General features: G+C 57.6%; 1 protein-coding gene across 1 annotated transcript; it reads left to right on the top strand.

Moving 5' to 3' along the window:
* Positions 1-6,069: 6,069 nt before the first annotated feature.
* Positions 6,070-46,528, top strand: LOC137466605 (protein Wiz-like; the record flags this gene model as incomplete). The annotated part of the gene is given in 12 exon segments (XM_068178284.1): positions 6,070-6,140; positions 8,109-10,381; positions 11,970-12,536; positions 18,535-18,864; positions 26,476-26,640; positions 30,254-30,718; positions 35,043-35,600; positions 39,799-40,287; positions 41,684-42,082; positions 43,694-43,830; positions 43,832-43,887; positions 46,186-46,528. Coding segments are annotated over 12 exon segments (5,664 nt in total), but the record flags the coding sequence as incomplete, so codon positions are not given.
* Between the last annotated feature and the right edge of the window lie 6,944 nt (positions 46,529-53,472).

Here is a 53,472-nt window from a genome sequence, read left to right as displayed (position 1 = left end):
GTGGATCCTGTCCTGGAGTTTGGGATCGTGTCCTGGAGTTTAGGATTGCGTCCTGGATCCCAGGATCCCGTCCTGGAGCTCGGGATCATGTCCTTAGATTTTGGATCGTGTCCTGGATCCCAGGATCCCGTCCTGGAGTGTGGATTCTGTCCTGGAGCTCGGGATCGTGTCCTGAGATTTTGGATCGTGTCCTGGATCCCAGGATCCCGTCCTGGCGTTTGGATCGTGAACTGGATCCCAGGAGATCCCCTCCATGCTGGCCCTGGCTCTCCTCCCGCCAACGCCTCCCTTCTTCCCGCGGGAAAAGCTTTCCCTGGAGCTCCCCCGTCCCACCCGGAGCTGCCCAAACCCCGGAGCAGCCCCAAAACCCTCGGAAAACTCCGGCAGCGCTGCGAGCTCCGGCTTCCGGGGCCGGTGCCAAGGCAAACATTCCCGCTGGGAATCCTCCCCCTCATTTTTGGGATGAAATTCCATCATTTTGGGGCATTTCTCGCCTCGTTGGCACTGCTGGCGTTTTTCCAGAGCTTTTCCAGCTTTTCCGTCTCTGCTGCTTTTCCCCCGCGAGCTGCAGGTGCCAAACCACGGCCGGATTTGATTTTTTTTCCCCCTGATTTTTGAGCTTTCCAGGGATTTTTGACGTTTGTTTTTCGCTGACTCACGGCTCCCATGTGATCCCTGAGCTGACGAGATTCCCATCCCGCCGGATTCCCGGGATTCCCCTGGAATTCTCGGGCACCCATCCCCCTCCCCTGCCCTCCCCCCCCCCCCCAGAACTTCTCCAGATTTTCTCCCAGATTTTTCCTGGGATCTGGAGCGGGGTCGGGGCGTCATTCCCCCTCCGTGGAATCTCCCACATCCACGGATCTCCCTCTTCCCTCCGGGTTTCTCCCTCCTGAGATGTTTCTCCTCCTCCTCCTCCGGATCGGGTCGGTCCCGAGGGGCCTCCAAACCCTTTTGGGGACATCCCAAATTTTCCTGGGAACGTTTTCCGGCTGCGGCGGGAAGGGCGCGGCCGCTCCTCCGGCAGCCGGCCCGGCCTCTCCTGGAGCGGCCCCAGGTTGGGCCTCTTTTCTTGGAAAAGCAGCGGAGCAGCTGTTCCGGGAAGAGGAGCCGGGAGAAGTTCGGGAGGGACGAATCCATCGGAGTTTTTGGGTCGTTTCTGGGGAATTTGTGGCACCTGGAAGGGCCGCGTTGTCCCGGGAATGTCGAAGGGAGACGAGGCCTGGATCCCATCGGCGTTGGATTCGGCCCCGGAGGGATTTTTCCAGCCCCTGGTGAGCGGTGGGGTGAGGAACCTCCTCCCTTTTTCCATGGATCTCCTCCAAAATCGGAGCTCGGGAGGCTTGGAGCGGCTTCGGCCGCAGGGATCATCCCAGGAACATTCCAGAGCTCGTCTGGGATCAATTCCATGATGTCACCAGATCTTCTGCGGATCCTCTCCAACGGGGACATTTTGGGGTTTATTTGGGATCGATTCCATGATGTCATCAGATCTTCTGTGGATCCTCTCCAACGGGGACATTCCAGAGCTTATTTGGGATCATTCTGGGATGTCACCAGATCTCCCATGGATCCACCTCATCCCAGTCCTCCAATGGGAACATTCCAGAGCTCATTTGGGATCATTCCGTGATGTCACCAGATCTCCCATGGATCTGCTTTGATGGGGACATTCCGGAGCTGATTTGGGATCAATTCCATGATGTCACCAGATCTTCTGTGGATCCTCTCCAACGGGGACATTTTGGGGTTTATTTGGGATCAATTCCATGATGTCACCAGATCTTCTGCGGATCCTCTCCAATGGGGACATTCCAGAGCTTATTTGGGATCAATTCCATGTCAACAGATCTCCCATGGATCTGCTTTGATGGGGACATTTTTGGGTTTATTTGGGATCAATTCCATGATGTCACCAGATCTTCCATGGATTTGTTCTGATGGGACATTTTTGGGTTTATTTGGGATCGATTCCATGATGTCACCAGATCTTCTGCGGATCCTCTCCAATGGGGACATTCCAGAGCTTATTTGGGATCAATTCCGTGATGTCACCAGATCTCCCATGGATCTGCTTTGATGGGGACATTCCGGGGCTGATTTGGGATCATTCCGTGATGTCACCAGATCTCCCATGGATCTGCTTTGATGGGGACATTTTGGGGTTTATTTGGGATCATTCCGTGATGTCACCAGATCTCCCATGGATCCACCTCATCCCAGTCCTCCAATGGGGACATTCCAGAGCTCATTTGGGATCATTCTGGGATGTCACCAGATCTCCCATGGATCTGCTTTGATGGGACATTTTGGGGTTTATTTGGGATCATTCCATGATGTCACCAGATCTTCTGCGGATCCTCTCCAATGGGGACATTCCAGAGCTCATTTGGGATCAATTCCATGTCAACAGATCTCCCATGGATCTGCTTTGATGGGGACATTTTTGGGTTTATTTGGGATCAATTCCATGATGTCACCAGATCTTCCATGGATTTGTTCTGATGGGGACATTTTTGGGTTTATTTGGGATCATTCCGTGATGTCACCAGATCTTCCATGGATTTGCTCTGATGGGACATTTTTGGGTTTATTTGGGATCATTCCATGATGGCCCCAGATCTCCCATGGATTTGCTGTGATGGGGACATTTTGGGGATTATTTGGGATCATTCCATGATGTCACCAGATCTTCTGCGGATGCTCTCCAATGGGGACATTCCAGAGCTCATTTGGGATCATTCTGGGATGTCACCAGATCTCCCATGGATCTGCTTTGATGGGACATTTTGGGATTATTTGGGATCATTCCGGGATGTCACCAGATCTCCCATGGATCTGCTTTGATGGGGACATTTTGGGTTTATTTGGGATCATTCCGCGATGTCACCAGATCTCCCATGGATCCACCTCATCCCAGTCCTCCAATGGGGACATTCCAGAGCTCATTTGGGATCATTCCGGGATGTCACCAGATCTCCCATGGATCTGCTTTGATGGGGACATTCCGGGGCTCATTTGGGATTATTCCATGATGTCACCAGATCTCCCATGGATTTGCTCTGATGGGGACATTTTGGGGATTATTTGGATCATTCCGTGATGTCACCAGATCTCCCATGGATCTACTTTGATGGGGACATTCCGGGGCTGATTTGGGATCATTCCGGGATGTCACCAGATCTCCCATGGATCCTCTCCGATGGGGACCTTCCAAAGCTCATTTGGGATCATTCCATGACATCACCGGCTCTCCATGGCTCCGTGTCTCCGATGGGGACGTTCCAGGACGATCCCGTGGATCTGGGTCAATCCCAGCTTTCCATGGGAATTTATTTCGGGTGGATTGGAGAGGGCGGAACTTCCATTTCCCCTTTTTTGTGGAATTTCCGTGTTTTTCTCCGTCCGTCGCGCTCGTTCCCCGGGAACGTCAGGATTACCGACCCTGGGCGCCTTTGCCTGCCCGAGGGTTGGGTTGGACCCGCCCTGGGAGCTCCTTGGAGCTGGAAGAGCCAAATTTGGGGCCGTTGGATGGATTTGGGGCCGGGCTGGGACGTGGGGAATGGAATTCCCACTTCCCTGCGTTTCCAGAGGGATTTTGGGAAGTCAAACAGCTCCGACGGTGCCGGGGACCGGAAACTCCCAATTTTTGCGCATCTCATGGTCCTGGGTGACCAGGGGAGGGTTGGGCTTGATCTTGGAGGTCTCTTCCAACCGTGACCATTCCGGGATTCTTCTTTAGCAACCTTAATTATTCCATGGCTAAAAATTTCCATCATGGAATTCCTCATGGTGCTGGGTAACGACCCCAAATCCGCGCCGTCCGTGGCAGGAATCCTGTGGTTGGGTTGGGTTGGGTTTGGATGGATTGAGTTGGGTTTGGTTTGAGTTGGGTTGGGTGGGGATGAGTTGGTTTGGGTTCATTTTCGTGGAGTTGAGTTGGGTTGAGTTGGGTTGGTTTTGGTTGAGTTGGATTGGGTTCATTTTCGTTGGGTTGGGTTTGGTTGGGTTGTTTGGGTTCTTTTTCATTGAGTTAGGTTTGATTGAGTTGGGTTGGGTTTGGATGGGTTGAGTTGAAGTGGATTGGGTTGAGTTGGGTTGGTTTTGGTTGAGTTGGGTTGGGTTAATTTTCATTGTGTTGGTTTTGGTTGAGTTGGTTTGGGTTCATTTTTGTTGGGTTGGTTTTGGTTGAGTTGGGTTGGGTTAATTTTCATTGGGTTGGTTTTGGTTGAGTTGGGTTGGTTTTGGTTGAGTTGGGTTGGGTTAATTTTCATTGGGTTGGTTTTGGTTGAGTTGGGTTGGTTTTGGTTGAGTTGGGTTGGTTTTGGTTGAGTTGGTTTGGGTTAATTTTCATTGAGTTGGGTTGGGTTGAGTTGGATTGGTTTTGGTTGAGTTGGTTGGTTTTGGTTGAGTTGGGTTGGGTTTGTTTTCGTTGGGTTGGGTTGGGTTGAGTTGTGTTGGTTTTGGTTGAGTTGGTTTTGGTTGAGTTGGGTTGGGTTTGTTTTCGTTGGGTTGGGTTGGGTTGAGTTGTGTTGGGTTTGGTTGAGTTGGTTTTGGTTGAGTTGGGTTGGGTTTGTTTTCGTTGGGTTGGGTTGAGTTGGGTTGGGTTTGGTTGAGTTGGTTTTGGTTGAGTTGATTTTGGTTGAGTTGGGTTGGGTTTGTTTTCGTTGGGTTGGGTTGAGTTGGGTTGGGTTGAGTTGGAGGCCAACTCCCCGGTGCCCACCCAGCCGCTCTCCCGGCCCTGGGACGGAATTTTGGGTGCCGTCGTTGGGTTTGGAGGGATTTGGGAATCCCTCGTGTCGCTTGGGGAAGTCGAGTCACAAATTCCGCCCAACTTCCGCCATTTTGGGTTCTCAGGAATCAATTTTGGTCTCACCCAAGTCCCGTCCGGGATTTTGATGGAAACCATCCCAAAAAACCACATCTTGGGGTCAAACTCCGGGATTTTGGGAATGTTGGGGTCAAACTCCGGGATTTTGGGAATGTTGGGGTCAAACGCTGGGATTTTGGGAATGTTGGGGTCAAACTCCAGGATTTTGGGACTGTTGGGGTCAAACTCTGGGATTTTTGGGACTGTTGGGGTCAAACTCCGGGATTTTAGGAATGTTGGGGTCAAACTCCGGGATTTTGGGAATGTTGGGGTCAAACTCCGGGATTTTGGGAATGTTGGGGTCAAACGCCGGGATTTTGGGAATATTTGGGGTCAAACTCTGGGATTTGGGGAGAATTGGGGTTAAACTCTGGGATTTTGGGACAGTTGGAGTTAAACTCCGGATTTGGAGAGAATTGGGGTTAAACTCTGGGATTTTGGGAATGTTGGGTCAAACGCTGGATTTTGGGAATGTTGGGGTCAAACTCCGGGATTTTAGGAATGTTGGGGCTGTTCCCCGTTTTTTGTGGAATGCAGAACCGGGATTTTGGGAATGCGGAGCGGGGATTTTGGGAATGCGGAACCGGGATTTTGGGAATGCAGAACTGGGATTTAGGGAATGTAGAGCGGGGATTATCGAATGTGGAGTGGGGATTTGGGAATGTGGAACCAGGATTTTGGGAATGTAGGGCAGGGATTTTGGGAATGCGGAACTGGGATTTTGGGAATGCAGAACTGGGATTTTGGGAATGCGGAACTGGGATTTTGGGAATGCAGAACTGGGATTTTGGGAATGCGGAACTGGGATTTTGGGAATGCGGAGCGGGGATTTGGGAATGTGGAACCGGGATTTTGGGAATGCAGAACTGGGTTTTTGGGAATGCGGAGTGGGGATTTTGGGAATGCGGAGCGGGGATTTTGGGAATGCGGAGCGGGGATTTCGGGAGCGTGGCTCCGTGCCGGGGCTCTCCCCGGGCCGGGCTAACGGGATCTCCGGCAGCTTTCCCGTTAAACCGCTTAGGAAGGCTCATCCCTCGGGTGCCGCTGCCGGCGCTGAGTCCCCGCCGGGCCAGGCTGGGAAATCCGGCGCTAATCCGGGCTCGGGCGTGCCGGGAGAAGCTCTGGGAGCGCCGCCGGCCCCCCGGGGCCGCGCCTTTCCTGGGAAACCATCCCGGCCCCGCTGACCCCGGCGCTCTCCGTGTTTTCCAGATGAGCCCGACCCCGCCCTCTCCGGAGCCGTCCCGGCCGCGGCTCACCGGACACAGCTGGGGTGAGTTCCCGAGGTTCCCGAGGGAACGGCCAGGGGCTCCCAGGCCATCCCAGTTCACCCTGGAGCCATCCCAGTTCACCCTGGAGCCATCCCAGTTCACCCTGGAGCCATCCCAGTTCACCCTGGAGCCATCCCAGTTCACCCCGGAGTGGTCCCAGTTCACCCTGGAGCCATCCCAGTTCACCCTGGAGTGATCCCAGTTCACCCTGGAGTGATCCCAGTTCCCCTGGAGTGATCCCAGTTCCCTTTGGAGTGATCCCAGTTCACCCTGGAGTGATCCCAGTTCACCCTGGAGCCATCCCAGTTCACCCTGGAGTGATCCCAGTTCCCTTTGGAGTGATCCCAGTTCACACTGGAGTGATCCCAGTTCACCCTGGAGTGATCCCAGTTCCCTTTGGAGTGATCCCAGTTCACACTGGAGTGATCCCAGTTCACCCTGGAGTGATCCCAGTTCCCTTTGGAGTGATCCCAGTTCCCTTTGGAGTGATCCCAGTTCACCCTGGAGTGATCCCAGTTCCCCTGGAGTGATCCCAGTTCACCCTGGAGTGATCCCAGTTCACCCTGGAGTGATCCCAGTTCACCCTGGAGTGATCCCAGTTCCCTTTGGAGTGATCCCAGTTCACCCTGCAGTGATCCCAGTTCACCCTGGAGTGATCCCAGTTCACCCTGGAGTGATCCCAGTTCACCCCGGAGTGATCCCAGTTCCCTTTGGAGTGATCCCAGTTCACCCTGGAGCCATCCCAGTTCCCCTGGAGTGATCCCAGTTCACCCTGGAGTGATCCCAGTTCCCCTGGATCCATCCCAGTTCCCCTGGATCCATCCCAGTTCCCTTGGATCCATCCCAGTTCCCCTGGATCCATCCCAGTTCCCCTGGATCCATCCCAGCTTCACTGGATCCATCCCAGCTCCCCCTGGATCCATCCCAGTTCCCCTGAAGTGATCCCAGTTCCCTTTGGATCCATCCCAGTTCCCCCTGGATCCATCCCAGTTCCCCTGGATCCATCCCAGCTCCACTGGATCCATCCCACTTCCTTTTGGATCCATCCCAGTTCCCCTTGGATCCATCCCAGCTCCCCTGGATCCATCCCAGTTCCCCTTGGATCCATCCCAGTTCCCCTGGATCCATCCCAGCTCCCCTTGGATCCATCCCAGCTCCCCTTGGATCCATCCCAGCTCCCCTGGATCCCTCCCAGTTCCCCTTGGATCCATCCCAGTTCCCCTTGGATCCATCCCAGTTCCCCTGGATCCATCCCAGCTCCCCCTGGATCCATCCCAGCTCCCCTTGGATCCATCCCAGCTCCACTGGATCCATCCCAGCTCCCCCTGGATCCATCCCAGTTCCCCTGGATCCATCCCAGCTCCCCTGGATCCATCCCAATTCCCCCTGGATCCATCCCAGTTCCCCTGGATCCATCCCAGCTCCCCTGGATCCATCCCAGTTCCTTTTGGATCCATCCCAGTTCCCCCTGGATCCATCCCAGTTCCCCTTGGATCCCTCCCAGTTCCCCTTGGATCCATCCCAGTTCCCCTTGGATCCATCCCAGTTCCCCTGGATCCATCCCAGCTCCCCCTGGATCCATCCCAGCTCCCCTTGGATCCATCCCAGCTCCACTGGATCCATCCCAGCTCCCCCTGGATCCATCCCAGTTCCCCTGGATCCATCCCAGCTCCCCTGGATCCATCCCAGTTCCCCTGGATCCATCCCAGCTCCCCTGGATCCATCCCAGTTCCTTTTGGATCCATCCCAGTTCCCCCTGGCAACATCCTGCTCGTGTTTTCCCAAAACCCCGCTTTTCACCCCAAAATTCCCTTCCAGCCCCGCAGACGAGGAACACCCGGAATTCCCGAGGGCTCTTCCGCCACGGCAGGGTGGGAAGGGATGGATCCGTTCCCCTGCCACATTTTTGGGAGTGCCCCACGCCGGTGTTTTCCCAAAACCCCGCTTTTCACCCCGAAATTCCCTTGCAGCCCGGTGTCCGAGGAGCAGCCGGCGTTCCCGCGGGCGCTGTTCCGGCCGGCGGCCCTGGCCGCGTCCTGGGGCGCGCGGCCGGACGAAGGGACGGACGAAAGCACTTTAGAGCGGCGGCCCGGCCCCGGCGACTCCCCGGAGCCGCGCCCGGTCGCCGCCGGGCCGCCGGACGGCGACCGCGACGAGCCGGACGCCGGCGGCGCCGCGGCGCCGGGATCTCCCGAGCCTCGCCCGGCCGCCGCCGAGGAGAGATACCCCCGAAACGAACCAAAGCACGCGGACGGGCAGAGCCGCAGGGGCGTCCAGAGGTTGGAGTGGATCTCCAGGAGCCCCAGCCCGTCCTTCCAGGACCTCCAGCCGGCGCCGGACGGAGCGGCCGGCTCGGCCTTCCGCGCTCCGGCCGGCCGGGAAGCGGCGCCGGCGTTGCGCAGAGCCAAAGCCAAAGCCTCGGAGAGCTGCCGGCGGAGAGCGCCGGCGGCCGAGCCGGACGCGGCCGAGCCGGGCTCCGCGGCCGCGCCCGAGTGGGCGCTGCCGAAGCTGGACGTGGTGGGGAAGCAGTCGTGGACGGTGAACGCCGAGGACACGGTGGAGCGGCTGCTGCCGGAGCCGGCGCCGTGCGGCGCCGTGGCGGTGGAGGTGCGGCCGTACGTGTGCGGGGTGCTGCTGGAGGAGCCGCGCAAGGACGAGGCGCTGGAGCAGGAGGACGACCCCAGCGTCTTCACCTGCATCGAGTGCAGCATCTACTTCCGCCGCAAGGAGCACCTGCTGGAGCACATGCTGCAGCACAACCGCGGCGCCGAGCGCGGCGCCGACGCGCCCGCCGGCCGCTGCCGCTTCTGCTGCGGCGAGTGCGGCTGGGCCTTCGCCGACCCGGCGGCGCTGGAGCGGCACAAGAGGCTGCACCAGGAGTCGCGGGAGAAGATCATCGAGGAGATCCAGAAGCTGAACGAGTTCCCGGACGAGGGCCGCGAGGCGCGGCTGCAGTGCCCCAAGTGCGTTTTCGGCACCAACTCCTCCAAGATCTTCGTGCAGCACGCCAAGATGCACGTCAAGGAGAGGAAGGAGCACGCCAACAGGAGCTCCAGCCTCTTCGGAGAGCTCCGCGACGGCGCCGGGCACGGCCTCTACAAACCCTTCCAAGCCGACGAGCTGCCGGCGGCGCCGCCCGGCAAAGCGCCGAGCGCCTGCGTCCTCTGCGGCTTCCCGGCGCCCAACGAGCACATCCTCAAGGAGCACCTGAGATACGCCCACTCCCACTTCTCCTGGCAGCCCGAGAGCTTCGAGGACGACGCCAACCAGCCCGGCACCAGCCACGATTCCTACAGCCCCGCCCGGCCCGCCCGCTTCGCCGACGCCGAGATTTTTGGCAAAACCGAAAAGGGCTTTTCGGAGCGGCTCTTCCTGCCCCCGTGCCGGGAAGGTCCGTCCCTCTACGAGCCCGCCCCGCCCGCCTTCGGGTTGGGCCACCCCAGGTTGGACAAGAGCGACGGCGCCGCCAAGAAGGAGCTGCAGGGATTCCACCACGCCAGGAAGGCGGCGCCGTATTCCGCGCCGCACCAAAGTTTGGGCTTTGCCGGCTTCTCCTCGTCCAAAGCCTACTCCCCCTCGGCCCTGCAGCAGCTGAGGAAGAGAGCGGCCACCCAACAGCTGGAAGGCGACGGGGACAACCTCCGCGGCCACCCCGCGGCGCCGGAGGAGCTGCGGCACGGCTGGGCGCCGGCCGGCGACGGCGGCGCCGAGGAGGAGATGGAGCCGGGGCACGGCCGGGCCGCTGTCGCCGTCCCTCAGGCCGCGCTGGACCTCAAGAGGACCTTCGCGGCCACCCTGAGGGCCACGGACCCGGCGGTGGCCTCGGAGGAGCAGCGGCACCAGCTGAGGATGACGGTGCCCGTGGTGGTCCTGGAGGAGATGACCGCCCACCCCAGGGCCGCCAAGAGGCCGCGGGGGAAGCCCCTCAAGAAGAAGCTTCTCCCGCCGCGGGATTTCCTGCTGGAGGAACCTCTCCCCTTGGACGTTCTGCTGCTGGACGCGCCCCTGGAGGGTCCCCTGGAGCTCGAGGACCTCCTGGACTCGGAGGCCACCATGCTGAAGAACGAGGAGAGGAAATGTCCCTACTGCCCCGACCGCTTCCACAACGGCATCGGCCTGGCCAACCACGTGCGCGGCCACCTCAACCGCGTCGGCGTCAGCTACAACGTGCGGCACTTCATCTCGGCCGAGGAGGTCAAGGCCATCGAGCAGAAGTTCTCCTTCCAGAAGAAGAAGAAAAAAGGTAGTTTGTACCGAATTCCTGCCCGTCGGCGCTCCAACGGGGAGGTCTTCTGCTCCCGCCCGGCCTCGGGGACCTGCCTCGTGGGCTGTGGGGTTTGGGGGCTACAAACCCACAGGTCTTGGTGGCCATGGTGGCTGCAAACCCACCTGGACATCTGACCACAGGTCTTGGTGGCCATGGTGGCTACAAACCCACCTGGACATCTGACCACAGGTCTTGGTGGCCATGGTGGCTACAAACCCACCTGGACATCTGACCACAGGTCTTGGTGGCCATGGTGGCTGCAAACCCCCCTGGACATCTGACCTGAGCTGGATCTTGGTGGTTTTTTGGGTGGGGTTTTCAGGATTCCTGGTGGTTTCTGGTGGCCCTGGTCCCACCACTGACCACGTGTCCCTGTTTCCAGTGGCCAACTTCAACCCGGGCACGTTCACCCTCATGGGCTGGGTTTTGGTGATTTTTTGGGTGGGTTTTTTTGGGTTCTTGCTGGTTTTTGGTGGTCCTGGGGTGGTTTTTGGTAGCCCTGGTCCCACCACTGACCACCTTTCCCTCGTTCCAGCGGCCAACTTCGACCCGGGCACGTTCACCCTCATGGGGTGTATTTTGGTGGTTTTTTGGGTGGGTTTTTTTGGGTTCTTGCTGGTTTTTGGTGGTCCTGGTGGGGTTTTTTTTTTGGGCTTTCGAGCTTCTGGTGGTTTCTGGTGGCCCTGGTCCCACCACTGACCACGTGTCCCTGTTTCCAGTGGCCAACTTCTACCGGGGCACGTTCACCCTCACGGGGTGGATCTTGGTGGTTTTTTGGGTGGGGTTTTTTGGGTTCTTGCTGGTTTTTGGTGGTCCTGGGGTGGTTTCTGGTGGCCCTGGTCCCACCACTGACCACGTGTCCCTGTTTCCAGTGGCCAACTTCAACCCGGGCACGTTCACCCTCATGGGCTGGGTTTTGGTGATTTTTTGGGTGGGTTTTTTTGGGTTCTTGCTGGTTTTTGGTGGTCCTGGGGTGGTTTTTGGTAGCCCTGGTCCCACCACTGACCACCTTTCCCTCGTTCCAGCGGCCAACTTCGACCCGGGCACGTTCACCCTCATGGGGTGTATTTTGGTGGTTTTTTGGGTGGGTTTTTTTGGGTTCTTGCTGGTTTTTGGTGGTCCTGGTGGGGTTTTTTTTTGGGCTTTCGAGCTTCTGGTGGTTTCTGGTGGCCCTGGTCCCACCACTGACCACGTGTCCCTGTTTCCAGTGGCCAACTTCTACCGGGGCACGTTCACCCTCACGGGGTGGATCTTGGTGGTTTTTTGGGTGGGGTTTTTTGGGTTCTTGCTGGTTTTTGGTGGTCCTGGTGGGATTTTTTTGGGGTTTTCGAGCTTCTGGTGGTTTCTGGTGGCCCTGGTCCCACCACTGACCACGTGTCCCTGTTTCCAGTGGCCAACTTCAACCCGGGCACGTTCACCCTCACGGGGTGGATCTTGGTGGTTTTTTGGGTGGGTTTTTTGGGTTCTTGCTGGTTTTTGGTGGGGGTTTTTTTTTGGGTTTTCGAGCTTCTGGTGGTTTCTGGTGGCCCTGGTCCCACCACTGACCACGTGTCCCTGTTTCCAGTGGCCAACTTCGACCCGGGCACGTTCAGCCTGATGCGCTGCGAGTTCTGCGGCGCGGGCTTCGACACGCGGGCGGGGCTGTCGAGCCACGCCCGCGCCCACCTGCGCGATTTCGGCATCACCAACTGGGAGCTCACCGTGTCCCCCATCCACATCCTCAAGGAGCTCCTGGCCACCGCCCCCGAGCACCCGGCGCTGCTGCGGGCCATGGGGCCCTCCCCCGGCCGCGACCACCGCGATCTCCAGCGGGATCTGCACCCGGATCACCGCGATCTCCACCGGGATCTCCACCCGGATCACCGCGATCTCCAGCGGGATCTCCACCGGGATCTGCACCTGGATCACCGCGACCTCCACCAGGATCTCCACCCGGATCACCGGGATCTCCAACGAAATCTCCAACGAGATCTCCACCTGGATCACCGGGATCTCCACCAGGATCTCCACCAGGATCTCCACCGGGATCTGCCGAAAGCGGCGCCGTTCCCGCCGCCCTGGGGGATGAAGTTCTGCAGCCCTACAGGGACGGTGAGCGACCCCAAAAACGGGGAGAAATCGGGAATTCCGGGCGGGTTTGGGGCTTTTGAGGGGTTTTGGGATCCAGTTGGGGTTTTTGGGATCGACTTGAGGTTGGGGTTCTGGGTTCCGTTCTCAGATTTGGATTTTGGGGATTTTTTGGGATCAGTTTTGGGGTTTTTGGGATCGACTTGAGGTTGGGGTTCTGGGTTCCGTTCTTCGATTTGGATTTTGGGGATTTTTTGGGATCAGTTTGGGGTTTTTGGGATCCATTTGGGGTTGGGGTTCTGGGTTCTGTGCTCAGATTTGGATTTTGGGGATTTTTTGGGATCAGTTTTGGGTTTTTGGGATCCATTTGGGGTTGGGGTTCTGGGTTCCGTTCTTCGATTTGGATTTTGGGGATTTTTTGGGATCAGTTTTGGGTTTTTGGGATCCTTTGGGATCCGTTTGGGGTTGGGGTTCTGGGTTCCATTCTCAGATTTGGATTTTGGGGATTTTTTGGGATCGGTTTTGGGTTTTTGGGATCCGTTTGGGGTTGGGGTTCTGGGTTCCGTTCTTCGATTTGGATTTTGGGATTTTTTGGGATCAGTTTTGGGTTTTGGGGTTTTTGGGATCCATTTGGGGTTGGGGTTCTGGGTTCCGTTCTCAGATTTGGATTTTGGGGATTTTTTGGGACCAGTTTTGGGTTTTTGGGATCCATTTGGGGTTGGGGTTCTGGGGTCCATTCTCAGATTTGGATTTTGGGGATTTTTTGGGATCAGTTTTGGGTTTTTGGGATCAGTTTTTGGGGTTGGGGTTCTGGGTTCCGTTCTCAGATTTGGATTTTGGGGATTTTTTGGGATCAGTTTTGGGTTTTTGGGATCCGTTTGGGGTTGGGGTTCTGGGTTCCGTTCTCAGATTTGGATTTTGGGGATTTTTTGGGATCAGTTTTGGGGTTTTTGGGATCCATTTGGGGTTGGGGTTCTGGGTTCCGTTCTCAGATTTGGATTTTGGGGATTTTTTGGGATCAGTTTTGGGTTTTGGGGTTTTTGGGATCCATTTGGGGTTGGGGTTCTGGGTTCCATTCTCCGATTTGGATTTTGGGGATTTTTTGGGACCAGTTTTGGGTTTTTGGGATCCATTTGGGGTTGGGGTTCTGGGTTCCGTTCTCAGATTTGGATTTTGGGGATTTTTTGGGATCAGTTTTGGGGTTTTTGGGATCCGTTTGGGGTTGGGGTTCTCGGTTCCGTTCTCAGATTTGGATTTTGGGGATTTTTTGGGATCAGTTTTGGGTTTTGGGATCCTTTGGGATCCGTTTGGGGTTGGGGTTCTGGGTTCCGTTCTCAGATTTGGATTTTGGGGATTTTTTGGGATCAGTTTTGGGGGTTTTTGGGATCCATTTGAGGTTGGGGTTCTGGGTTCCGTTCTCAGATTTGGATTTTGGGGATTTTTTGGGATCGGTTTTGGGGTTTTTGGGATCCGTTTGGGGTTGGGGTTCTCGGTTCCTTTCTCAGATTTGGATTTTGGGGATTTTTTGGGATCGGTTTTGGGTTTTTGGGATCCGTTTGGGGTTGGGGTTCTGGGTTCCGTTCTCAGATTTGGATTTTGGGGATTTTTTGGGATCGGTTTTGGGTTTTTGGGATCCATTTGGGGTTGGGGTTCTGGGTTCCGTTCTTGGATTTTGGGGATTTTTTGGGATCAGTTTTGGGTTTTTGGGATCCGTTTGGGGTTGGGGTTCTGGGTTCCGTTCTCAGATTTGGATTTTGGGGATTTTTTGGGATCGGTTTTGGGTTTTTGGGATCCATTTGGGGTTGGGGTTTTGGGTTCCATTCTCAGATTTGGATTTTGGGGATTTTTTGGGATCAGTTTTGGGTTTTTGGGATCCGTTTGGGGTTGGGGTTCTGGGTTCCGTTGTCAGATTTGGATTTTGGGGATTTTTTGGGATCGGTTTTGGGTTTTTGGGATCCGTTTGGGGTTGGGGTTCTGGGTTCCGTTCTCAGATTTGAATTTTGGGGATTTTTTGGGATCGGTTTTGGGTTTTTGGGATCCATTTGGGGTTGGGGTTCTGGGTTCCGTTCTCAGATTTGGATTTTGGGGATTTTTTGGGATCGGTTTTGGGGTTTTTGGGATCCATTTGGGGTTGGGGTTCTGGGTTCCGTTCTCAGATTTGGATTTTGGGGATTTTTTGGGATCAGTTTTGGGTTTTTGGGATCCATTTGGGGTTGGGGTTCTGGGTTCCATTCTCAGATTTGGATTTTGGGGATTTTTTGGGATCGGTTTTGGGTTTTTGGGATCCGTTTGGGGTTGGGGTTCTGGGTTCCGTTCTCAGATTTGGATTTTGGGGATTTTTTGGGATCAGTTTTGGGTTTTTGGGATCCGTTTGGGGTTGGGGTTCTGGGTTCCGTTCTCAGATTTGGATTTTGGGGATTTTTTGGGATCAGTTTTGGGGTTTTTGGGATCCATTTGGGGTTGGGGTTCTGGGGTCCATTCTTAGATTTGGATTTTGGGGATTTTTTGGGATCAGTTTTGGGGTTTTTGGGATCCGTTTGGGGTTGGGGTTCTGGGTTCCGTTCTCAGATTTGGATTTTGGGGATTTTTTGGGATCGGTTTTGGGTTTTTGGGATCCATTTGGGGTTGGGGTTCTGGGTTCCGTTCTTCGATTTGGATTTTGGGGATTTTTTGGGATCAGTTTTGGGTTTTTGGGATCCGTTTGGGGTTGGGGTTCTGGGTTCCGTTCTCAGATTTGGATTTTGGGGATTTTTTGGGATCAGTTTTGGGGTTTTTGGGATCCATTTGGGGTTGGGGTTCTGGGTTCCGTTCTCAGATTTGGATTTTGGGGATTTTTTGGATCGGTTTTGGGGTTTTTGGGATCCATTTGGGGTTGGGGTTCTGGGTTCCGTTCTTAGATTTGGATTTGGGGGATTTTTTGGGATCGGTTTTGGGGTTTTTGGGATCCGTTTGGGGTTGGGGTTCTGGGTTCCGTTGTCAGATTTGGATTTTGGGGATTTTTTGGGATCGGTTTTGGGGTTTTTGGGATCCATTTGGGGTTGGGGTTCTGGGTTCCGTTCTTCGATTTGGATTTTGGGGATTTTTTGGGATCAGTTTTGGGTTTTTGGGATCCGTTTGGGGTTGGGGTTCTGGGTTCCGTTCTCAGATTTGGATTTTGGGGATTTTTGGGATCGGTTTTGGGGTTTTTGGGATCCATTTGGGGTTGGGGTTCTGGGTTCCGTTCTCAGATTTGGATTTTGGGGATTTTTTGGGATCAGTTTTGGGTTTTTGGGATCCATTTGGGGTTGGGGTTCTGGGTTCCGTTCTCAGATTTGGATTTTGGGGATTTTTTGGGATCAGTTTTGGGTTTTGGGGTTTTTGGGATCCATTTGGGGTTGGGGTTCTGGGTTCCGTTCTCAGATTTGGATTTTGGGGATTTTTTGGGATCAGTTTTGGGGTTTTTGGGATCCATTTGGGGTTGGGGTTCTCGGTTCCTTTCTTAGATTTGGATTTTGGGGATTTTTTGGGATCAGTTTTGGGTTTTTGGGATCCATTTGGGGTTGGGGTTCTCGGTTCCTTTCTTAGATTTGGATTTTGGGGATTTTTTGGGATCAGTTTTGCGGTTTTTGGGATCCATTTGGGGTTGGGGTTCTGGGTTCCGTTCTCAGATTTGGATTTTGGGGATTTTTTGGGATCAGTTTGGGGTTTTTGGGATCCATTTGGGGTTGGGGTTCTGGGTTCCGTTCTCAGATTTGGATTTTGGGGATTTTTTGGGATCAGTTTTTGGTTTTTGGGATCCATTTGGGGTTGGGGTTCTGGGTTCCGTTCTCAGATTTGGATTTTGGGGATTTTTTGGGATCGGTTTTGGGTTTTGGGATCCTTTGGGATCCGTTTGGGGTTGGGGTTCTGGGTTCCATTCTCAGATTTGGATTTTGGGGATTTTTTGGGATCAGTTTTGGGTTTTTGGGATCCATTTGGGGTTGGGGTTCTCGGTTCCTTTCTTAGATTTGGATTTTGGGGATTTTTTGGGATCAGTTTTGCGGTTTTGGGATCCATTTGGGGTTGGGGTTCTGGGTTCCGTTCTCAGATTTGGATTTTGGGGATTTTTTGGGATCCATTTGGGGTTGGGGTTCTGGGTTCCGTTCTTGGATTTTGGGGATTTTTTGGGATCAGTTTTGGGTTTTTGGGATCCATTTGGGGTTGGGGTTCTGGGTTCCGTTCTTCGATTTGGATTTTGGGATTTTTTGGGATCAGTTTTTGGGTTTTTGGGATCCATTTGGGGTTGGGGTTCTGGGTTCCGTTCTCAGATTTGGATTTTGGGGATTTTTTGGGATCAGTTTTGGGTTTTTGGGATCCATTTGGGGTTGGGGTTCTGGGTTCCGTTCTCAGATTTGGATTTTGGGGATTTTTTGGGACCAGTTTTGGGTTTTTGGGATCCATTTGGGGTTGGGGTTCTGGGTTCCGTTCTTAGATTTGGATTTTGGGGATTTTTTGGGATCAGTTTTGGGTTTTTGGGATCCGTTTGGGGTTGGGGTTCTGGGTTCCGTTCTCAGATTTGGATTTTGGGGATTTTTTGGGATCAGTTTGGGGTTTTTGGGATCCATTTGGGGTTGGGGTTCTGGGTTCCGTTCTCAGATTTGGATTTTGGGGATTTTTTGGGATCAGTTTGGGGTTTTTGGGATCCATTTGGGGTTGGGGTTCTGGGTTCCGTTCTCAGATTTGGATTTTGGGGATTTTTTGGGATCAGTTTGGGGTTTTTGGGATCCATTTGGGGTTGGGGTTCTGGGTTCCGTTCTCAGATTTGGATTTTGGGGATTTTTTGGGACCAGTTTTGGGTTTTTGGGATCCATTTGGGGTTGGGGTTCTGGGTTCCGTTCTTAGATTTGGATTTTGGGGATTTTTTGGGATCAGTTTTGGGTTTTTGGGATCCGTTTGGGGTTGGGGTTCTGGGTTCCGTTCTCAGATTTGGATTTTGGGGATTTTTTGGGATCAGTTTGGGGTTTTTGGGATCCATTTGGGGTTGGGGTTCTGGGTTCCGTTCTCAGATTTGGATTTTGGGGATTTTTTGGGATCAGTTTGGGGTTTTTGGGATCCATTTGGGGTTGGGGTTCTGGGTTCCGTTCTCAGATTTGGATTTTGGGGATTTTTTGGGATCAGTTTGGGGTTGGGGTTCTGGGTTCCGTTCTCAGATTTGGATTTTGGGGATTTTTTGGGATCAGTTTTGGGGTTTTTGGGATCCATTTGGGGTTGGGGTTCTGGGGTCCATTCTTAGATTTGGATTTTGGGGATTTTTTGGGATCAGTTTGGGGTTTTTGGGATCCATTTGGGGTTGGGGTTCTGGGTTCCGTTCTCAGATTTGGATTTTGGGGATTTTTTGGGATCCATTTGGGGTTGGGGTTCTGGGTTCCGTTCTCAGATTTGGATTTTGGGGATTTTTTGGGATCAGTTTGGGGTTTTCGGGATCCATTTGGGATCCGTTTGGGGTTTTGTGTTTTCGGGATGCGCTTTTGACTTTGGGATAAATTTGGTCGTTTTGGGATTAGTTTGGGGGTTTGGGTTTCGGGATTGGGTTTTTGGCGTCGCATTTTGGGGATTTTTTTTTTGGGGATAAACTCGGTGGATTTGGGATCACTTCGGGATCCCTTTGGGAGCGGAAGGAGGAGCCCCTCTGGGTCCATGGTTTGGGATTTTGGGGATTTGCCATTGGAAATCCAGGACATTTCAGTTCCAAATCCCCAAAATCTGGGTGTTCCCAATTCCCATACCCAAATTCCCCCTTTTCCCCCCCCCAAAAAAAATCCCCTTCCCCCCAAAATTCCCCCTATTTCCCGCCAAAACCCCCCAATTTCCCCCTTTCCCCCCCCAATTCCCTTATTTCCCCACAAAATTGTCCAAATTCCCCTTTTCCCCTTCCAAATCCCCCGACTGCCTCCCCAAATCCCCCAAATTCATCTTTTTTCCCCCCCAAAATTACCCAAATTCTCCCCAAATTCCCCTTCCCCCCCCACCAAATCCCCCAATTCCCTAAAGAAATTCCCCCCAAAACCCTCCAGTTTCTCCCCAACCCCCCAACCTCCCCCCAGAATTCCCAAACTTCCCAAAAATTTCCCTTTTTCTCCCCCCCCCCCTCCCAAAATTCCTCGATTCCCCCCCCAAAATTCCCGCATCCCTCCCCCGAACTCGGCGCTCGGCCGTTCTCCCCTGGCCGCTCGGGCCGCGCCGCTCTCGGCGCTCTGCCCTGCGGCCTGGCGGGCGCCCCGCGTGCGCCGTGCCCAAGATGGCGGCCTCCACCTCGGCCTCGGCCGCCGCCTCCCCGCCGCCCAAAGTCACCAAAGCGGCGGCGGCGCCGCGGCCCCGCGACCGCGACCGCGGCGGGGACGGCGACCCCGAGCCCCCGGCCGCGCCCGAGCCGGGTGAGCGCCCCTTTTCCCCCCCTCCGCCGGCCCCGCCCCGCCGCGCCCGGGCCCACCCGCGCCCCCCCACCCCCCCCACTCTCACCCGCCGCCGTCTCCCCTCACGGTTCCGCCCCGCAGCGGCCCCGCTCCGGCCTGGCCGCGGTTCGGGGGAAGGCGGCGGGAGAGCCCCGCGGGGCTCCGGGAGGCCGCGGCCGAGGAGCCGCCGCCCTCCTTTGTCCCGGCCCCGGCCCCGCTTTGTCCCCGCGGGACCCCCGGGATGCGCTCCCGGGATGGGCCCGGGGCCGCCGAGCGGGGGGCGCCCGGGGCCGCTCGGGGTCTCTGTTCTGGGGGGCGCTCGGTTCGGACAGCCCGCTTCGGGTCGCACAGCCCGGGTCGGGTCGGGTCGGGTCGGGGCTCCCGGCCCGGGGGAGGAGGGGGCGGCCCGGGGCGGCCAGGCCGGTCCCGGGACCCCGGGGTGTCACCGGGAGCCCCGGGGTGTCACCGGGAGCCCCGGGGTGTCCCCAGCCCTGTCCTGTCACTGAGGTGTCCCCAGCCCTGTCACCGGGAGCCCCGGGGTGTCACCGAGATCCCCGGGGTGTCACCAGCCCGGAGCTCCCAGGGTGTCCCCAGCCGTGTCACCGAGATCCCCGGGATGTCACCCGCCCAGAGCTCCCGGGATGTCCCCAGCCCTGTCACCGGGATGTCCCAGTGTGTCCCCAGCCCTGTCACCAGACTGTCCCCAGCCCTGTCAGTCACTGCGATGTCCCCAACCCTGTCACCGGGAGCCCCGAGATGTCCCCAGCCCTGTCACCGGGAGCCCCGGGGTGTCACCGGCCTGGAGCACCCGGGGTGTCCCCAGCCCTGTCCTGTCACCGAGAGCCCCGGGGTGTCACCGAGAGCCCCGGGGTGTCACCGGCCTGGAGCACCCAGGGTGTCCCCAGCCCTGTCACCGAGAGCCCCGGGATGTCACCAGCCCGGAGCACCCGGGGTGTGCCCAGCTCTGTCCTGTCACCGAGATGTCCCCAGCCCTGTCACCAGGAGCCCCGGGATGTCACCGGCCTGGAGCACCCGGGGTGTCCCCAGCCCTGTCACCGAGAGCCCCGAGATGTCCCCAGCCCTGTCACTGAGATCCCCGGGGTGTCACCAGCCCGGAGCACCCGGGATGTCCCCAGCCGGGTCACCGGGAGCCCCGGGGTGTCCCCAGCCGTGTCACCGGGATGTCCCCAGCCCTGTCACCGGGATGTCCCAGTGTGTCCCCAGCCCTGTCACCAGACTGTCCCCAGCCCTGTCAGTCACTGCGATGTCCCCAACCCTGTCACCGAGGGACTCAGGGATGTCCCCAGCCCTGTCACCGAGAGCCCCGAGATGTCACCCGCCCGGAGCTCCTGGGATGTCCCCAGCCCTGTCACCGGGATGTCCCCAGCCCTGTCAGTCACTGCGATGTCCCCAACCCTGTCACCGAGGGACTCAGGGATGTCCCCAGCCCTGTCACCGGGATGTCCCAGTGTGTCCCCAGCCCTGTCACCGGGATGTCCCCAGCCCTGTCAGTCACTTCGATGTCCCCAACCCTGTCACCGAGGGACTCAGGGATGTCCCCAGCCCTGTCCCCAAGAGTCCTGGGGTGTCCCCAGCCCTGTCACCGAGGGACTCAGGGATGTCCCCAGCCCTGTCAGTCACTGCGATGTCCCCAGCCCTGTCACTGAGGGACTCAGGGATGTCCCCAGCCCTGTCCCCAGGAGCCCTGGGGTGTCCCCAGCCCTGTCACCGAGCAGCTCCAGGGATGTCCCCAGCCCTGTCCCCAGGAGCCCCAGAGTGTCACCAGTTCTGTAACCAGAATGTCCCCAGCCCTGTCACCGGGAGCCCCGAGATGTCTCCAGCCCTGTCACTGAGAGCCCTGAGATGATGTCCCCAGGCTGGTCCCTGGTGTGTCCCCAGCCCTGTCACCAGGATGTCCCCAGCCCTGGCACTGCGATGTCCCCAGCCCTGTCACTGCGATGTCCCCAACCCTGTCACCAGGATGTCCCCAGCCCTGGCACTGCGATGTCCCCAACCCTGTCACTGCGATGTCCCCAACCCTGGCACTGCGATGTCACCAGCCCTGTCACTGCGATGTCCCCAGCCCTGTCACTGTGATGTCCCCAACCCTGTCACTGCGATGTCCCCAACCCTGTCACTGCGATGTCCCCAGCCCTGTCACTGTGATGTCCCCAACCCTGTCACTGCGATGTCCCCAGCCATGGCACTGTGATGTCCCCAGCCCTGTCACTGTGATGTCCCCAACCCTGTCACTGCGATGTCCCCAACCCTGTCACTGTGATGTCCCCAGCCCTGTCACTGCGATGTCCCCAGCCCTGTCACTGTGATGTCCCCAACCCTGTCACTGCGATGTCCCCAACCCTGTCACTGCAATGTCCCCAGCCCTGTCACTGCGATGTCACCAGCCCTGTCCCCAGGATGTCCCCAACCCTGTCACTGCGATGTCCCCAGCCCTGTCACTGCGATGTCCCCAGCCCTGTCACCAGGATGTCCCCAGCCCTGTCACCAGGATGTCCCCAGCCCTGGCACTGCGATGTCCCCAGCCCTGGCACTGCGATGTCCCCAGCCCTGTCACCAGGATGTCCCCAGCCCTGGCACTGCGATGTCCCCAGCCCTGTCACCAGGATGTCCCCAGCCCTGGCACTGCGATGTCCCCAGCCCTGTCACTGCGGGGCTCCCGGGGTGTCCCCAACCCTGTCACTGCGATGTCCCCAGCCCTGTCACCAGGATGTCCCCAGCCCTGTCACTGCGATGTCCCCAGCCCTGGCACTGCGATGTCCCCAACCCTGTCACTGCGATGTCCCCAACCCTGTCACCAGGATGTCCCCAACCCTGTCACTGCGATGTCCCCAGCCCTGACACTGCGATGTCCCCAACCCTGTCACTGCGATGTCCCCAACCCTGTCACTGCGATGTCCCCAGCCCTGTCACTGCGATGTCCCCAGCCCTGTCACTGCGATGTCCCCAACCCTGTCACTGTGATGTCCCCAGCCCTGTCACCGAGGGGCTCCCGGAGTGTCCCCAGCCCTGGCACTGGGAGCCCCGGGATGTCCCCAAGAGCCCCGGGATGTCCCCAGCTCGTCCCTGGCCCATCTCGTGCCACCTCTCGCTGTCCCCTCCCTGCAAGGACCCGTCCTCCCTCAGGGACATGCCACCAGCCCCCCGGTACTGTCCCCCCTGGGGACCTGTCCCCACCCCTGTCCCCTCGCCTTGGGGACCTGCCACCTTCTGTGTCCTGTCCCCTCCCCTTAGGGACCTGTCCCCTGTCCTGTCCCACCTGTGCTGGGACCTGTCCCCACCCCTGTCCCCTCCCCTGCAGGGATTTGTCACCTTCTGTGTCCCCTCCCCTTAGGGACCTGTCCCCTGTCCTGTCCCACCTGTGCTGGGACCTGTCCCCACCCCTGTCCCCTCCCCTGCAGGGATTTGTCACCACCTGTGTCCCCTCCCTGCTGGGATTTGTCACCTTTTTGTCCCCTCCCCGCAGGGAGATGCCACCACTCTGTGCTGTCCCCTGCTGAGAGATGCCACCATCCTGTCCCCTCCCCTGCAGGGATCTGTCACCTTCTGTGTCCCCTCCCCTTGGGGACCTGTCCCCTGTCCTGTCCCACCTGTGCTGGGACCTGTCCCCACCCCTGTCCCCTCCCCTGCAGGGATTTGTCACTTTCTGTGTCCCCTCCCCTGCAGGGATCTGTCACCTTCTGTGTCCCCTCCCCGCAGGGACCTGTCCCCTGACCTGTCCCACCTGTGCTGGGACCTGTCCCCACCCCTGTCCCCTCCCCTGCAGGGATTTGTCACCTTCTGTGTCCCCTCCCCTCGGGGACCTGTCCCCACCCCTGTGCTGTCCCCTGCAGGGACCTGTCACCTCCTTTAGGACCTGTCACCTTCTCTGTCCCCTCCCCTTTAGGACCTGTCACCTTCTCTGTCCCCTCCCCGCAGGGAAATGTCACCACCCCTGTCCTCTCCCTGATGTCCCCACCCCTGTCCCCTCTGTGATGTCACCACCCCTGTCCTCTCCCTGATGTCACCACCCCTGTCCCCTCCGTGATGTCACCACCCCTGTCCCCTCCCTGATGTCACCACCCCTGTCCCCTCCGTGATGTCACCACCCCTGTCCCCTCCCTGATGTCACCACCCCTGTCCCCTCCCTGATGTCACCACCCCTGTCCCCTCTGTGATGTCACCACCCCTGTCCCTCCCTGATGTCACCACCCTGTCCCGTCCCTGATGTCACCACCCCTGTCCCCTCTGTGATGTCCCCACCCCTGTCCCCTCTGTGATGTCACCACCCCTGTCCCCTCCCTGATGTCACCACCCCTGTCCCCTCTGTGATGTCACCACCCCTGTCCCCTCTGTGATGTCACCACCCCTGTCCCCTCCCTGATGTCACCACCCCTGTCCCTCCCTGATGTCACCACCCCTGTCCCCTCTGTGATGTCACCACCCCTGTCCCCTCCCTGATGTCACCACCCCTGTCCCCTCCCTGATGTCACCACCCCTGTCCCCTCTGTGATGTCACCACCCCTGTCCCCTCTGTGATGTCACCACCCCTGTCCCCTCCCTGATGTCACCACCCCTGTCCCCTCTGTGATGCCACCACCCCTGTCCCTCCCTGATGTCACCACCCCTGTCCCCTCCCTGATGTCACCCCCCTGTCCCCTCTGTGATGTCACCACCCCTGTCCCCTCTGTGATGTCACCACCCCTGTCCCCTCTGTGATGTCCCCACCCCTGTCCCCTCCCTGATGTCACCCCCCTGTCCCCTCTGTGATGTCACCACCCCTGTCCCCTCTGTGATGTCCCCACCCCTGTCCCCTCTGTGATGTCACCACCCCTGTCCCCTCCCTGATGTCACCACCCCTGTCCTCTCCCTGATGTCACCACCCCTGTCCCCTCCCTGATGTCACCACCCCTGTCCCCTCCCTGATGTCACCACCCCTGTCCCCTCCGTGATGTCACCACCCCTGTCCTCTCCCTGATGTCCCCACCCCTGTCCCCTCCCTGATGTCACCACCCCTGTCCCCTCCCTGATGTCACCACCCCTGTCCCCTCCCTGATGTCACCACCCCTGTCCCCTCCGTGATGTCACCACCCCTGTCCCCTCCCTGATGTCACCACCCCTGTCCCCTCTGTGATGTCACCACCCCTGTCCTCTCCCTGATGTCACCACCCCTGTCCCCTCCCTGATGTCACCACCCCTGTCCCCTCCGTGATGTCACCACCCCTGTCCCCTCCCTGATGTCACCACCCCTGTCCCCTCCCTGATGTCACCACCCCTGTCCCCTCTGTGATGTCACCACCCCTGTCCCCTCTGTGATGTCACCACCCCTGTCCCCTCTGTGATGTCACCACCCCTGTCCCCTCTGTGATGTCACCACCCCTGTCCCCTCCCTGATGTCACCACCCCTGTCCCTCCCTGATGTCACCACCCCTGTCCCTCCCTGATGTCACCACCCCTGTCCCCTCCCTGATCCCACCTGGACCATCCCAAATCCCACCTGCAACACCCCAAATCCCACCTGGACCACCATAAATCCCACCTGGACAATCCCAAATCCCCTCTGAAACACCCAAATCCCACCGGCAACACCCCAAATCCCACCTGGACCATCCCAAATCCCACCTGGAACATCCCAAATCCCACCTGGACCACCATAAATCCCACCTGGAACACCCCAAATCCCTACAGAACATCCCAAATCCCACCTGGATCCCCCCAGATCCCACCTGGAACACCCCAAATCCCTACAGAACATCCCAAATCCCACCTGGAACACCCCAGATCCCACCTGGAACACCCAAATCCCTACAGAACACCCCAAATCACTCTGGAATACCCCAAATCCCCTCTGGAAGACCCCAAATCCCCTCTGGAACACCCGAAATCCCACCTGGAACACCCCAAATCCCACCTGGAACACCCCAAATCCCACCTGGAACACCCCAAATCCCACCTGGAACACCCCAGATCCCACCTGGACCCCCCCAAATTCAATCTGGAACACCCCAAATCCCACCTGGACCCCCCCAAACCCCACCTGGACCCCCCCAAACCCCACCTGGACCACCATAAATCCCACCTGGACCCCCCCAAATCCCTGTGGACCCCCCCAAATCCCACCTGGAACACCCCAGATCCCACCTGGACAATCCCAAATCCCTCCTGGAACACCCCAAATCCCACCTGGAACATCCCAAATCCCACCTGGAACACCCCAAATTCAATCTGGAACATCCCAAATCCCACCTGGAACACCCCAAATTCAACCTGGAACACCCCAAATCCCACCTGGAAGACCCCAAATCCCACCTGGAACACCCAAATTCCACCTGGACAATCCCAAATCCCACCTGGAACACCCCAAATTTCCGCTGGAACACCCCAAATCCCCTCTGGACCCCCTCAAATCCCACCTGGACCACCATAAATCCCACCTGGAACACCCCAAATCCCACCTGGAACACCCCAAATTCAATCTGGACCACCATAAATCCCACCCGGAACACCCCAAATCCCACCTGGAACACCCCAAATCCCACCTGGACCCCCCAAATTCAATCTGGTACACCCCAAATCCCACCTGGACCCCCCCAAACCCCACCTGGACCCCCCCAAATCCCACCTGGACCACCATAAATCCCACCTGGACCCCCCCAAACCCCACCTGGACCCCCCCAAACCCCACCTGGAGCCCCCCAAACCCCACCTGGACCCCCCCAGATCCCACCTGGACCCCCCCAAATCCCACCTGGACCACCATAAATCCCACCTGGACCCCCCCAAACCCCACCTGGACCCCCCCAAATCCCACCTGGACCCCCCAAATCCCACCTGGACCACCATAAATCCCACCTGGACCCCCCCAAACCCCACCTGGACCCCCCCAAACCCCACCTGGACCCCCCCAAACCCCACCTGGAGCCCCTCAAATCCCACCTGGACCACCATAAATCCCACCTGGACAATCCCAAATCCCACCTGGACCCCCCCAAATGCCCTCTGGACCCCCCCAAATCCCACCCGGAACACCCCAAACCCCACCTGGAGCCCCCCAAATCCCACCTGGACCACCATAAATCCCACCTGGACCCCCCCAAACCCCACTTGGACCCCCCCAAATCCCACCTGGACCCCCCCAAACCCCACCTGGAACACCCCAAATCCCACCTGGACCCCCCCAAAACCCCACCTGGACCACCATAAATCTCACCTGGACCCCCCCAAACCCCACCTGGACCACCATAAATCCCACCTGGACCCCTCCAAATCCCACCTGGACCCCCCCAAATCCCACCTGGAATACCATAAATCCCACCTGGACCCCCCCAAATCCCACCTGGACCACCATAAATCCCACCTGGACCCCCCCAAACCCCACCTGGAACACCCCAAATCCCACCTGGACCACCATAAATCCCACCTGGAACACCCCAAACCCCACCTGGAGCCCCCCAAACCCCACCTGGACCCCCCCAAACCCCACCTGGACCACCATAAATCCCACCTGGACCCCCCCAAACCCCACCTGGACCCCCCCAGATCCCACCTGGACCCCCCCCAAATCCCAAATCCCTGATTCCCAGCTGCTCCCTGCAGTGCTGGCTCCTGACGAGGACGAGTTGGTGGCCATGGAAGTGACGTCCCCTCCTCCCATCCCCAAAAAATCCGGGAGCTCGGCGCTGGAGCCGCCCCCGCCCCGCCTCGGGACCAAGCTCAGCCCGGAGCCCCCCGGCGGCAAAGCCGAGCCCCAGGACTCCAAAGGTGAAGATTTTTCCCGGGATTTTCCCAAATTCTCCCGAGACTGGGGCCCTCGGACCCCAGCCAGGGGCGTTTGTGGGGTTAATTAACGTGGGGGTTAACGAGGGGGGAATGGAGTCCCAAAATCGGGGCTGGGAAGGGTTGGAATTTTTTGGGATCGGCTCCCAGGGTTCCTCTCCTGTTCTCCAGGCTCTGAGATCGGATTTATCCCGATTTTTTTCCCATTTTTCCTGGTTTTTCCCCATTTTCCAGCCCCCATCCTGACCCCGTGCAAGGTGTGCGTCGCCTGCTCCGATCCCAAAACCGGGGCTGGGAGGGGTTGGAATTTTTTGGGATCAGCTCCCAGGGTTCCTCTCCCATCCCTCCTCGTTCTTCTGGCTCTGAGACCGGATTTATCCCGATTTTTTCCCATTTTTCCTGGTTTTTTCCCCATTTTCCAGCCCCCATCCTGACCCTGTGCAAGGTGTGCGGCGCCTGCTCCGATCCCAAAACCGATCCCAAAACCGGGGCTGGGAGGGGTTGGAATTTTTTGGGATCAGCTCCCAGGGTTCCTCTCCCATCCCTCCTCGTTCTTCTGGCTCTGAGATCGGATTTATCCCGATTTTTTCCCATTTTTTCCTGGTTTTTTCCCCATTTTCCAGCCCCCATCCTGACCACCTCTGAGGTGTGCGGTGCCTGCTCCGATCCCAAAACCGATCCCAAAACCGGGGCTGGGAGGGGTTGGAATTTTTTGGGATCGGCTCCCAGGGTTCCTCTCCTGTTCTCCAGGCTCTGAGATCGGATTTATCCCGATTTTTTCCCATTTTTCCTGGTTTTTCCCCATTTTCCAGCCCCCATCCTAACGACCTGCACTGAGGTGCCTGCTCCGATCCCAAAACCGGGGCTGGGAGGGGTTGGAATTTTTTGGGATCGGCTCCCAGGGTTCCTCTCCTGTTCTCCAGGCTCTGAGACCGGATTTATCCCGATTTTTTCCCATTTTTTCCTGGTTTTTCCCCATTTTCCAGCCTCCATCCTGACCCCGTGCAAGGAGGTGCCTGCTCCGATCCCAAAACCGATCCCAAAACCGGGGCTGGGAGGGGTTGGAATTTTTTGGGATCAGCTCCCAGGGTTCCTCTCCTGTTCTCCAGGTTCTGAGACCGGATTTATCCCGATTTTTTCCCATTTTTTCCTGGTTTTTCCCCATTTTCCATCCCCCATCCTGACCACCTGCACTGAGGTGCCTGCTCCGATCCCAAAACCGATCCCAAAACCGGGGCTGGGAGGGGTTGGAATTTTTTGGGATCAGCTCCCAGGGTTCCTCTCCTGTTCTCCAGGTTCTGAGACCGGATTTATCCCGATTTTTTCCCATTTTTCCTGGTTTTTTCCCCATTTTCCAGCCCCCATCCTGACCACCTGCAAGGAGGTGCCTGCTCCGATCCCAAAACCGGGGCTGGGAGGGGTTGGAATTTTTTGGGATCGGCTCCCAGGGTTCCTCTCCCGTTCTCCAGGCTCTGAGATCGGATTTATCCCGATTTTTTCCAATTTTTCCTGGTTTTTCCCCATTTTCCATCCCCCATCCTGACCACCTGCAAAGTGTGCGTCGCCTGCTCCGATCCCAAAACCGATCCCAAAACCGGGGCTGGGAGGGGTTGGAATTTTTTGGGATCAGCTCCCAGGGTTCCTCTCCTGTTCTCCTGGTTCTCAGACCGGATTTATCCCGATTTTTTCCCATTTTTCCTGGTTTTTCCCATTTTCCAGCCCCCACCCCTAATTTCCCTGATCCCGAGGGATTTTTGATCCCTAATTTCCCTGATCCCGAGGGATTTTTGATCCCTAATTTCCCTGATCCCGAGGGATTTTTAACCCCTAATTTCCCTGATCCCGAGGGATTTTTGATCCCTAATTTCCCTGATCCCGAGGGATTTTTAACCCCTAATTTCCCTGATCCCGAGGGATTTTTGATCCCTAATTTCCCTGATCCCGAGGGATTTTTAACCCCTAATTTCCCATTTTTCCCCCATTTTGCAGCCCCTAGCCTGACCACCTGCGAGGTGTGTGGATGGGATCTGATCCCGAGGGATTTTTAACCCCTAATTTCCCATTTTTCCCCCATTTTCCAGCCCCCAGCCTGACCATCCCGAGCGATTTTTAACCCCTAATTTCCCATTTTCCCCCATTTTCCAGCCCCCAGCCTGACCATCCCGAGGGATTTTTAACCCCTAATTTCCCATTTTTCCCCCATTTTCCAGCCCCCAGCCTGACCACCTGCGAGGTGTGCGGCGCCTGCTCCGATCCTGTCTGGATGGGATCTGATCCAGAGGGATTTTTAACCCCTAATTTCCCGTTTCCCCCCATTTTCCAGCGCCCAGCCTGACCACCTGCGAGGTGTCTGGATGGGATCTGATCCCGAGGGATTTTTAACCCCTAATTTCCCGTTTCCCCCCCATTTTCCAGCCCCCAGCCACCATCCCGAGGGATTTTTAACCCCTAATTTCCCTGATCCCAATGGATTTTTAACCCCTAATTTCCCTGATCCCGAGGGATTTTTAACCCCTAATTTCCCTGATCCCGAGGGATTTTTAACCCCTAATTTCCCGTTTCCCCCCCATTTTCCAGCCCCCAGCCTGACCACCTGCGAGGTGTCTGGATGGGATCTGATCCCGAGGGATTTTTAACCCCTAATTTCCCTGATCCCGAGGGATTTTTAACCCCTAATTTCCCATTTTCCCCCATTTTCCAGCCCCCAGCCTGACCACCTGCGAGGTGTCTGGATGGGATCTGATCCCGAGGGATTTTTAACCCCTAATTTCCCTCATCCAGAGGGATTTTTAACCCCTAATTTCCCGTTTCCCCCCCCATTTTCCAGCCCCCAGCCTGACCACCTGCGAGGTGTGCGGCGCCTGCTCCGATCCTGTCTGGATGGGATCTGATCCCGAGGGATTTTTAACCCCTAATTTCCCATTTTTCCCCCATTTTCCAGCCCCCAGCCTGACCACCTGCGAGGTGTGTGGATGGGATCTGATCCCGAGGGATTTTTAACCCCTAATTTCCGTGATCCCAAGGGATTTTTAACTCCTAATTTCCCTGATCCTGAGGAATTTTTAACCCCTAATTTCCCTGATCCCGAGGGCTTTTTAACCCCTAATTTCCGTGATCCCAAGGGATTTTTAACTCCTAATTTCCCTGATCCCGAGGAATTTTTAACCCCTAATTTCCGTGATCCCGAGGGATTTTTAACCCCTAATTTCCCGTTTCCCCCCCATTTTCCAGCCCCCAGCCTGACCATCCAGAGGGATTTTTAACCCCTAATTTCCCTGATCCCGAGGGATTTTTAACCCCTAATTTCCCGTTTCCCCCCATTTTCCAGCCCCCAGCCTGACCACCTGCGAGGTGTCTGGATGGGATCTGATCCCGAGGGATTTTTAACCCCTAATTTCCCGTTTCCCCCCATTTTCCAGCCCCCAGCCTGACCACCTGCGAGGTGTGCGGCGCCTGCTCCGATCCTGTCTGGATGGGATCTGATCCCGAGGGATTTTTAACCCCTAATTTCCCATTTTTCCCCCATTTTCCAGCCCCCAGCCTGACCATCCAGAGGGATTTTTAACCCCTAATTTCCCATTTTTCCCCCATTTTCCAGCCCCCAGCCTGACCACCTGCGAGGTGTGCGGCGCCTGCTTCGAGACCCGCAAGGGCCTCTCCAGCCACGCCCGCTCCCACCTGCGCCAGCTCGGTGTGGCCGAGTCCGAGAGCTCGGGGGCTCCCATCGACCTCCTCTACGAGCTGGTCCGCCACAAGCCCAAGGCCGACGGCGCCGGCCCCGCGCTGGCCAAGAAATCGGCGGGCTCGCCCAAGGAGCCGGGCGCGCCGCGGCCGCCGCTGCTGCTGCTGCCCAAGCCCGACGGCGCCGTCAACAAGGCCATCAAATCCCCGCCGGGCTTCAGCAAGTCCCTGGGCCAGCCGGGCTCGCCCGGGCTCAGGAAGGTGCCGGCCGCGTTGCCCGGCTCGCCCAAAGGGGCCGAGGAGAAGGGGGCCAAGCTGGCCCTGAGCCCGCTGCCCGCCGAGGCCAAGTGGGCGCCCGAGGAGGACGGGCCGCTCAACCTCAGTGAGTGCTGCGGGGGTCGGGGGGCTTAGTGGGGTCTGCAGGGGGGTCTGGGGGGTTTGGAGAGGGGTTTGGGGGAGTTTAGTGGGGTCTGGGGGGGTCTGGAGTGGGGTTTGGGGGAGTTTAGTGGGGTCTGGGGGGGTTTGGAGTGGGGTTTGGGGAGTTTAGTGGGGTCTGGGGGGGCTTAGTGGGGTCTGCAGGGGGGTCTGGGGGTGTCTGCAGTGGGGTTTGGGGGAGTTTTAGTGGGGTCTGGGGGGGTCTGGGGGCGTTTAGTGCGGTCTGCAGTGGGGTCTGGGGGTGTCTGGGGGGTTTAGTGGGGTCTGGAGTGGGGTTTGGGGGAGTTTAGTGGGGTCTGCAGTGGGGTCTGGGGGGGTCTGGGGGTGTCTGGAGTGGGGTTTGGGGGAGTTTAGTGGGGTCTGGGGGGGTCTGGGGGTGTTTAGTGGGGTCTGCAGTGGGGTCTGGGGGAGTCTGGGGGGGTTTGGAATGGGGTTTGTGGGGTCTGGGGGGGCTTAGTGGGGTCTGCAGTGGGGTCTGGGGGTGTCTGGAGTGGGGTTTGGGGAGTTTAGTGGGGTCTGGGGGTGTCTGGGGGTGTTTAGTGGGGTCTGCAGTGGGGTCTGGGGGGTTTGGAGTGGGGTCTGCAGGGGGTCTGGGGGGGTTTGGGGGTGTACTGGGGTTTGGAGTGGGGTCTGGAGTGGGGTCTGGGGGTGTACTGGGGTTTGCAGTGGGGTCTGCAGTGGGGTCTGGGGGGGTCTGGAGTGGGGTTTGGGGGAGTTTAGTGGGGTCTGGGGGGGTCTGGGGGTGTACTGGGGTCTGCAGTGGGGTTTGCAGGGGGGTCTGGGGGTGTCTGGAGAGGGGTTTGGGGGGGTTTAGTGGGGTCTGGGGGGGTCTGGGGGTGTTTAGTAGGGTCTGCAGTGGGGTTTGGGGGTGTCTGGAGTGGGGTTTGGGGGGGTTTAGTGGGGTCTGGGGGGGTCTGGGGGTGTTTAGTAGGGTCTGCAGTGGGGTTTGGGGGTGTACTGGGGTCTGCAGTGGGGTCTGGGGGGGTCTGGGGGGTCTGGAGTGGGGGTTGGGGGAGATTAGTGGGGTCTGGGGGGGTCTGGGGGTGTCTGGAGTGGGGTTTGGGGGAGTTTAGTGGGGTCTGGGGGGGTCTGGGGGGTTTAGTGGGGTCTGGAGTGGGGTTTGGGGGAGTTTAGTGGGGTCTGCAGTGGGGTCTGGGGGGTTTGCAGTGGGGTTTGGGGGGGTCTGCAGTGGGGTCTGGGGGGTTTAGTGGGGTCTGGGGGGTTTGCAGTGGGGTTTGGGGGGTTTGCAGTGGGGTCTGCAGTGGGGTCTGGGGGGTTTAGTGGGCTTTGGGGGGGTTTGGGGGGGCTCAGTGGGGTTTTATTGGGGTTTAATGAGGTTTTATTGGGGTTCAGTGGGCTGGAATGGGGTTTTTATTGGGATTTTGTTGGATTTTTTGGGGTTTTTATTGGGGTTCAGTGGGCTGGAATGGGGTTTTTATTGGGATTTTGTTGGATTTTTTGGGGTTTTTATTGGGGTTTATGGGATTTTTTTGGGGTTTTTATTGGGGTTTATGGGGTTTTTTTGGGGATTTTTTGGGGTTCAGTGGGCTGGAATGGGGTTTTTATTGGGATTTTGTTGGATTTTTTGGGTTTTTATTGGGGTTCAGTGGGATTTTTTGGGGTTTTTATTGGGGTTTATGGGGTTTTTTGGGATTTTTTGGGGTTCAGTGGGCTGGAATGGGGTTTTTATTGGGGTTCAGTGGGATTTTTTGGGGTTTTTATTGGGGTTTATGGGATTTATTATGGTTTTTATTGGGGTTTATGGGATTTTTTTGGTTTTTTTTGGGGTTCAGTGGGATTTTTTGGGGTTTTTATTGGGGTTTTATTGGATTTTTTGGGGTTTTTATTGGGGTTCAGTGGGATTTTTTTGGGTTTTTATTGGGGTTTATGGGATTTTTTGGGGTTTTTATTGGGGTTTATGGGATTTTTTGGGGTCTTTATTGGGGTTTATGGGGTTTTTTTGGGGTTTTTTTTGGGGTTCAGTGGGCTGGAATGGGGTTTTTATTGGGGTTCAGTGGGATTTTTTTGGGGTTTTTTATTGGGGTTTATGGGATTTTTTGGGGTTTTTATTGGGGTTTATGGGATTTTTTGGGGTTTTTTATTGGGGTTCAGTGGGATTTTTTTGGGTTTTTTTTTGGGGTTCAGTGGGATTTTTTTGGGGTTTTTATTGGGGTTCAGTGGGATTTTTGGGGTTTTTTTTTTGGGGTTTATGGGATTTTTTGGGGTTTTTTTTTGGGGTTCAGTGGGATTTTTTGGGGTTTTTATTGGGGTTTATGGGATTTTTTGGGGTTTTTATTGGGGTTCGATGGGATTTTTTTGGGGTTCGTTTTTATTGGGGTTTATGGGATTTTTTGGGGTTTTTATTGGGGTTTATGGGATTTTTTGGGGTTCAGTGGGCTGGAATGGGGTTTTTATTGGGGTTTATGGGATTTTTTTTGGGTTTTTATTGGGGTTTATTGGATTTTTTTGGGGTTCAGTGGGCTGGAATGGGGTTTTTATTGGGGTTTATGGGATTTTTTGGGGTTTTTATTGGGGTTTATGGGATTTTTTTTGGGGTTTTTATTGGGGTTTATTGGATATTTTGGGGTTCAGTGGGCTGGTATGGGGTTTTTATTGGGGTTTATGGGATTTTTTGGGGTTTTTTTTGGGGTTCAGTGGGATTTTTTGGGGTTTTTTTTGGGGTTTTATTGGATTTTTTGGGGTTTTTTTTGGGGTTCAGTGGGATTTTTTGGGGGTTTTATTGGGGTTTTATTGGATTTTTTGGGGTTTTTTTGGGGTTCAGTGGGATTTTTTGGGGTTTTTTTTGGGGTTCAGTGGGATTTTTTGGGGTTTTTATTGGGGTTTTGTTGGATTTTTTGGGTTTTTTGGTTTTTGGGGTTTTGTTGGATTTTTTGGGGGTTTTTTTGGGGTTTATGGGATTTTTTAGTTTTTTTTTCTGCTCCATCCGCTGCGAGTTCTGCGGAGAATTCCTGGGGAGCCTCAACTTCGTTTTCTGGGAATTCCCTCATCCCAAAACCCCACCAGCTCCTTTTAACCCTTTCCATCCCTTTTAACCCCTTCCATCCCATTTAACCCCTTCCATCCCATTTAACCCCTTCCATCCCATTTAACCCCTTCCATCCCTTTTAACCCCTTCCCTCCCTTTTAACCCCTTCCATCCCATTTAACCCCTTCCATCCCTTTTAACCCCTTCCATCCCTTTTAACCCCTTCCATCCCATTTAACCCCTTCCCTCCCATTTAACCCCTTCTCTCCCATTTAACCCCTTCCCTCCCATTTAACCCCTTCCCTCCCATTTAACCCCTTCTCTCCCATTTAACCCCTTCCCTCCCATTTAACCCCTTCCATCCCATTTAACCCCTTCTATCCCATTTAACCCCTTCCATCCCTTTTAAACCCCTTCCCTCCCATTTAACCCCTTCCATCCCTTTTAACCCCTTCCATCCCATTTAACCCCTTCCATCCCGTTTAAACCCCTTCCATCCCATTTAACCCCTTCCATCCCGTTTAACCCCTTCCATCCCATTTAACCCCTTCCATCCCTTTTAACCCCTTCCATCCCTTTTAACCCCTTCCATCCCATTTTCCCGTGTTCCCAGCCTCAAATCCTGGGGAATTCCCTCATCCCTAATCCCCCACCAGCTCCTTTTAACCCCTTCCCTCCCATTTAACCCCTTCCATCCCTTTTAACCCCTTCCCTCCCATTTAACCCCTTCCATCCCATTTAACCCCTTCCCTCCCATTTAACCCCTTCCCTCCCATTTAACCCCTTCCATCCCATTTTCCCGTGTTCCCAGCCTCAAACCCTGGGGAATCCCCTCAATCCCAAACCCCACCAGCTCCTTTTAACCCCTTCCCTCCCATTTAACCCCTTCCATCCCATTTTCCCGTGTTTCCAGCCTCGCTGCCCTGTGAATCCCCTCATCCCTAATCCCCCACCAGCTCCGTTTAACCCCTTCTCTCCCATTTTCCCGTGTTCCCAGCCTCGAACACGGGTAATCCCCTCAATCCCAAACCCCACCAGCTCCTTTTAACCCCTTCCATCCCATTTAACCCCTTCCATCCCATTTTCCCGTGTTCCCAGCCTCAAACCCTGGGGAATCCCCTCAATCCCAAACCCCACCAGCTCCTTTTAACCCCTTCCATCCCATTTAACCCCTTCCATCCCATTTTCCCGTGTTCCCAGCCTCGCTGCCCTGTGAATCCCCTCATCCCCCAAACCCCACCAGCTCCTTTTAACCCCTTCTCTCCCATTTCCCCGCCTCCCCCAGCCTCGGGCTCCGAGCCGTGCCGCGACATCCGCTGCGAGTTCTGCGGGGAGTTCTTTGAGAACCGCAAGGGGCTCTCGAGCCACGCGCGCTCGCACCTGCGCCAGATGGGCGTGACCGAGTGGTACGTGAACGGCTCCCCCATCGACACGCTCCGCGAGATCCTCACCCGCCGCCGCTCGGGACACCCCAAGCCCCTGGCCAAGAGCCTGCTGGGCGGGCTGGCCCCGCTGGAGCCGCCGCGGCCGCCGCCGGAGCTGCACCTGCCCGGGCTGGGCAAGAAGGTGCCGGCGCCGCTCAGCCCCCCGGGGCCGGCCCCCGGCGCGGCCTCGCCGCCGCCCACGGCCAGGAAGATGTTCCCGGGGCTCTCGGCGCCATCCCTGCACAAGAAGCTCAAGCAGGACCAGCTCAGGGTGGAGATCAAGCGGGAGCTGATGGCCGGGGCGGCCGTGGGAGGAGGAGGAGGAGGAGGAGGAGGAGCCGGGATCCATCCCGGGGAGGCGCCGGCGCCGCCGGACCCGGCCTGGGCGGCGCACGAGGAGATGGCGCCGCTCAACCTCTGTGAGTGGTTCTGGGGCTTGTCGCGGGGATTTGGGGGGTTCAGGGATCCATCCCAGGAATTTGGGGTGTTCAGGGATCCATCCCAGGGATTTGGGGAGCTGGGATCCATCCCAGGGATCCATCCCAGGGATTTGAGGAGCTGGGATCCATCCCAGGGATTTGAGGAGCTGGGATCCATCCCAGGGATTTGGGGTGTTCAGGGATCCATCCCAGGGATTTGGGGAGCTGGGATCCATCCCAGGGATTTGGGGGGGTTTGGATCCATCCCAGGGATTTGGGGGGGTTGGATCCATCCCAGGGATTTGGGGTGCTCAGGGATCCATCCCAGGGATTTGGGGGGGTTTGGATCCATCCCAGGGATTTGGGGAGCTGGGATCCATCCCAGGGATCCATCCCAGGGATTTGAGGAGCTGGGATCCATCCCAGGGATTTGGGGTGTTCAGGGATCCATCCCAGGGATTTGGGGGGGTTGGATCCATCCCAGGAATTTGGGGTGTTCAGGGATCCATCCCAGGGATTTGAGGAGCTGGGATCCATCCCAGGGATCCATCCCAGGGATTTGAGGAGCTGGGATCCATCCCAGGGATTTGGGGTGTTCAGGGATCCATCCCAGGGATTTGGGGAGCTGGGATCCATCCCAGGGATTTGGGGGGGTTTGGATCCATCCCAGGGATTTGGGGAGCTGGGATCCATCCCAGGGATTTGGGGAGCTGAGATCCATCCCAGGGATTTGGGGAGCTGGGATCCATCCCAGGGATTTGGGGGTGTTCAGGGATCCATCCCAGGGATTTGGGGGGGTTGGATCCATCCCAGGGATCCATCCCAGGGATTTGGGGGGGTTTGGATCCATCCCAGGGATTTGGGGAGCTGGGATCCATCCCAGGGATCCATCCCAGGGATTTGAGGAGCTGGGATCCATCCCAGGGATTTGGGGGGGTTGGATCCATCCCAGGGATTTGGGGTGTTCAGGGATCCATCCCAGGGATTTGAGGAGCTGGGATCCATCCCAGGGATTTGGGGTGTTCAGGGATCCATCCCAGGGATTTGGGGAGCTGGGATCCATCCCAGGGATTTGGGGGGTTTGGATCCATCCCAGGGATTTGGGGGGGTTGGATCCATCCCAGGGATTTGGGGAGCTGGGATCCATCCCAGGGATCCATCCCAGGGATTTGGGGAGCTGGGATCCATCCCAGGGATTTGGGGAGCTGGGATCCATCCCAGGGATCCATCCCAGGGATTTGAGGAGCTGGGATCCATCCCAGGGATTTGGGGTGTTCAGGGATCCATCCCAGGGATTTGGGGAGCTGGGATCCATCCCAGGGATTTGGGGGGGTTTGGATCCATCCCAGGGATTTGGGGAGCTGGGATCCATCCCAGGGATTTGGGGAGCTGGGATCCATCCCAGGGATTTGGGGTGTTCAGGGATCCATCCCAGGGATTTGGGGGGGTTGGATCCATCCCAGGGATCCATCCCAGGGATTTGGGGGGGTTTGGATCCATCCCAGGGATTTGGGGAGCTGGGATCCATCCCAGGGATCCATCCCAGGGATTTGAGGAGCTGGGATCCATCCCAGGGATTTGGGGTGTTCAGGGATCCATCCCAGGGATTTGGGGAGCTGGGATCCATCCCAGGGATTTGGGGGGGTTTGGATCCATCCCAGGGATTTGGGGGGGTTGGATCCATCCCAGGGATTTGGGGAGCTGGGATCCATCCCAGGGATCCATCCCAGGGATTTGGGGAGCTGGGATCCATCCCAGGGATTTGGGGTGCTCAGGGATCCATCCCAGGGATCCATCCCAGGGATTTGGGGAGCTGGGATCCATCCCAGGGATTTGGGGTGCTCAGGGATCCATCCCAGGGATTTGGGGAGCTGGGATCCATCCCAGGGATTTGGGGTGCTGGGATCCATCCCAGGGATTTGGGGAGCTGGGATCCATCCCAGGGATCCATCCCAGGGATTTGGGGGGGGTTGGATCCATCCCAGGGATTTGGGGGGTTCAGGGATCCATCCCAGGGATTTGGGGAGCTGGGATCCATCCCAGGGATCCATCCCAGGGATTTGAGGAGCTGGGATCCATCCCAGGGATTTGGGGTGTTCAGGGATCCATCCCAGGGATTTGGGGAGCTGGGATCCATCCCAGGGATTTGGGGTGTTCGGGGATCCATCCCAGGGATCCATCCCAGGGATCCATCCCAGGGATTTGAGGAGCTGGGATCCATCCCAGGGATTTGGGGTGCTCAGGGATCCATCCCAGGGATTTGGGGGGGTTGGATCCATCCCAGGCATTTGGGGAGCTGGGATCCATCCCAGGGTTTTGGGGAGCTGGGATCCATCCCAGGGATTTGGAGGGGTTGGATCCATCCCAGGGATCTGGGGTGTTCAGGGATCCATCCCAGGGATTTGGGGTGTTGAGGGATCCATCCCAGGGATTTTGGGGCTCTAAAATCCCATCCTGAGGAAGGGCTGAAATCCCATCCCAGGGGGGATTTTGGGACACTCTGAGCCCATCCCAGGGGTTCCTTCCCTCCCTGATCCCAGAATTTCCCCCTTCCAGCCTCCCGGGCTGGCCTGGGGCTCATCCCGGGGATTTTGGGGCTCTAAAATCCCATCCCAGGGGTTCCCTTCCCTCTCTCATCCCAGAATCTCTCCCTTCCAGCCTCCCGGGCTGGCTTGGGGCTCATCCCGGGGATTTTGGGACCCAGATCCCATCCCAGGGGTTCCCTTCCCTCCCTGATCCCAGAATTTCTCCCCCGGCAGCCTCCCGGGCGGACCCGGGTGCGCGACATCCCCGAGGTTTTGGGACGCTCTGAGCTCATCCCAGGGATTTTGGGACCCCAGATCCCATCCCAGGGGTTCCCTTCCCTCCCTCATCCCAGAATTTCTTCCCCTCCAGCCTCCCGGGCGGACCCGGGTGCGCGACATCCCCGAGGTTTTGGGACGCTCTGAGCTCCTGCCAGGGATTTTGGGACCCCAGATCCCATCCCAGGGGTTCCCTTCCCTCCCTCATCCCAGAATTTCCCCCTCCAGCCTCCCGGGCGGACCCGGGTGCGCGACATCCGCTGGCCTGGGGCTCATCCCGGGGATTTTGGGGCTCTAAAATGCCATCCCCGGGGTTCCCTTCCCTCCCTGATCCCTGAATTTCTCACCCTCCAGCCTCCCAGGCTGGCTTGGGGCTCATCCAAGGGATTTAGGGACCCCAGATCCCATCCCCGGGGTTCCCTTCCCTCCCTCATCCCAGAATTTTCCCCCTTCCAGCCTCCCAGGATGACTTGGGGCTCATCCCGGGGATTTAGGGACCCCAGATCCCATCCCAGGGGTTCCTTCCCTCCCTGATCCCAGAATTTCTCCCCCTCCAGCCTCCTGGTCGGACCCGGGTGCGCGACATCCGCTGGCCTGGGGCTCATCCCGGGGATTTTGGGACCCCAGATCCCATCCCAGGGGTTCCCTTCCCTCCCTGATCCCAGAATTTCTCCCTCCAGCCTCCCGGGCGGACCCGGGTGCGCGACATCCCCGAGGTTTTGGGACGCTCTGAGCTCATCCTGGGGATTTAGGGACCCCAGATCCCATCCCAGGGGCTTCCTTCCCTCCCTGATCCCTGAATTTCCCCCTCCAGCCTCCCGAGCGGACCCGGGTGCGCGACATCCGCTGGCTTGGGGCTCATCCCGGGGATTTTGGGACCCCAGATCCCATCCCAGGGGTTCCCTTCCCTCCCTCATCCCAGAATTTCTCCCCCGGCAGCCTCCCGGGTGGACCCGGGTGCGCGACATCCCCGAGGTTTTGGGACGCTCTGAGCTCCTGCCAGGGATTTAGGGACCCAGATCCCATCCCAGGGGTTCCCTTCCCTCCCTGATCCCAGAATTTTCCCCCTTCCAGCCTCCCAGGATGGCTTGGGGCTCATCCCAGGGATTTTGGGACCCCAGATCCCATCCCAGGGGTTCCCTTCCCTCGCTGATCCCAAAATCTCCCCCTCCAGCCTCCGGGGCTGGCCTGGGGCTCATCCCGGGGATTTTGGGGCTCTAAAATCCCATCCCAGGGGTTCCCTTCCCTCGCTGATCCCAGAATTTCCCCCTCCAGCCTCCCGGGCGGACCCGGTGCGCGACATCTGCTGGCTTGGGGCTCATCCTGGGGATTTAGGGACCCCAGATCCCATCCCAGGGGTTCCCTTCCCTCCCTCATCCCAGAATTTCTCCCGGCAGCCTCCCGGGCGGACCCGGTGCGCGACATCCGCTGCGAGTTCTGCGGGGAGTTCTTTGAGAACCGCAAGGGGCTCTCGAGCCACGCGCGCTCGCACCTGCGCCAGATGGGCGTGACCGAGTGGTCGGTGAACGGCTCCCCCATCGACACGCTCCGCGAGATCCTCAGGAAGAAATCCAAACCCTGCCTCATCAAGAAGGAGCCGCCGGCGCCGCCGGGGCTGGAGCCGGGCGCCGCCGGGCCGGGCGAGGACGGCATGGAGCCCAAACCCCCGCCGCCGGGGCCGGCTCCGGGCAAGGCGCTGCCGCCGGGGCTGGCCCTGGGCAAGCCGGGCTCGGGGCTGGCCCTGGCGCCGCTGGGCTCCAAGAACGCCGGCGCCTTCCTGGCCGCCAAGAGGCCGCTGGGCGAGGAGAGGCTGGGCGGGCACGGCGAGGCCAAGCACAAAGCCTTCGAGCTGGGCTTCAAGGCCAAGGCCCTGCATGACAAGGCCTGTGAGTGCCCGGCGATTTTGGGGATTTTGGGGTGGTTTTGGGGTGGTTTTGGGGTGGTTTTGGGGATTTTGGGGTGGTTTTGGGGTGGTTTTGGGGTGGTTTTGGGGATTTTGGGGTGATTTTGGGATGGTTTTGGGGTGCCACGGCGAGGCCAAGCACAAAGCCTTCGAGCTGGGCTTCAAGGCCAAGGCCCTGCACGACAAGGCCTGTGAGTGCCCGGCGATTTTGGGGATTTTTGGGGTGGTTTTGGGGTGGTTTTGGGGTGGTTTTGGGGTGGTTTTGGGGATTTTGGGGTGATTTTGGGGTGGTTTTGGGGTGCCACGGCGAGGCCAAGCACAAAGCCTTCGAGCTGGGCTTCAAGGCCAAGGCCCTGCATGACAAGGCCTGTGAGTGCCCGGCGATTTTGGGGTGGTTTTGGGGATTTTGGGGTTGTTGGGATGATTTTGTGATGTCTTTTGGATACTTTTTGTGATGTTTTTGGCATCGGATGGAGCTCACGTTCTTTCCCATTCTTTCCCGTTCTTTCCCATTTTTTTTTCCATTTTTTCCCATTTTTTTCCCATTTTTCCCCTATTTTAACCCCATTTTCCCCTTTTTTTCCCATTTTTCCATGTTCTCCCTGCTGCGAGCTCTGCGGGCTGTACTTTGAGAACAGGAAGGCTCTGGCCAGCCTGCGCCACCTTCAGCAGTGCCCATACCCCATTTTCTCCGTTTTTAATCCCATTTTTTGGGTGTTTTTTCCCATTTTTCCCCATTTTCCCCTATTTTAACCCCATTTTCCCCTTTTTTTCCCATTTTTCCACGTTCTCCCTGCTGCGAGCTCTGCGGGCTGTACTTTGAGAACAGGAAGGCTCTGGCCAGCCTGCGCCACATTCAGCAGTGCCCATACCCCATTTTCTCCGTTTTTAATCCCATTTTTATCCCATTTTTTCCCATTTTCCCCCATTTTAACCCCGTTTTCCCGTGTTTCCCAGCAGCAGAAGCCTGCTGCGAGCTCTGCGGGCTGTACTTCGAGAACAGGAGGGCCCTGGCCAGCCTGTGCCACCTTCAGCAGTGCCCATACCCCATTTTCTCCATTTTTATCCCATTTTTTGGGTGTTTTTTATCCCATTTTTTCCCATTTTTCCCCATTTTAACCCCGTTTTTTCCCGTTTTCCCCCATTTTAACCCCGTTTTCCCGTGTTTCCCAGCAGCAGAAGCCTGCTGCGAGCTCTGCGGGCTGTACTTTGAGAACAGGAGGGCTCTGGCCAGCCTGCGCCACCTTCAGCAGTGCCCATACCCCATTTTCTCTGTTTTTAATCCCGTTTTTATCCCATTTTTTCCCTTTTTTTCCCCATTTTAACCCCGTTTTTTCCCGTTTTCCCCCATTTTAACCCCGTTTTCCCGTGTTTCCCAGCAGCAGAAGCCTGCTGCGAGCTCTGCGGGCTGTACTTCGAGAACAGGAAGGCCCTGGCCAGCCACGCCCGGGCGCACCTGCGGCAGTTCGGCGTCACCGAGTGGTGCGTGAACGGCTCACCCATCGAGACGCTGCGCGAGTGGATCCGGCACCGGCCCCACAAGGCCGGCGCCTACCGCAGCTACATCCAGGGCGGCCGGCCCTTCTCCAAGAAGTTCCGGAGCTCGGCGCACCCCCGGGAGCCCCGCGGCGCCCTGGCCGTGCCCTTCCTGCCCAAGGGCGGGCTGGCGGCCGAGGCGGCGCTCGGCGACTGCGCCAAGGGCCCCGACGGCGCCGAGCGGGCGCTGGGCTCGCCCCTGGGGCTGGTCAAGGTGGAGGAGCAGAGGGGCAACTTCAGCAGTGAGTGCTGCGGCGGGCGCTGCGGGCATCGGGGTGGGGGAAATGTGGGGTCTGGGGTGGGGAAAATGGGGTTTGGGGTGGGGGAAATGGGAAATGTGGGGTTTGGGGTGGGGAAAATGGGGTTTGGGGTGGGGGAAATGGGAAATGTGGGGTCTGGGGTGAGGGAAAATGGGAAATGTGGGGTTTGGGGTGAGGAAAATGGGAAATGTGGGGTTTGGGGTTGGGAAATGTGGGGTTTGGGGTGGGGGAAATGGGAAATGTGGGGTTTGGAGTTGAGAAATGTGGGGTTTGGGATGGGAAATGTGGGGTCTGGGGTGGGGAAAATGGGAAATGTGGGGTCTGGGGTGGGGAAAATGGGAAATGTGGGGTTTGGGGTGAGGAAAATGGGAAATGTGGGGTTTGGAGTTGGGAAATGTGGGGTTTGGGTTGGGGAAAATGGGGTTTGGGGCGGGGGAAATGGAAAATGTGGGGTTTGTGGTGAGGAAAATGGGGTTTGGGGTGGGGGAAAACGGGTAATGTGGGGTCTGGGGTGGGGAAAATGGGAAATGTGGGGTTTGGGGTGGGAAATGTGGGGTTTGGGGTGGGGGAAATGGGAAATGTGGGGTTTGGGGTTGGGAAATGTGGGGTTTGGGGTGGGGGAAATGGGAAATGTGGGGTTTGGGGTGGGGAAAATGGAAAATGTGGGGTTTGGGGTGGGGAAAATGGGAAATGTTGGAGTTTGGGATGGGGAATGTGGGGTTTGGGGTTGGGAAATGTGGGGTTTGGGGTGGGGAAAATGGGAAATGTTGGAGTTTGGAGTTGAGAAATGTGGGGTTTGGGATGGGAAATGTGGGGTCTGGGGTGGGAAAAATGGGAAATGTGGGGTTTGTGGTGAGGAAAATGGGGTTTGGGGTGGGGGAAAATGGGAAATGTGGGGTTTGGGGTTGGGAAATGTGGGGTTTGGGATGGGAAATGTGGGGATTGGGGTGGGGAAAATGGGAAATGTGGGGTTTGGGGTGAGGAAATGTGGGGTCTGGGGTGGGGAATTGGGGTCAGGATTGGGGAATTGGGGTCAGGATTGGGGAATTTGGGGAATTGGGGTCAGGACTGGGGAATTGGGGTCGGGATTGGGGAATTTGGGGAATTGGGGTCAGGATTGGGGAATTGGGGTCAGAATTGGGGAATTTGGGGAATTGGGGTCAGGACTGGGGAATTGGGGTCAGAATTGGGGAATTTGGGGAATTGGGGTCAGGACTGAGGAATTGGGGTCAGGATTGGGGAATTGGGGTCAGGATTGGGGAATTTGGGGAATTGGGGTCAGGATTGGGGAATTGGGGTCAGGATTGGGGAATTGGGGTCAGGATTGGGGAATTTGGGGAATTGGGGTCAGGATTGGGGAATTGGGGTCAGGATTGGGGAATTTGGGGAATTGGGGTCAGGATTGGGGAATTGGGGTCAGGATTGGGGAATTGGGGTCAGGATTGGGGAATTTGGGGAATTGGGGTCAGGACTGGGGAATTGGGGTCGGGCCTGGGGTCCGGAAACGCCACCAGAGCCGTGACCGGCGCCCACCCAGTCCTTCCCCCCTCCCCCGTCTCCGCCCTCCCATTCCCGAATTCCCGCCCTTCCCAGAGTTCGAGCGGCGCCAGGCGCGACCCCTGGAGCCGCCGCCGCCCCGGGACGCCGAGGGCGGCGCCGACTTCCCGCGGAAGCTTCCGGAGCCGCGGCCGCCGCCGCGCGTGCGCCCGGTGCCCGCGCTGGTGCCGCGCCCCGCCGCAGACCTCGCTGGTCAAGTTCGTGGGGAACATCTACACCCTCAAGTGCAGGTGGGAAAAATCGGGATTGGGAACGCTCCCCCGGGATTTTGGCGGCTTTGCCCAAATTCCCAGCCTTCTCCCGGGCGTTTTTCCCGGTTTTCCCCGCTCTCCCCTCCCTGTCCTTGGCTCTTCTCCCCGCCTTTTCCTGCGTTTCCCCCCTTTCCCCCGGCCTATCCCTATTTTTGGCTGTTTTCCAAACCCTTTTCCTCAGTTTTCCGCTCTTTCTCTCCCCGCCCGTCCCATTTTTTGAGGGCTTTTCCCCCCTTTTCCTGCTTTCCCCTCCTTTCCCTCCTCTCCCGTCGCATTTTTTTTTGGGATTTCCTCCCTTTCCCTCTTCCCCCAACCCCATTTTCTTGGGGCTTCCTCCCCAGAATCTGGGGATCCCTCCCGAAATCGGGGAATTCCTGCCAAAATCGGGGAATTCCTCCCGAAATTGGGGAATTCCTGCTGGGATCCGGGGACTCCCTCCTGAAATTGGGGAATTCCTCTTGAAATTGGGGAATTCCTCCTGAATTCTGGGAATTCCTCCCGAAATTGGGGAATTCCTGCCGGGATCCGGGGAGTCCCTCCCGAAATTGGGGAATTCCTCCCGAAATTGGGGAATTCCTCCCGAAATCTGGGAATTCCTCCCGAAATTGGGGAATTCCTGCCGGGATCCGGGGACTCCCTCCCGAAATTGGGGAATTCCTCCCGAATTCTGGGACTTCCTCCCGAAATTGGGGAATTCCTCCCGAAATTGGGGAATTCCTCCCGAAATCTGGGAATTGCTCCCGAAATTGGGGAATTCCTCCTGAAATCTGGGAATTGCTCCCGAAATTGGGGAATTCCTCCTGAATTCTGGGAATTCCTCCCGAAATTGGGGAATTCCTCCCGAATTCTGGGAATTGCTCCCGAATTTGGGGAATTCCTCCTGAAATCTGGGAATTCCTCCCGAAATTGGGGAATTCCTCCCAAATTCTGGGAATTGCTCCCGAATTTGGGGAATTCCTCCCGAATTCTGGGAATACTCCCGAAATTGGGGAATTCCTCCCGAAATTGGGGAATTCCTCCCGAAATTGGGGAATTCAGGCCGGGATCCGGGGAGTCCCTCCCGGAATTGGGGAATTGCTGCCGGGATCCGGGGACTTCCTCACGAAATTGGGGAATTCCTCCCGAAATTGGGGAATTTCTCCCGAAATTGGGGAATTCCTCCCGAAATTGGAGAATCCCTCCCGAATTCTGAGAATTCCTCCCGAAATTGGGGAATTCCTCCTGAAATTGGGGAATTCCTGCTGGGATCCGGGGACTCCCTCCCGAAACTGGCGAATTCCTCTTGAAATTGGAGAATTCCTCCCGAAATTGGGGAATTCCTCCTGAATTCTGGGACTTCCTCCCGAAATTGGGGAGTTCCTCCTGAAATCTGGGAATTGTTCCCGAAATTGGGGAATTCCTCCTGAAATCTGGGAATTCCTCCTGAAATCTGGTAATTCCTCCTGAAATTGGGGAATTCCTCCTGAAATTGGGGAATTCCTCCCGAAATTGGGGAATTCCTCCTGAATTCTGGGACTCCCTCCCGAAATCGGGGAATTCCTCCTGAAATTGGGGAATTTCTGCCGGGATCTGGGGACTTCCTCCCGAAATTGGGGAATTGCTGCCGGGATCCGGGGAGTCCCTCCCGAAATTGGGGAATTCCTCCCGGAATTGGGGAATTCCTCCCGAAATTGGGGAATTCCTCCCGAAATTGGGGAATTCAGGCCGGGATCCGGGGAGTCCCTCCCGGAATTGGGGAATTGCTGCCGGGATCCGGGGACTTCCTCACGAAATTGGGGAATTCCTCCCGAAATTGGGGAATTTCTCCCGAAATCGGGGAATTCCTCCCGAAATTGGAGAATTCCTCCCGAAATTGGGGAATTCCTCCCGAAATCTGGGAATTGCTGCCGGGATCTGGGGAGTCCCTCCCGAAATTGGGGAATTCCTCTTGAAATTGGAGAATTCCTCCCGAAATAGGGGACTCCCTCCCGGAATTGGGGAATCGCTGCCGGGATCTGGGGAGTCCCTCCCGAAATTGGGGAATTCCTCCTGAATTCTGGGACTTCCTCCCGAAATTGGGGAATTCCTCCCGAAATTGGAGAATTCCTCCCGAAATTGGGGACTCCCTCCCGAAATTGGAGAATTCCTCCCTAAATTGGGGAATTCCTCCCGAAATTGGAGAATTCCTCCCGAAATTGGGGACTCCCTCCCGGAATTGGGGAATCGCTGCCGGGGTCCGGGGAGTCCCTCCGGGGTTCCGGGAGCTCCGGCTGAAAGCCGGGTCGTGCCGCCCGGCAGGTTCTGCGAGGTGGAGTTCCAGGGCCCGCTGTCCATCCAGGAGGAGTGGGTGCGGCACCTCCAGCGCCACATCCTGGAGATGAATTTTTCCAAGGCGGATCCGTGCCGGAGCGAGGCCCCCCCGGAGCCGCCGGCCCTGGCTGAGGCTCCCTGAGTTTTTCTTTTCCCGCCCCCGAATCCCGGGGAGGGGAAAAGAGAAGGAAAACACCAAAAGCGACGACGGCGACGACAAAAAACCGACGACGACGACCCCCACAAAACCAGCCCAAGATCCCCGGGAATTCCGGCGGGATCTCCCGGCGCGGGCGGATTCCGGGAGCGGCGGCGCCGGCCCCGGGCGGGGCACCCACAAGCACTACACGGATCCTCGGCGTTCCCGCGATTCCGCGCGGATCCTTGGACGTTCCTGCGGTTCCACGCAGATCCTCGGCGTTCCCGCGCGGATCCTCAGCGTTCCCGCGATCCCGCGCGGATCCTCGGCGTTCCCGGAATTCTACGCGGATCCTCAGCGTTCCCGCGATTCCACACAGATCCTTGGACGTTCCTGCGATTCCGCGCAGATCCTCGGCGTTCCCGCGCGGATCCTCGGTGTTCCCGCGATTCCGCGTGGATCCTTGGACGTTCCCGCGATTCCGCGTGGATCCTTGGACGTTCCCGCAATTCCGCGTGGATCCTCGTCATTCCCGCGATTCCGCGTGGATCCTCGGCGTTCCCATGCGGATCCTCGGCGTTCCCGCACGGATCCCCGGCGTTCCCATGATTCCGCGTGGATCCTTGGACGCTCCCATGATTCCGCGTGGATCCTTGGACGTTCCCGCGATTCCGCGTGGATCCTTGGACGTTCCCGCGATTCCACGTGGATCCTCGGACGTTCCCCGCGATTCCGCACGGATCCTCGTCATTCCCGTGATTCCGCGTGGATCCTTGGACGTTCCCACGATTCCGCGCGGATCCTCGGCGTTCCCGCACGGATCCTCGGCGTTCCCGCGATTCCGCGTGGATCCTTGGACGTTCCCGCACGGATCCCCGGCGTTCCCGCGATTCCGCGCGGATCCTTGGACGTTCCCGCGATTCCGCGTGGATCCTTGGACGTTCCCGCGATTCCGCGCGGATCCTCAGCGTTCCCGCTCGGCTCCTCGGCGTTCCCGGAATCCCGCGCGGATCCGGGAGGAGGAAGAACAAAATTCCCTTTATTTCATCCCAAAGAAGCGGCGGGCGGGCGGGCGCCTCGGGGGAGGGAATTCCCGGAATTCCCGGAATTCTTCCCGGGGCGGGGGGAGCGCCGTGGATTCTGTGCCCTGGCAGAGCTGTAAATTCCCGGGTTTTTGCCCCGTTTTTTTTTTTTTTCGTTCCGTTTTTTCGTCGCCGTTCCCCGCGCTCCGGGGCTGCGTGATCCCGAAATTCCCGCTTCTCCCGAGCAAATCCCGCGGGGATCCTCCCCCCTCTTCCTCCCGCCGCCGATCCCCAAAAAATTCCCCCCGGCGGCGGGAGCCGGGAAATCCCGCGGGGGGAATCCCCAAAACGCCGGGAGGATTCGGCTCCGGGTTTTTTTCCCCCTCCTCCCCCCAAAATTCCCATTTTTAAATTTTTATTTTTATTTTTATTTTTATTTTTATTTTTATTTTTCGGTTTTTATTTTTCCCTCCCCACCGTTGATCCCGGCTGTATTCCCGTTTCCTCCCCGCTCCGTCCCCGGCTTTTTTTTTTTTTTAAACTCTAGATTTGGGTAGGAAGCAAAGGAAAAAAGGGGGGAAAAAAAAAAAAAGAGGAAAAAAAAGAAAAGAAAAAAAAAAAAAGATCCATTTCTATTTGGGAATCCCGAAACTTCCGGATTTCGGAAGGAATTTTAACGGAGAAATATTTTGTTGTTTTTTTTCTTCCCTGTTTTTTTGGGGTTTTTTTGGGGTTTTTTTTGGTTTTTTGGTTTTTTTTTTTGTTTTTTTTTCCTCCCCGTTATTATTATTATTTTTTATTTTTTTTTTATTTCCACGTTTTTCGGGACGTTTCCGGCGATTCCTGTACCCGGGACTGGGGAACGATGGATTAAATTCTACTGGAGATGAATTCCCCGGGAAAAAAACGGAGTCTCTGGATGCCTGGAATGTGGGATCCGGGGGAATTCCGGGGAAATCCGGGGAAATTCGGGGAAATTTGGGGGAAATTTGGGGAGAAATTGGGGAAATCCAAGAGGATTTGGGGAAATTTGGGGGAAATCCAGGAGGATTTGGGGAAATCCTGGGAAAATTCGGGGAATTTTGGGGAAATTTGGGGGAAATCCAGGGGAATTTTGGGGAATCCAGGGAAATTTGGGGAAATTTTGGGGGAATCCGAGAGAAATCCGGGGAAATTTGGGGGAAATCCAGGGGGATTTGGGGGAAATCAAGGGAAATTTGGGGGATTTGGGGGAATTCCATGGAAATTTGGGGGAATTTGGGGAGAAATTGGGGAAATCCAAGAGGATTTGGGGAAATCTGGGGGAATTCAAGGAGGATTTGGGGAAATCCAAGGAAATTTGGGGAAATCTGGGGAAATCCGGGGAAATTTGGGGGAAATCCATGGGGATCTGGGGGAAATCCGGGGAAATTTGGGGGAAATCCGGGGAAATTTGGGGGAAATTTGGGGAGAAATTGGGGAAATCCAAGAGGATTTGGGGAAATCTGGGGGAATTCCAGGAGGATTTGGGGAAATCCGGGGAAATTTGGGGAAATTCGGGGAAATCCAAGAGGATTTGGGGGGAATCAAGGGAAATCCGGGGAAATTCGGGGGAAATCCAGGGGGATTTGGGGAAATTTGAGAGAAATCCAGGAGGATTTGGGGGAATTCCAGGGAAATTTGGGGGAAATCCAGGGAAATTTGGGGGAAATCGGGGAAATTTGGGGAGAAACTGGGGAAATCCAAGAGGATTTGGGGAAATCTGGGGGAAATCCAGGAGGATTTGGGGGAATCCAGGGAAAAATCGGGGAATTTTGGGAAATTCGGGGGAAATCCAGAGGGATTTGGGGGGAATCCAGGGAAATCCGGGAAATTTGGGGAGAAATTGGGGAAATCCAAAGGAATTTGGGGAAATCTGGGGGAGTTCCAGGAGGATTTGGGGAAATCCAAGGAAATTTGGGGAAATTCCAGGGGGATTTGGGAAATTTGAGAGAAATCCAGGAGGATCTGGGGGAAATCCGGGGAAATTTGGGGGAAATCCAGGGAAATTTGGGGGAAATTTGGGGAGAAATTGGGGAAATCCAAGAGGATTTGGGGAAATCTGGGGGAAATCCAGGAGGATTTGGGGGAATCCGTGGAAATTTGGGGAAATCCAGGGGGATTTGGGAATTTCGGGATTTTGGGAATTTGGGAATTTGGGGATTTGGGAATTTGGGGATTTGGGATTTTGGGATTTCGGGATTGGGGATTTTGGGATTTTGGGAATTTTGGGATTTCGGGAATTCGGGAATTTTGGAGATTTTGGGATTTCGGGAATTTGGGGATTTCGGGATTTGGGAATTTCGGGATTTGGGGATTTCGGGATTTCAGGATTTGGGGATTTCGGGAATTTGGGGATTTTGGGATTTCGGGAATTTTGGGGATTTCGGGATTTGGGGATTTGGGATTTCGGGAATTTGGGGATTTCGGGATTTGGGGATTTCGGGAATTCGGGATTTCGGGAATTTTGGGGATTTCGGGATTTGGGGATTTGGGATTTCGGGAATTCGGGATTTCGGGATTTCGGGATTTCGGGAATTTCGGGAATTCCGGGAATTCCGGGGATTTGGGGTCACTCCTCCCTCGCGCGCCCCCGGCGCTGTCCCCACGTCCCCCACGTGACAAACACGTGACAGGCGCCACACGTGACCGCCACGTGACTGCCGGTGACACCGAGCGGCCGCCTGAGGGCGCCCCAGGGGGCGTGGCCACAGCGGAGGCAGCCAATAGCAGCCGGCGCTGCTGCGAGGGGGCGTGGCAAAGGGAGCGCCCCTTTACGCGATAGGTCCTCAGCCGGCGCGGCTGACCAATGGGGGAAGCAGAGCTGCTGAAACCACGCCTCCTCATCAAGCTGACTTTCATTTCAACCAATCGCAGCGCGGGGAGCGCGGTGAACGACAGCGGCCGGCGGCCAATGGGAGGCGGGAACCGCGCGGGCGAATCAGCGCGGGGGAGGCGGAGCGGCGCGGCCAATCAGCGCTCGGGGGCGGGGCCCGCGCGGCGCCGTTACCGCCCGGGAAAGGGGAGGAGGCGCCGCCATCATGAGCTACGGTGAGGGGAGGGGGCGGCACCGGGACGGGAGCGACCGCGGGCACCGGGACGGGCCCGGGCCGGCGGGGTCCGTGAGGGGCGGGGGCTCCGTCAGGGTCCCTGAGGGGCGGCGGGGTCCGTGAGGGGCCGGTGGGGTCGGTGAGGAGCGGGAAACGTGAGGGGCGGGGGGGAACCGTGAGGGGCCGGTGGGGTCGGTGAGGGGCGGGGGGAACCGTGAGGGGCCGCTGGGGTCGGTGAGGGGCGAGTGGGTCCGTGAGGGGCCGCTGGGGTCGGTGAGGAGCGGGAAACGTGAGGGGCCGGGGGAACCGTGAGGGGCCGGCGGAGTCGGTGTGAGGAGCGAGAACCGTGAGGGGGCGGGGGGAACCGTGAGGGGCCGGTGGGGTCGGTGAGGAGCGGGAACCGTGAGGGGCGGGGGGAACCGTGAGGGGCGGCGGGGTCTGTGAGGGGCAGGGGCCGTGAGGGTCGGTGAGGGGCCGGTGGGGCCGGTGAGGGGCCGGCGGAACCGTGAGGGGCCGCTGGGGTTGGTGAGGGGTCGGCGGGATCCGTGAGGGGCAGGAACCGTGAGGGCCGCTGGGGTCAGTGAGGGGCCGGCGGAACGGTGAGGGCCGGTGGGGTGGGTGAGGAGCGGGAACCGTGAGGAACGGGTGGAACCGTGAGGGGCGGGTGGAACCGTGAGGGGCCGGTGGGGTCGGTGAGGAGCGAGAACCGTGAGGGGTGGATCGGGAACCGTGAAGAGCGGCGGGCGGGGCGGGAACCCCGAGGGGAGAGCGCGGGAGCGATCCCTGAGGGACCGGGAGTGACCGAGAGACACCGGGGATGTCCCTGAGGGACCGGGAGTGACCGAGAGACACCGGGGATGTCCCTGAGGGACCGGGAGAGACCGAGAGGGACCGGGAGAGACCGAGAGACACCGGGGATGTCCCTGAGGGACCGGGGGTGACCGAGAGACACCGGGGATGTCCCTGAGGGACCGGGGATGTCCCTGAGGGACCGGGAGACACCGGGGATGTCCCTGAGGGACCGGGGGTGACCGAGAGACACCGGGGATGTCCCTGAGGGACCGGGGGTGACCGAGAGACACCGGGGATGTCCCTGAGGGACCGGGGATGTCCCTGAGGGACCGGGAGACACCGGGGATGTCCCTGAGGGACCGGGGGTGACCGAGAGACACCGGGGATGTCCCTGAGGGACCGGGAAGTGACCGAGAGACACCGGGGATGTCCCTGAGGGACCGGGGGGAACCGAGAGGGACCGGGGATGTCCCTGAGGGACCGGGGGTGACCGAGAGACACCGGGGATGTCCCTGAGACACCGGGGATGTCCCTGAGGGACCGAGAGGGACCGGGAGTGACCGAGAGACACCGGGGATGTCCCTGAGGGACCGGGGGAGACCGAGAGGGACCGGGGATGTCCCTGAGGGACCGGGGGTGACCGAGAGACACCGGGGGAACCGTGAGGGACCGGGGATGTCCCTGAGGGACCGGGAGAGACCGAGAGGGACCGGGGATGTCCCTGAGGGACCGGGGAGACCGAGAGACACTGGGGATGTCCCTGAGGGACCGGGGGGAACCGAGAGGGACCGGGATGTCCCTGAGACACCGGGGATGTCCCTGAGGGACCGGGGGGTGACCGAGAGACACCGGGGATGTCCCTGAGACACCGGGGATGTCCCTGAGGGACCGAGAGGGACCGGGAGTGACCGAGAGACACCGGGGATGTCCCTGAGGGACCGGGGGAGACCGAGAGACACCGGGGATGTCCCTGAGGGACCGGGGGAGACCGAGAGACACCGGGGATGTCCCTGAGGGACCGGGGGAGACCGAGAGACACCGGGGATGTCCCTGAGGGACCGGGGGGACACCGGGACATGCGGGGAAGCCCGAGAGACCGGTGGTGACCGTGAGGGCCACCGGGACCGAGGATGTTCCTGAGGGAAGGGCGGGAGGGCTCGGCCGGAGCCGCCGGGGGCACCGGGAACCGGAGGGGCACGAGCGGCACCGGGAGAGCCCCAATTCCTGGGAGCTTGCTCCCAAACCGGGATTCTCGCTCCTCAAACCGGGATTTTTGCTCCCAACACCGGGATTTTCGCTCCCCAAACCGGGATTCTCGCTCCTCAAACCGGGATTTTTGCTCCCAACACCGGGATTTTCGCTCCCCAAACGGGATTCTCTCCCCAAACCGGGATTCTCGCTCCCAAACCAGGATTTTTGCTCCCCAAACCGGGATTTTCGCTCCCAAAACCGGGATTTTTGCTCGCCAAACCGGGATTTTTGCTCGCCAAACCGGGATTTTTGCTCGCCAAACCGGGATTTTTGCTCCCAAACCGGGATTTTTGCTCGCCAAACCGGGATTTTTGCTCCCCAAACCGGGATTTTTGCTCCCAAACCGGGATTTTTGCTCCCCAAACCGGGATTCTCTCCCCAAACTGGATTTTCGCTCCCCAAACCGGGATTTTTGCTCCCCAAAACCGGGATTTTTGCTCCCCAAACCGGGATTCTCTTCCCAAACCGGGATTTTCGCTCCCAAAACCGGGATTTTTGCTCCCCAAACCGGGATTCTCTCCCCAAACCAGGATTTTTGCTTCCCAAACTGGGATTTTTGCTCCCCAAACCGGGATTTTTGCTCCCAAACTGGGATTTTCCCTCCCAAACCGGGATTTTTTCTCCCAAACCGGGATTCTCGCTCCCCAAACCGGGATTCTCTCCCCAAACCGGGATTCTCGCTCCTCAAACCGGGATTCTCGCTCCCCAAACCGGGATTTTTGCTCCCCAAACCGGGATTTTTGCTCCCCAAACCAGGATTCTCTTCCCAAACCGGGATTTTCGCTCCCCAAACCAGGATTTTTGCTCCCCAAACTGGGATTTTTGCTCGCCAAACCGGGATTTACTCCCCAAAACCGGGATTTTTGCTCCCCAAACCGGGATTTTTGCTCCCCATACTGGGATTTTTGCTCCCCAAACCGGGATTTTTGCTCCCCAAACCGGGATTTTTGCTCCCCAAACTGGGATTTTTGCTCCCCAAACAGGGATTTTCGCTCCCAAAACC

This window comes from Anomalospiza imberbis, unplaced genomic scaffold (assembly GCF_031753505.1).
Source record: "Anomalospiza imberbis isolate Cuckoo-Finch-1a 21T00152 unplaced genomic scaffold, ASM3175350v1 scaffold_314, whole genome shotgun sequence".
Classification (NCBI taxonomy): domain Eukaryota; kingdom Metazoa; phylum Chordata; class Aves; order Passeriformes; family Viduidae; genus Anomalospiza; species Anomalospiza imberbis.
This window is presented reverse-complemented; position numbering and strand designations above follow the sequence as displayed.